At 33.6% G+C, this 64,542-nt stretch overlaps 5 protein-coding genes, 1 non-coding gene and 1 pseudogene across 7 annotated transcripts; 4 read left to right on the forward strand and 3 right to left on the reverse strand.

Moving 5' to 3' along the window:
- Positions 1-857: 857 nt before the first annotated feature.
- LOC120157622 (RING-H2 finger protein ATL11-like) lies at positions 858-1,877 on the reverse strand. Its single transcript, XM_039168705.1, has one exon. It carries the CDS (start codon positions 1,875-1,877, stop codon positions 858-860), a length of 1,020 nt encoding a protein of 339 aa, XP_039024636.1.
- Positions 1,878-6,333: 4,456 nt separating this feature from the next.
- LOC120157535 (blue copper protein-like) lies at positions 6,334-7,029 on the forward strand. Its single transcript, XM_039168640.1, has 2 exons — positions 6,334-6,508; positions 6,665-7,029. The coding sequence occupies exons 1-2, from the start codon at positions 6,343-6,345 to the stop codon at positions 7,012-7,014; spliced, it is 516 nt and encodes a 171-aa protein (XP_039024571.1). The 5' UTR covers positions 6,334-6,342; the 3' UTR covers positions 7,015-7,029.
- Positions 7,030-8,728: 1,699 nt separating this feature from the next.
- Positions 8,729-30,926, forward strand: LOC120157526 (O-fucosyltransferase 7-like). The gene is made up of 10 exons (XM_039168630.1): positions 8,729-9,322; positions 9,837-9,936; positions 10,025-10,092; positions 10,439-10,527; positions 10,650-10,830; positions 10,923-11,051; positions 11,132-11,265; positions 29,821-30,005; positions 30,115-30,175; positions 30,500-30,926. The coding sequence occupies exons 1-9, from the start codon at positions 9,242-9,244 to the stop codon at positions 30,159-30,161; spliced, it is 1,014 nt and encodes a 337-aa protein (XP_039024561.1). The 5' UTR covers positions 8,729-9,241; the 3' UTR covers positions 30,162-30,175; positions 30,500-30,926.
- Positions 30,927-32,309: 1,383 nt separating this feature from the next.
- LOC120157623 lies at positions 32,310-33,217 on the reverse strand (annotated as a pseudogene).
- Positions 33,218-34,573: 1,356 nt separating this feature from the next.
- On the forward strand, positions 34,574-34,659 carry TRNAM-CAU. The gene is given in 2 exon segments: positions 34,574-34,611; positions 34,624-34,659. It is a non-coding gene; the product is annotated as a tRNA-Met (tRNA).
- Positions 34,660-38,333: 3,674 nt separating this feature from the next.
- Positions 38,334-42,822, forward strand: LOC120157515 (probable pectin methyltransferase QUA2). Its single transcript, XM_039168613.1, has 8 exons — positions 38,334-39,025; positions 39,111-39,253; positions 40,633-40,863; positions 41,184-41,409; positions 41,488-41,663; positions 41,787-42,090; positions 42,197-42,335; positions 42,501-42,822. The coding sequence occupies exons 1-8, from the start codon at positions 38,334-38,336 to the stop codon at positions 42,657-42,659; spliced, it is 2,070 nt and encodes a 689-aa protein (XP_039024544.1). The 3' UTR covers positions 42,660-42,822.
- Positions 42,823-47,409: 4,587 nt separating this feature from the next.
- Positions 47,410-50,724, reverse strand: LOC120157682 (cryptochrome-1-like). 2 transcript variants are annotated; one of them, XM_039168746.1, is made up of 5 exons: positions 50,122-50,724; positions 49,571-49,789; positions 48,727-49,433; positions 47,836-48,635; positions 47,410-47,741 (listed from the first exon to the last, which is right to left on the reverse strand). In XM_039168746.1, exons 1-5 carry the CDS (start codon positions 50,420-50,422, stop codon positions 47,738-47,740), a joined length of 2,031 nt encoding a protein of 676 aa, XP_039024677.1. In that variant the 5' UTR covers positions 50,423-50,724; the 3' UTR covers positions 47,410-47,737. The 2 variants fall into 2 exon arrangements, with proteins under 2 accessions (XP_039024677.1, XP_039024676.1); XM_039168745.1 differs by having other exon boundaries at positions 47,410-47,734; positions 47,832-48,635; positions 50,122-50,723.
- Positions 50,725-64,542: the final 13,818 nt, after the last annotated feature.

The following is a 64,542-nucleotide window of genomic DNA, read 5'->3' on the forward strand; positions in this document are numbered from 1 at the left end:
AAAAAGAACGTGCACTCTCTTTTTTTGCACCGACTTTTTTTCATTTTTTTTTCGCAAGCAGATTAAAATTAAAAACTAATATATTAAATCATTATTTTCAGTTAACATTTTATTTTCTATACATTAATTTTTTATAAAATAAATAAAATTATTGACTGAATTAATACTGAATCAATTTACCCGTGAAAGTTAACAGTATATTATATTCACTGAAATAAAATTGAATAATAACCGAATAGTTTTAAATTTGAATGGAATAGAGATATATGCAGTTAAAGACTATACAGGAAATAAACGAAAATATTAATTATGTAATTGAACTATAAAATAATATTTAAATTTAATAAAAGATTGATTATAAAATATTAAACAGACTATTTAATTATTCTAAAATAATATTTTTTAAAATAGTATAGTATAATATATTTAACAAAAATATATAATATTATAAATTTAATAGAATATTCAAATATATTTAAATTAACTTTCAACGAGTGTTGACACAAGTGATTGAGATTTAAGAATTTGAGTTTAGATGACCAAATTCAAATCTTACTACCGTTATTCTTGATGGACAACATATAAATTCTTATATAAATCTCAATTGAATCTTTAAATATATCCTAATCCTGGACGGAGAGAATTACTCATGACCTAAATTTTTATGATATATATATATATATATAAATTATCTATTATAAATTAAAAATATTAGTATTGTTTAATAATAGCTATAATTATTTAAATATAATACAAATATTTATATAATATAAAATTCAACTCGACAATGGGTGTAAGGTATAAACCCATTTCTCCTTTTAGTTTTTGTTTGTTTCATGTTCCTCTGTAACTCTATTCTATACCCATTGATGGGAACTTTCGTAGTTAAAGTAATTCCTCCCTAAACTCCTACTTCTGTATCCCCTTCTTGAACTTCTCTCCTCGGCGAACACCACGCAGCTTGAGTTATTCATAAATTGATTTTGTGCGTCTTCCGGTAACCGAAGCGTAAACCGCTCATGGTTTTCAGTGAGTTGAACCGGTGAGTGACCTGTCGAGTGAGATCGGTGGAACAGCCAGGGCAACTTCCATGGCTTGTTTTGAGTCATTGTCGAGTTTGGATTTATCAAACTCTCTTCCTGTGATTCTATGTCTGTTTCTTGATTGATAATCTCAATGACGCTGGTTTCGTCACCGATATTATTGTCGTTAGATCGGTTTTCAGGATTCGATATCGGATCGTTTACTTGAACCGCGACGGGGTTAATGGTCTCGCCGGGCTTCACCGCCAAATTGGCACGGCAAACGGGACACGTGAAATGAGAAGAAAGCCAAGCGTCGATGCAATCGGGATGGAACACGTGGCTACATTTAGGGATCAAACGCAGCGTTTCGTCGTCTTCGAACTCGTTCAAGCAAATAGCGCACTCGAGGGCGGCCTTTCCGATCACGAGTCCTTTAACCGTCGAGTAAAGAAACGTCGGGAAAGATTTAATTACTGACGAATCTACTCCATGTGTCAACCTCCTAGACTGGGTCCTCAAATTCGTATAGGAATCCAAGTTTCGGCGTCGAATTCTCCTTTCCGCCCACTCCCTTAAGTCAACGCTATAATATCCCATGAAGAAACACGCAATCCATAAAACCAACATTAACATCGCCAATTTTGAATTGAATCTTGATGCAACAGGACCGTTAAGATTGGACTGCGCCGGAGGCGGCAGAACTGGGATCGTTTGGGTTTGCGCGGTTGACAACGGGAGCACGAAATAGAGAAACAAAAGGAGTGAAGTCGCCTTTCCCGTGCATCGCCATTGGAGTCCATAGTTCTGCCTCAAAACTCGAAGAAATTGATGGCTCCGATCTGTTTTATTCATCAGACGACGAATCAAATGAGAGTACAACAGTTGGAACGTCGATTTTGCTGATCAATGCTCATATATTATCTTGTGGTTCAAAAGCAAACCAAAGCATAAAAAATAATAAATTTATTTTATACGCGCGGCAGAGTGAGCGTGTGGCTTTTTGTTGTTCCAGTTTTGGCTTCAAAGTAAAAAAGTTGGAACGGGATTGTCTCAGGAAAGGCGGGTTAATATACGGTTAATATACGGTAGTACCGGATATATTAAAATGTATTTAATAAATTCGGTTTAGCGGTACCTATTATGTTGACAACTAATAATGTTTTAGGTAGAAAATATGAAAAACTATTAAAAAATTTGGTAACCGGTAAACTTTGGTTATCGGTAAGTATCTATCCTTTTTATAAAAGTGTCCATACTTTTAACATATCAAGTAAATTTTACCGGTTTTATCATAATGAATCTGGTTTTGTCATATTTTTACTTGTTATATTGTAAAGTATCTATCCTTTTTATAAAAGTGTCCATACTTATTTCACTGTGAAAATATATTTATTATTATCTTTGGTTAATATTGTTAAATTTAAATTCTAAATAATATTTTATAAAATATCAAAACAATCAAATAATTTTGTGTGTAAATGAAATTATTAAATTAATATTGTAGGTGGAAAACATGAAACACTATTAAAAAAAATTGAAACATAAATTACATAACTTTAAAAAAAGTATATATCATTTTTATAAAAGTGTTTATACTTATTTCACTGTGGAAAACATATTTATTATTATCTTTGGTTAATATTGTTAAATTTAAATTCTAAATAATATTTTATAAAATATCAAATAATCAAATAATTTTTTGTGTAAATGAAATTATTAAATTAATATTGTAGGTGGAAAACATCAAACACTATTAAAAAATTTGAAACATAAATTACATAACTTTAAAAAAAGTATATATCATTTTTATAAAAGTGTCCATACTTATTTCACTGTGGAAAACATATTTATTATTATCTTTGGTTAATATTGTTAAATTTAAATTCTAAATATTATTTTATAAAATATCAAAACAATCAAATAATTTTTTGTGTAAATGAAATTATTAAATTAATATTGTAGGTGGAAAACATAAAACACTATTAAAAAAAATTGAAACATAAATTACATAACTTTAAAAAAAAGTGTCGATCCTTTTTATAAAAAGTATGGACACTTTCAATATAATAGGTAAAAATATGATGTAATAGGTAGCGCTTATATAATGTAATAGGTATCGTTTATATAATGTAATAGGCAGTTGTAAAGTATCTATCCTTTTTATAAAAGTGTCCATACTTTTTTCACTGTGGAAAACATTAATTTAATGTTATCTTTTGAGTGAGTTTTAAGATATTAATTTAGTAATTATAGGCGTCTAATGATTTATTTTTTACATTACGATATATATTATTATTAAATTAAAAACAATAAACATATATATTACATATTTATTATTATCTTTGGTTAATATTGTTAAATTTAAATTCTAAATATTATTTTATAAAATATCAAAACAATCAAATAAATTTTTGTGTAAATGAAATTATTAAATTAATATTGTAGGTGGAAAACATGAAACACTATTAAAAAAATTGAAACATAAATTACATAACTTTAAAAAAAGTATCGATCCTTTTTATAAAAAGTATGGACACTTTCAATATAATAGGTAAAAATATGATGTAATAGGTAGCGCTTATATAATGTAATAGGTATCGTTTATATAATGTAATAGGTAGTTGTAAAGTATATATCATTTTTATAAAAGTGTCCATACTTTTTTCATTGTGGAAAACATTAATTTAAGGTTATCTTTTGAGTGAGTTTTAAGATATTAATTTAGTAATTATAGGCGTCTAATGATTTATTTTTTACGTTAGGATATATATTATTATTAAATTAAAAATAATAAAAATATATATTACATATTTATTATTATCTTTGGTTAATATTGCTAAATTTAAATTCTAAATATTATTTTATAAAATATCAAAACAATCAAATAATTTTTTGTGCAAATGAAATTATTAAATTAATATTGTAGGTGAAAAACATGAAACACTATTAAAAAAATTGAAACATAAATTACATAACTTTAAAAAAATTATCGATCCTTTTTATAAAAAGTATGGACACTTTCAACATATTATAATGTAATAGGTAAATTTGCAATGCTATCAGTATAAATATACCTGTTTACTTATAAAATAGGTAAATATAAGCCTACCTATTACATTATATAAGCGCTACCTAGTATGTTATTGTACTTTATAATATTTTCGGTTAAATAATATAACATAACCGGTCTAAATTTTAACCGGTCACTTGTTTTACCGGTCACGCCGTATATTAGCCGTTTTTTAGGCGCCGCACCGCAGAACTACCCAGTTGGAACCGGCTAAGGAACAAACCTTTTTCTGCGGAGTGCTGGTACTAGTGTAAGCAAATAAAGAACTGACACGTAAGCAACCAAGAAGGAATGATGCAAATTGATTGATTGGTATTTGGTTAGGATTTTCTTCTTCTTTGGATAATCATTTAGATTTATCGAATGAGGAAATGTGCTTATGGTTTTATTCGTATTTTAACAGATAAATCGTTATACTTTATGTTTTATTTACGTAAATTAGGCTTGTTTAATTTTAAAAAGTTTGTTTTAAAAAAACTGTGATAGATGTTCAAGCTAATTTGTAAAGTTATGTCATCACTCTTATTTTTGATTGGTTTACACTTAGTTTAGCATTCTGTTTCTCTCACTCTTTATTTTACTAAAGTATCATGTTCAACACATATCTAGTTATGTATCAGAGATACACCAATGCTGAAAACATGTTCGCAATCGATACTCACATCGGATTCTGAGAAGACGTAATGAACCCATTCTTCTTTATTGCTGATAGAGAGAGTTGAAATAAATTGAACACAATGAACCTGCTTTAAAGGAGATTAATTTCAGTTTTTGATTTGATTAGAAAACCTCTCAGCATATATTGCTCTGTCTACTACTATGGTATCGATTTCGTTGAAGAAAACCGAGTACTGGATGAGAAGAACAAAAGATGGTTTTGGAATATGGCCCTCCAAATACATGGAAGAACTTAAAAGAAACTAAACATACCCGTAACACTCTGGCTCGACCAACATAGACGTACTCTGCAATTGAGTGTTTGTTTTCTGATGTTAAAACTACTGCATTTAGCTGTTGAAATAGAGTTTGGGTCGGGTTGGATTGAGTTTTTTAGATTATGATATCAAATTGAATCGAGTTCGCATTTATGGTGAAAATTTCCCAACTCGAAAAAAATAATGTAATTATACGTTATATATTTAAAGATAATTGTAGTAATATCACTATCTATATTTTTTTTTTCAATTACATCCCTATTTCATCACATAAAATTAAAAATCATATATATTTGTATTGGATAGGATGAGGTTGGGTGAGTTTTATCTCAAAAGACAGGTTGGGTTTTGGGTCAGATGAAGTCATCCTAAACTTGAATCAATCAAGATCTCAGGTGGAGGGTGTATTTTTATCGGTCGGGTTGAGTTGGCCAAAAATCGACTCATGCCTATCTCAAGTCCAACCCTATTGACTGGACTAACTAGCATAGGATCCATGGGCTAAACCATATTTACCCTATTTGCTCAATTCTACCACCCATCTCCTAAGCATTGCCAAATTTATTTGCTTTCTAGATTGCCTCTTTACTTTGGGTAAATAGTAGAATGACCGTATTGTGTTGGAGTTAAAATCATCCGCATGAAGACATTGTCTAAGGTTAGGTGGAAAGTCGAGATTTAAAGATTAAGAGAAGCTAAATATGTGTGTGTGTTTATTCCACGTCAAAAGATGGACAAAACTAAGAGCAACATAGTTTAAGGTGCAAGATATCATACCTTTCTTCCATCTAGTCTAAAATGCAAGATTTATGTGTTTTCAAAAGAGGGGGTTCGTCTCTTTAATATCGATACATTTTGGTTTGAGTAAATTTCAAGCATATTATGTTCCAACATCTATTGAATTATCACGTCTCTTTCAATTTTTTTCTCATTAATGGTGTTTGAAACTTTCTTCATCTACCTCTCACAAAACACCAATGGTTGCCAACACCCACATGATCACAACAACTTATCTGTTCACAAAGAATCTGAAGAAAAATGTGGGGGTTTTCTTTCTTTCACAATCCATCTTTTCAAATTGGTCAATAGATGGCTTCAATTACACAGCATATTTATGTTATTGGAGAGTCCCTTTATGTTGAATTAATAATTGATTACTTTTGGACTAGCTTTGTTGTATACCTGTTCATGATCATTTCATGGCATTATATAAGGGACTCCATTCCAGAAAATTATTATCACAAAAAGCTTCTTCTTTATTTCTCTGCTTTTATGGTCTTATTCTGTCTATTTTCTCAAGTAAAAGAAGAAAATGGCAAGCTCGAGTGTGGAAGTGGAATGTGTTTTGGTAGTTGTGGGCATGGTTGTGCCAAGCTTGGCCACAGTTCACACTGTGGGTGACACCTCTGGGTGGACAACTGGTGTTGACTATAGCACATGGACTAAAGGCAAGACCTTCAAAGTTGGTGATACCCTTGGTGAGTTCTTAAATCCAAATCTTTTAACTGAAACCTTCATTTCGTCCAATTCTTTCATATTTTGAACTTTTCAATGATTGGATAAATTTAATTGAATTAATTTCGAATTTTTCATGTTCCATAATGAACTAACGATTGGGACTTTTGGTTGCCTAGCCTTCAATTACCCAACCATGCATACAGTGGATGAAGTAAGTTCAAGTGATTATAGTACATGCACTGTGGGTAATGCAATAAGATCAGATAAGAGTGGAGCCACCACTGTCACTTTCAAGACTGCCGGAACTATTTACTTCATTTGTGGTGTTCCCGGCCATTGCACCGATGGCATGAAGCTCGCCATCAAAGTTGAGTCCGGCAGCGCAACAATGACGACGACAACAACAACAAACTCGGATTCATCGTCTTCTTCACCCAACCGTTCGCCATTTGCGGCTTTCTTCTCAACTTGGGTTGCGTCATTGGTTATCTTGATCATAAGTATAAGCTCTCGGCAAGAATTTTAGTCTTTGTTCCGGATAGAGGCAGTGCTGGTTTTCTATTCCCCCGGGCCCCACCACACCCCCACTTTTTTTTATTTTATTTTATTATCATTGTAATTTTCTTTATCATGAACTTGAACTAAAGCCTCATTCAGGGTTTTATATATATTACAATAGCAAGCGTATCAAATAAATTAAATCCAACCCAATTTTATTTCAATATTTTTGTGTATCTTCTTCTTTCTCTTTGATCATTGTTTAATCAACGATATTATAAATTTTATTGTTGGTTACTGACTATCGGGAATATTATTTCTCTTGTTTTTTTTAGTATTTTTAATTTTGTATAAAAATATTTATCCTTGTGATATAATATTTCTTTGCTCTTGTAGTTCGCATTTCCTCTGTTCTTGTGGTACGATACTCATGATTTTCAGTACTTTTTTGCATACCTTTGAAGTCGTTTTGGTTATCGTACAAAATCTATCACGACATTTATTTTATAATTAGTTAGTTGATAGTTACGTATAATCAAATCCTCTCTTTTGATAAAATGTTATTTGTTAATATAATCAGAATTATGTAGCGAAACAGCTTGCCAAATTTTTTGATTCGCTCTCCACTCCTTTATTACTTTATCAAGAGTCTCATTCGACAGAGACAAAGAGTTTGTATGAAGGTTATTGGGTTTTGATATTGGTTATCTTTCTCAATGGAAGATTTTAATTTTTTCGTATTTTTAGGTATGAGTATTTTAGTGACTACTTTCTCCAAATTTATCTTTTTTTTTGATGGGTTATAATTTTAATTTATTCTATTATTAATAAAATTCAGTTACCATCGTTAAAAAAAATAAATTAAACTCAATTTTAAATTACCGGATTATTTTTTTCATAATTTTTTGTTAGGGCGATGGTTAATGCCAAATTATTTTCAATTATTTAGGTGGAGACTTAATACATTAAGTGTAGCTATTTGTCCAAGGAGTGGCTGAACTCAAGGTTCGACATAGATATTTGATAAAAACCTTTTTCAAATTTAGGTGAATCTAAATAAAGTATATTTTATTTAAATGTATTATATGTCAATATAAAAAATGGTTGAGGTTTTCTTGTTAGTATTTCAGGGATAAAAATTTAAATTATTTTTTATTTACATTTAAAGTTGAGTTTCATACTAATCAAATTGAATCAAATGAAAAATTATATTAATAACATTGATTAATTTTATTTTACTATTTAATTCAATTTTTTTAATTGAACGTGTAAAATTAAACTTTATTGAAGTTAAGTTAACATTTAAATTTTATTAATAATATGATAAAATGTTAGGTTAGAACAAATACTGTATAGACTTTATATATTGAGAAGTTTTTCAAACCAAACCAAACCAAACCAAATAAATTAAAATAATTTATATGTTTTTATAAGAGAAACTTGATTGCATGATTTATTTATTTAAAATTTTGAAATTGTTATTTTTTAAAAATATTTTTTTATAATTTAACCTTTTTTAGAAGATCTTATATTACTTCTAGAATTTGTATAGTATTTTTTTTTCTTTGGATTTTTAAGGTTTCTTTTTGTATTTTTTTTTGGTCGAAAAAGACTAATTTGCACATTTTTTTAATTGACAAAAATTGAGGGGAAAAAACTGATGCGGTGATGCCTTACGCTGTATCCTTCTCTCGCTATCAGAGAAAATAAAAACAGAGCCAATAGGAGGAAGAAGAAGAAAATAGAGGTTTTGATTCATTTCTATTGCTTTGTCTTACAAAGGCGGTGCATCGCTCTGCGGTTCCGTTTTATAAAAAAGGAGAAGGCCGTTTCTTGTTTTGTTTGTTCCATTAGGAGGGAAAGGAAATGATGCAGCGACGGAGGCGGAGGGCGGCGGCGGTTGTACTACCACAGAAAATATTAATGTGTGCCACATGCACCATATCATTTGTCGGACTGCTTTCTGGATACGTACATATGTTCCCTTCTTCCCGTGTTTCTGATTTATCTGATACTTATAAGCTCCCTACCATCACTTAAGTCTCCTCTCTCTCCCCCTCTCCCTCCCCCCCTAAATATCGTGTTCTTCAATTGCCTGCTTGATTTGTTTACCTCTTTTCCATTTTTGGAAATGTGACATTATTTGTTTTCAGTTAAGGTATAAAATGTAGAATTTGATTTTCGTTTCTCTGTTTTTTGAGTTTTTGTAGCAACGTGAATTTAAGTACCAGAAGTTAAGCGAAGAGAAAAGGTGGATGAAGGAGGAGGCTCCGCCTCATTTATCGAAACTGCAATCTCCGCCGCATCTTTCCAATACTCCTATGTCATTTCACAAGGTTTTTGTGTTTATTTTAATTGTTTCAATAATCTGTTTGGTTGCTGAGAAAATGGAAAATTAAGAAAACCCTCCCGAAAAAAGAATGAAAAGAAATTCTAGTTATTCCTGGATTATATTCCTTCGCATTGTACCCTGCTGCTTGTTTTCTATAAGCCACTTTATTAGAACTTGATTAGGTATTGAAAAATTCCTTTTGGGAGGATGTCTAATTTGTTTGCTATCTAACTTGCTTGCTAGCTTGTCGTTGGTTTAAGTCTAGTATATACCTCTATCTATGTTACTCGAACTCGGATGTGAGTGTCGAAACAAGTATGTTTTCAACAAAGGTATGGTCGGATTTTTTTTCTAATTTTTCCATGTATTTGGAGACTCTTGAAGGTCATATCTGTATATGTGTTGGACACGAGTGTATGGTTACTTCAACAAAAATGAAGAGTCGGAGCAACATAGACTTTTATTGATGCGAGGTAGTCATGTGACTTTCATGTTTTTCACTCTTTTAGATTTAACAGTTTGATGGTGCCAGTGGAAATCTGAATTTTGAGAAGTTGTGGAAGCCGCCTGAAGATCGTGATTTTGTGCCCTGCATACAGCCCAGTCCCAACCATACAGGTAAAGAAGTTAAACTTTGAAAATTTTCTTTCAAGGTATCAACATTATACTTGTAAATTGAATCTTCAGTTTGTTATTTTTTGTTTAGCTCCTAATCAGTCAAGAGGTTATCTTCTAGTTCGTACAAATGGCGGGCTCAACCAAATGTGGACTGGGGTATATATCTTCTATCTCTTTTCAAGGTTGATTACTAGTTTGATGAAATTCATTCATTCTGGATATATGATGTATCTGCTAACGTGACGTATTCCTTCATCGTTGATGTTCCCGGATAGAGATGCAGACATCAAGATATCCATTCTCAACAGATGAACAAAGTATCATCCGCACACTACTCTTACATCTCCTGTAGCTATAGGGACACACTAAAGATCAAAATATTACATATGTTCAAGTTTAATGACTGAAATATTGGCAATCTATCCATTTTATTATGTACTTAAATAGGGATATCAGTTCTTCTTGATCATTTAGCTGACTGAGTTTCATTCTTGAGTTGCAGATATGTGACATGGTAGCTATAGCCCGTATAATAAATGGCACACTTGTAGTTTCAGAACTTGATAAAGGATCATTTTGGCAAGATACTAGGTAGCCTCTCCTTTTTAATTCATCTCCTTGGCGAAAAGTAGTACAACTTTACTACTTTCTATCTCTGGCCGAGTTTCCTACTGACTAATATTATTATTTTTTGCTTCCTTGTTGACTTGCAGCAATTTCTCTGATGTTTTTGACGAGGACCATTTCATTAATGCTTTGGCAAATGATGTTAAATTCGTAAAGAAACTTCGCAAGGAATTGTCTTCTGCTACCAAAGTTGTTAAGCATTTTAAAAGTGGGTCTGCCTTATCGTACTACCGGAATATGATAGGCAGCCTGTGGAAAGAATATCAGGTTTGTTTGTTGACATCTTTATCATGATTGATTGGTTATGCAACTTTTCTGATGTAAGTACTCTTCCATTTTTATTTCCCATTTTCTACTAGGCTATTCGAGCTGCTAAGTCTGATTCTCGCCTAGCAAATAACAATCTGCCTCCAGATATACAAAAGCTCCGTTGTCGGGCTTGCTATGAAGCACTTCATTTTGCACCCAAAATTGAAGCAATGATAAAAGTAATCAGTTTGACTTTAATCATTTCTTAAGAGTCTTCAGTATGTTTTTCTCTATTCATCGTAAGTTGCTGACATTGCAGTTGCTGGTGGACCGAATGAGGTCTTATGGTCATTTAATCGCATTGCATTTACGATATGAGAATGACATGCTTGCCTTTAGTGGATGCAGACATGGTTTATCTAATGCTGAAGCTAAAGAGCTGAAGACAATCAGGTATACCAGTTACCTAGCTCTTGGATTCCCATCGAAAACCCCTATATACATTGCTGCAGGAGATATTGAAGATACTAATTTTTTTTTATCCATATTATTATTATTATTATTATTATTATTAGTATTATTATTATTATTATTATTATTATTATTATCATTATTATTATTATTAAATATATATTAAATAAATAATAAATTACAGACCAATTACAACTGGACCGGCCCAGTTACAAACCAACCAGAACCGGTCCAAATCCAACCAGAAACCCTAAATACTTGGGTTTCCAGTTAGGGTTTCCTAACCCTAATTTACCCAGCCGCCTCAGCTCACAGCCGTTGGATCTGGCAAGATCCAACGGTCCAGATGGTGCCAGAGAGAAACCCTAGGGTTTGATACCCTAGGGCCACGCGGCGCCGCCCCAGCTTCTACGCGGCTGCCGACAGTTTTCTCGCCGCCTCCGCCGCTGCCACGTCCAGAAGGAAGACTCCAGAAGATCAACGCCAGCCGTCCATGCAAGGCTACGGGGTGAGTCACCACTGGTAGTCCGGTGACTCACCGAGGCCCCCTCTTCGGACCGGTCCGACAGCTACAACCGTGGTGGCTATAAAAGCCACCACCCGAACCTGAAAAAAAAAAGCAGAGACAAAAACTAGAGACAGAGACAGAAAAAAAAACAGAGAAAGAAAAAAAAAAACAAACTATACCAACGATCTCAGTCAGCATCAACACAGCAAGGAAAAAAGAGAGAAGAGAGGCAAAAGCTTACCCTGTCATCGGAGAGCCCCAACCGTCACCGGATCTCACCAAAACTTCGAAAAGCCGAAGGTATTATTGTAGATTTGCTCCGATTGGGAGCCGTTTAACGGAAAAAAAACATCGGAACCGTCATTAGGACGGTCCGATCTACATTTAGGATAAAAAATATTTTTTCCGGCCACCGGCGGCGGTGGCCGGCGGCGGTGGTTGACGGCGGATGAACGCCGGCTAACGGCTGCCGGCCGGCTGAGCCTCTCTCAGTTTAGAGAGAAGACAGAGAATTCTTCTCTCTGTTCGAGAGAAAGAAAAAAAAAGAAAGAAGAAATGAAATGGCTGGCCCTTCGGGCCAGCCGATTTGGACTCTTATAGTCCTTCCCGAACGACGTCGTTTCGGGAAGGACTATGCGCGTAATTATGAAATAATTAAACCCCGTCCGCAATCCTTCGTATTTGTAAATTTTACATTTTAGTCACTAAATTGAATTTATAATATTTTTAATTTAGTCTTCGAATTTTAATTTTATTTATTTTAGTCCTTCATATTAAAATAATATATTTAGGATAAATTACAGATTTAATCCATTAATTTTAATAAATAATATTTTAATCCTTAGTTTATATTTTTAATTTATTTGATTCTAATATCCAAATTTTAGATAATTTTATTTTAGTCACCAAATAAAGAAATAACATATTTAATCCCTGTAATTTAGATTAATTATGAATTAGATTTTTAATTTTATTTTTTCGTTTATTTTATATGTTTTCATTTATTTTATTGTTTTTAAATATATTGTTTTAGTAGTATTTGTATTTTTTATATTATTAAATATTTTATTAAATATTTTTATAAATATATAATAAATAGTATTTTTTTAAATATTTATTTTTAATATTGAAGAAAAAGGACAGTCTTAATACAACTGGATGTCCTATTCTGATATTTTAAAATTAAAAAGTAAACCATATTATTTAAATTAATATTTATCAATATCAAAGAAAAGAGCTGTCTTAAGGCACCTAGAAGTTCTTTTCGGATATTTTTAAATAAATAAATATTTTTTATATAATTTTGAAATAATAGGATTATAAATTAAATATATTTTTGAATTTTTAAATTTTAATAATAGAGACAATTTATAATTAAAAAGTACCAATTTTGGGCGTTGTAGGGGTGCTAATCCTTCCCTAAACGTAACCGACCACGAATCCCTTTTTATTATTAAAAAGAACGAATTTTTGGTTATAAAACGCAGATCAGTTCATCTTTTAAATATGGTTTTCTTAAAAACTCTTTTAAAAGATAATTTTTAGGTATTCGACCTACCTGATCCAAAAGGCCGATGGCGACTCACAAATTATTTTCAAAATTATTCATTCACATCAATTTCCCCGCCAAATATAATATTTCGTGCCCGGACGAAAACCGGTTACGACAGCTTGGCGACTCTGCTGGGGAATGGTCAAACTTTTAAAAAATCAATTATAAATTGTCTCTATTAGTTAAAAATTAAAAATTTATATATTTAATTTTTAATTCTTTTTTTCAAACTTTTTATTTATTTATTATTTTTATAATATTTATATGTTTTATTTTCTTTGCAAGTATTTCATTTCATTATTTATTTTTCTAAAGTTTGAACATTTCTCCTCACACACAACACTTGCATTGCATAACATAAAGCTCTATAATTGAGTTGTCCCTTTTAAGTGAGAGTGAAAGCAACGTCTTCGTGAGAATTTATTCTCCGTGTCAGACCTAGCAAGTAACTTTCGGGGTTCATATGCTCTGTCTTCGTGAGAATTTATTCTCCGTGTCAGGCATAGAGAAATGTATCCCCTCGAATTGAACTCGATTCACTTTAGTCTGTAATGGACTAGGATTGAGGGTTAGCAACCCAAGGGGGCACTAACAAGGACAATTCGGGTACCTTTACTCCTAGATCTGAAACCCTGCATATAAAAAAACCTTAGAAACTCTTCCAATCCAAAGTCATGACAAAATTTTGTCCAAAATAGGTGTACACACAGGAGAAATGAATTCTGTCTTTTCTGTTAATTTATTTATTATTTAAATTACATGTTTATTTAAATTATTTAAATTCAGAAAAGCATGTTTAAATAAAGAATATTTATGTAAATATTATTATTAAATTTCTTTATTATGTAAACTAATTTATTTTCTTTTTGTGTGTTCTTTATTTTTCTGTTTGCATTGCATCATACAGGATAAAAGACATTGATCCTTGTGTTAATTGTCTCATTGGAAAGCCTTCATCTATGGATAAAAAGTGTTCAAGTCAAATAATTCTAAACTCGGAAGTAAGACAGTGGGCTGAGGATTTACAAAGACAAGCAGGAGACAGTCTGCAGGATGATTATGTATCTGACTTGGCCAGTTATGCTTCAGTTTCACTAAAAAGAAATGATATGCAAGATTTGCGAAGCATTTGGGAAAGTTGGGATTCAAACAAAAAATTGCAGTTTTATCAGACTTACGGAGACATCCCATATTTGCTCTATGTAGAAGTTGATGATGAATTACTCCGAGCCCTAATTCAATTCTGGAATCCAGGGTACAATTGCTTCACTCTCAATAAGGAAGACTTGGTCCCTACTATTGAAGAATATACAACTTTGCTACATATCGAAGGGGCTTTGGATAATCGAATATATTCAAAGTCAATTAAAACTCAGCCCTTTCGAGTTAAATTAGCAAAGATTGCTGGGGTACGAGAAGAATGGGTAGCATCCCGTACCAAACAAAAAGGCGAAAGCGAAGGCATTGCTTGGACCAACATCAGAGAGCTTATTCAGAGTCATCCAGACGCTAAAGTACGATTCGATCTATTTGCTCTGGGTATATATGGTATGGTCATCTTCCCAAAAGTATTGGAATATGTTGAAGCTGCAGTGGTAGACTTGTTTGAACAGCTACCGAAGAAGATTAATCCTGTTTCTGCCATCCTAGCAGAGACCTTCAGATCGTTAAATGCTTGCAGAAGGCTAGGAGGTGGACGATTCTCAGGGTGTACCCAGTTGTTATATGTTTGGATCCGTAGTCATTTCTGGAGAACAGAAAAGGTTTCATACCGACGCTTTAATACGGATTATTCACCATTAAAAGAATTTCTAGAGCAGGAATGGCCGAAAGAAATTAAGAAAGATATGTGGATTAATGCCTTTCGAAATCTGCAAAGCAATGACGTTGTTTGGCGCGCCCCGTGGCAAATCCAAAGGGAATTCTTTTACAGGTGTGGTGATTACAACTGGATAATGCTGCTCGGATTATGGGGAGGAATTGGATATGCACCACTGCTGGTTATAAGACAGTATGAAGGTCGTCAATTTGTACCTGTCACTGCTGGACTACAGTCATCTGAGTTCGCATTCCACAGCAAAAATTATAAAAGAAATATCATGGAAGCCGTTACAGCTTGGAAAACAATTTTTTGCATCCGAGCTAAAGCAGCAAAAGAAATGTTAACTCCTGATTATGAAGAATGGAGATCTATCAGGAAAAACGAAAATATTCCTCTACCAGATCAAAATGAGGATATTTCTATGGAAGATCGCATTAAGGTGGTTCCATCAGAGATTGAAATCTTGAGAGCTGAGTTTGAAGCAGAAAGAGATGGCTGGTCGAAAGAGTTAGAGCAAATGAGACAAGATAAAGCTATGTTGGGGGTTGACATTGACTCTCATTCATCACAATGTGCAATGTTGAGAAAAGATAAAGAAAAAGGTGAGGATGAGTACAGAGCCTTACAGAAAAATTACCAGGAGTTATATAAATCCCGAAAAGCATCAGGACCCAGCCAATCGACGGTACAGATGACCAGAGAATTGAACATTGAGAAAAGACGAGTTGAAGATCTGAAAGGAAAGAATAGCCGTCTACTCAAAAGCTTGGAAAAAGGAAAGAAAAAAATGGAAGATTTCGAGGTCGACAGAAGAGAGCGAATTATAAAACACAAGGCTGAACACCGTGAGATCATGAATGAAATGCAAAGAGAAAGAGATCGAGCCAAAGATTTAGAAGAGATGAAGAATGACATCTTTGTTAAATTTGAAGGCGAGAAAAATATCATGTTCAAGGGATTTGAATCTGAAATGAACCAGTTGATTGCTGAGCTTGAAATCAGAGACCAAAAGATGGAAGAATCCAATGTTGAAAAAGGAAAATGGGAGCTAGAAAGAAAAAATTTCAACACCAGACTTGAGGTAGAACAAGAAGTGGCTAGCAATTGGATGCAAAGATGCAGAAACAAAGATGTTCAAATCCAGAAGCTTAATCAAAGAACACAAGAAGCACGAACAAAACTGGAAGAGGATCTGGATCAGTCTAGAAACAAAAACTCAGAGTTTAATGCTTACATTTTGCAACTGGAAGAATCATTGTTTCAAGAAAAGGTTCGTCTAGGACCTAATGATCTCAAAGAAAGTAATGAGGAAAATGCTTCACTGCGAAGACGCATTAGAGATCTTGAAAAAATTCTGCACAATTGTCAAGTCAGAATCACTGAGTTAGAGCAAACTCTTGAAGGAACAAATGAACAATGGCAAAAGTCAACTGAGTTTTATGTCGAAAGAAGTGAAGAAAGAAGCAATATGGTGTTCGAGGCCATGGTACAAATGAGCGAAGTTGCTAGATATGTTGGGGAACTAGCTGTTGAAGCCAAAATAATTGAACATCATGTTGATCCAGTTTCTAAGTGCGGAAAGAGGGTGTCATGGTTAATGAAAGAAATTATAGAGCTTAATAGGAAAGCTACGCCTTATCTGTAGTTATGAACTATTATAAAGAAACTTTTGTATACCGATGAAAGTTGTTCTATGACAGTTAACTTTTTGGGATCAATGTTTTTACATACATGCATTTTGCATACATTCATCATTCATTTCATAATTTTCGCTATGAATTATTTTATTTATTAAGTTAAAATTCATTAATTAAAATTTGAAATAATATTAAAAGATTTTTCAATCGCAGTTACTCTGGCCAAAAGAGAAATACTACATCACTACAGTACTAGACAAGCTACTAAGAGAATTATGGAGGATAAAATACAGCGTATTGAGGAACAGCATCATAAAGAACAAGAAGAAATGAGAATGAAGTTGGAAAAAATTGAAGCCAATATTGCAAATTCACAAGACAGTATGATGAAGAAGATAGAGGACATGTTTAAAAGGCAGGCTATCAGTGGAAAAATGCATGAAAATCCTGTATCTTTCGACCAAGAACCCATATATCCTCTAGGTTTTTCACCAGAACCAATTTATCACTCTGGTACTACCCCTATACAAATCAATGCTCGTACATCTGCATTACAAGAAGCTAAACCACATGAAGATCAACAAGTGGATCCCGCATCTTCAAGCAAAAATCCGCTTATATCAGATGTGAAAGTAGGGGATCTTAATACTGATCAGTTGATCCCAGATTTGAATGAGCTAAATGAGAAACAAAAAGTAAATGAAGAACTGACCAGACAGATCAAGAGCTTAGAAGAACGAATGAAATCCGTGGAAATAACTGAATCATTCTATGGATTTGATGCTAGTGAGTTGAGTTTGGTTCCAGACCTAATCCTCCCTATCAAATTCAAAGCTCCCGAATTTGATAAATATAACGGTACTACATGCCCTTCATCCCACATTACTATGTTTTGTCGAAGAATGGCAGGATATGTGAAGGACGAAAAATTGTTAATTCACTGCTTCCAGGATAGTTTGACAGGACCGGCTTTAAAATGGTATACTCAATTGACCAAAGCCAACATTAGATCTTGGAAAGATTTGGCTAAAGCATTTTTAGAGCAGTACCGCCATGTGACAGACATGGTCCCTAACAGATGGACTCTCCAAAACTTGGAGAAAAAGAATAATGAAACATTCAGACAGTATGCCCAGAGATGGCGTGACACTGCGGCCCAAGTTCAACCACCTTTGTCAGAAAAAGAGGCCACAGTGATGTTTGTCCATACATTGAAGGCTCCTTATTTAAACCATCTAATGGGGAATGCAATCAGAAATTTTGCAGATTTGGTCATTTCTGGAGAATTAATTGAAAATGTCTTGAAAAGTGGCAAGATTGAATCAAATGATGGGTCTAGTTCCAAAAGACCTACGTACCGGAAAAAGGAGAATGAAGTCAACAATACAAATTCTTACAGCAAGGATTCATCGAAAAGTGTTACAATAACCCAGCCAAGGGTTAAGAAAGAGGAAACAAACACTAATCGAGCAGATTCCAGAGGATCTCGAAAGGAAAATGAAAGGTTATCTTTTACACCTTTACCAGTACCATATGCAGAGATCTATGATTCGCTGTTAAAAGAAGATGTTATAAGGCCCTATCCTTTGGTTCCCATGCAACCACCATTCCCTCCTTGGTATGATACAAAGGCACACTGTGTTTACCATGAAGGAATTACAGGACATTCTATTGAAAACTGTCTAGCATTCAAAAGGGTGGTTCAAAATTTGATCAACACTGGGAAGTTGGAATTCAATACACCATCCGCATCAAGTCATCCATTGCCAAATCATGGAGATAAAAACGTGAATGCAATTCAGGAAGAGAACAGAAAGAAAGCAAAGACTGACATTTCTGAAATTAAATCTCCATTTGTTTGGATATTCCAACAGCTTTCTTTAGCCGGTATAATTCCACAACAATTCAGGCCAAAGCAGAATGAAGGCAAGAATTATTGTGAATATCATCAGGAGAAAAGGCATGAAATTCAACTATGTCCTGAGTTTAGAAACTTGGTGCAAAAATTGATGAACAACAGAGAAATAGAATTCTTTGAAGAAGAACCCGGGAAAAAAGAAGATGATGTTTGCTCATCAGAGGATTCTAAACCAAATCAAAGAATAAATGATCCTGTGATCATTAATGTGAAATCATCCACGGTGATTCCGGCACCAATAAGGCCAAAAGTAGTTATTACCACTCCTCTACCATTTCCATACAAAGATACCCGCAGGGTACCTTGGAATTATACTACCAATGTTTCAATGGTAGGAGGATCTGTTTCTCTAGATAAAACAGAAGAGAAAATACAAAGTCTGAGTACAACATCAACGTCTGAAGCAGTGAGCGAAGTCGGTTTCTTTACGAGAAGTGGGAGATGTTACTCTCCCGAAACATCCAATGCTTCAGAACAAGTGAAAGCAAAAGGAAAAGCCATGGCAATACCTCAGAAGGTATTTGAGGATGAATCCCTTCCAGCATTCAATGAACCTGTGACAGAAAAGCAAGCTCAAGAATTTTTGAAATTCTTGAAACATAGTGAGTATAGTGTGGTTGAACAACTACACAAACAACAAGCGAGAATTTCTATTCTTGATCTCTTGATGAATTCAGAAGCGCATAGGAATGCTTTGATGAAAATTCTCAATCAGACATTTATCCTCGAAGATATATCCCTCAATAAACTTGACAGAATTGTGGGACATATAGCCGCTGACAATTACATAACGTTCACAGATGATGAAATACCAGAAGGCGGAATGGGGTCAGTAAAAGCTTTGAACATCACGACACATTGTCATGGTCATGTGTTGCCAGGAGTATTGATTGACAATGGATCCGCTCTCAACTTGATGCCCCTAGTTACACTTGAAAGAATGCCTCTGGATCAATCACACATGAAGATTTATCAGAATGTGGTACGAGCATTTGATGGTACTCAAAAAGAAGTGCTTGGGAAAATGGAAATACCGTTGTTAATTGGCCCAGTCGTGTACAATATTGACTTTGTGGTTATGGACATCCACCCCACATATAATTGTCTATTAGGGAGGCCATGGATTCATTCAGCAGGAGCTGTTCCTTCTTCATTACATCAGAAATTGAAATTTGTTGTTGATGGACAACTAATATGCGTCAGTGCTGAAGAAGAAATCATTGCGTCTATAACAAGCGATGTTCCATATATCGACACCAATGATGAGGCTCTTGAATGCTCTTTTCGAGCTCTTGAATTTGTAAATGCAACCTTTATTGCGGAAGGAAGCAAAATTCCATATCCCAAATTGTCTGATTGCACCAAGATGACGGTACAATAAACTTTAGGCATCGGAGCTAAAGTTGGGAGAGGTCTAGGAAAGAATCTTCAAGGGATTTCAGTTCCTATCAGTATAAAGATGAAAAAAGACCGTTTTGGGCTAGGGTTTAAACCCAATCTTCAACAAAAGAACAGAGAAATGAAAAGAAGATGTGAAGACAGAAAGGCAAAATTGAAAGGAGGAGAAATCCTTTGGAAACACATGTCTTTCCCACAGTTGAAGACCACATTCAGATCAGGGGGAACAATTAATGTGGAACAGCAGCTTGTTGAAGCCTTTAAAGAAGAAAAGTTGACGAAAGATCAAGACATAGTTAAAGAAGCTATGAATGGATTATTTATCAACATGATCACGAATGACAACAAAACTGGCAAATACTTGGATAGGATTCGACCATGTCTTCCTGGAGAAACACTCACCAATTGGACCACTGAAGATCTTCCTATAGTTTTTAATATTAATGCAGAGTAATATTCAGAACTAATCTTTATGTTTAGCTCAAAAATATGAAAACTTTTTGTTATCTTGTAAAATAAATTATGTTAAATATAAGAAATTTTCTTTAAAATTTTCAGATGGCAATCATTCTTTACATTTTCTTACATTTTTACATTTATTTATTTTCATAAATTTACTATATTCTTTCGGAAATGTTCCGACTTAAATTTGCAGGTGTCACCGTGTTAATAGCATGTTTATTCCTAGATTTAATCCAGTGATAAATTTAGAGCAGCCTATATGTCTGGAAGAAATCAATGGTTGTGAAGATGAACTGGAATGTGATGTTCCTACTGAACTATTAAGATTGGTAGAAAAAGAGGACAAACAAATTCTACCACACAAGGAAGAGGTTGAGACTGTGAATTTGGGAACAGATGAAAAAATAAAAGAGGTGAAAATTGGTACCACTCTGACAGTCCAGATAAAACAAGAATTGATAAATCTCCTTCAAGAGTTCAAAGATATCTTTGCATGGTCTTATCAAGATATGCCTGGTTTGAGCACAGATATAGTGATACACAAGCTTCCAATCAATCCAGAATATAAACCAATCCAACAAAAGCTCAGAAGAATGAGGCCAGAAATGTTGTTGCAAATCAAAGAAGAAGTGATGAAGCAAATCAATGCAGGTTTCCTACAGGCATCTAAATACCCAGAATGGGTAGCCAACATTGTTCCCGTACCAAAGAAAAATGGGAAAGTTCGAATGTGTGTGGATTACAGAGATCTCAACAAAGCTAGTCCGAAAGATAGCTTTCCCTTACCCCACATAGACACATTGGTGGACAATACTGCAGGGCATGCATGGTTTTCATTTATGGATGGCTTTTCAGGATATAATCAGATAAAAATGAATCCTGAAGACATGGAGAAAACAACATTTATAACCATGTGGGGCACATTCTGTTATAAAGTGATGCCATTTGGATTGAAAAATGCAGGGGCAACATATCAAAGAGCCATGGTAACTTTGTTTCATGACATGATGCACAAAGAGATTGAAGTATATGTAGATGACATGATTGCCAAGTCCCGAACTGAAGAAGAACATATTCAAAATTTGAGGAAACTTTTCCAGAGATTGAGGAAGTATCAATTAAAGCTTAACCCCGCTAAATGCACTTTTGGGGTAACTTCTGGAAAACTTTTGGGATTTGTGGTCAGCAAAAAAGGAATCGAGATTGATCCAGATAAAGTAAAAGCAATTCAAGATCTTCCACCACCCAACACAAAAAAAGAAGTTCGAGGCTTTTTGGGGAGATTAAATTATATATCTCGGTTCATTTCTCAATTGACTGACAAATGTGATCCAGTGTTTAAATTACTTCGAAAGAACAATCCTGAAGTCTGGAATGAAGAATGTCAAGAAACTTTGGATATTATTAAGAAATATTTATCCAATGCCCCCATTTTAGTATCACCAATGCCTGATAGACCATTAATTCTCTACTTAACGGTCTTCGAAAATTCGATGGGATGTGTACTAGGACAGCATGATAAATCTGGAAGAAAAGAAAAAGCTATTTATTATCTGAGCAAGAAATTTACTGATTGTGAAGTTCGATATCCACCAATACAAAAATTATGTTGTGCATTGGTGTGGGCTACTCGAAGACTCAGACAATATATGTTATACCATACTACTTGGTTGATATCAAAACTTGACCCTTTAAAGTTCTTAATGGAATCACCAGCTTTGACAGGCAGAATGGCTAGATGGCAGATGTTATTATCTGAGTTTGATATTGTATATGTCAACCAAAAAACGATAAAAGGAAGTGTCATAGCTGATTTTTTGGCCAGTCGTGTATCAAATGATTATCAGCCATTGAACTTCAATTTTCCTGATGAAGATTTGTTATGCATATCCATGAATGAAGAAGTCAAAACAAATGATGAATTTGCAACTTGGAAGCTTTACTTTGATGGAGCATCTAATGCTTTGGGACGAGGAATTGGGGCAGTGTTAATTTCTCCAGAAAATATTTATTATCCCTTTACAAGCAGACTAGAGTTCTTTTGCACCAATAACATGGCAGAATATGAAGCTTGTGTCATGGGGTTGAAAGCAGCTATAGAAAGAAAAATCAAATTTCTCAAGATATATGGAGATTCATCGTTAGTGGTGTATCAATTGCGAGGAGAATGGGAAACAAAAGACCCCAAATTGTTGGAATACCGAAATTTTATACTCGAATTAGTGAAAGAATTTGAGAAAGTTACCTTCAATTATCTCCCTCGAGAAGAAAATCAAATGGCAGATGCTTTGGCTACATTAGCTGCTATGTTTCAGGCAACTAAGAAAGTTGATATGATGCCAATCAAAATGCAAGTGTATGAAATTCCTGCACATTGTTATAGTGTGGAAGAAGAGGTAGATGGTAAACCGTGGTATCATGATATCCTGCAATATATCAAAAATCAAAGTTATCCACCAAATGCATCAGAAATTGATAAAAGAACCTTGAGAAGAATGGCTGTTGGATATTTTCTTGATGGAGAGATTATGTATAGAAGAAGCAGTGATCAAATGCTATTGAGATGTTTAAATACCAGTGAAGCTCGAAACATCATTGAAGAAGTACACAGTGGAATATGTGGAACACATGCAAATGGTCTTTCCATGGCCAGAAAAATAATGAGATATGGATACTATTGGGCTACCATGTACACAGATTGCATTGATTATGCAAGGAAATGTCATAAATGCCAGATATGTGCAGACAAGATTCATGTACCCCCATCTCCTTTACATGTAATGACAACACCCTGGCCATTTTCTATGTGGGGAATAGATGTCATTGGAGCAATCACACCAAAGGCATCGAATGGACATTGTTTCATCCTTGTGGCAATTGATTATTTTACCAAATGGGTTGAAGCTGCTTCATACACTAATATTAAGAGGTCCACAGTCTGCAAATTCATAAAGAAAGAGATAGTTTGTCGGTATGGCCTACCAGAAAGGATCATTACAGATAATGCTCTGAACCTGAACAACAAAATGATGACCGAACTTTGTGCACAATTTAAGATCAAACATGCAAATTCAGTGGCATATCGTCCAAAGATGAATGGGGCAGTTGAAGCAGCAAATAAGAACATCAAGAGAATCATTACAAAGACTACTGAAACTTACAAAGATTGGCACGAGAAGTTACCTTTTGCTCTATATGCATACCGAACTACTGTTCGAACATCTACTGGGGCAACGCCTTTTTCTTTAGTCTACGGGATGGAAGCAGTCTTACCAATTGAAGTTGAGATTCCATCGCTCCGAATATTGAGAGAAATAAAATTGGATGAATCTGAATGGATCCAAGCTAGATTTGATCAATTGAACCTTATTGAAGAGAAAAGATTGAAAGCTATTTGCCATGGACAAATGTATCAAAAACGGATGATGAAGTCTCATGATAAGAAAGTACATCCAAGAGAATTCCAAGAGGGTGATCTAGTACTAAAAAAGATCTTGCCTATACATAAAGATTTCCGTGGGAAATGGATGCCTAATTGGGAAGGGTCATACGTTGTGAAAAAGGCCTTTTCCGGAGGAGCGTTGATCTTGGCAGAAATGGATGGAAAAATTCTGAAAAATCCAATAAACTCGGATTCTGTCAAGAAATATTATGCTTGAAGAGAATTTTTTTTAAAAAAAAAAAGAAAAAAAAAGAAAATAAAAAAGAAAATAAAAAAAAGAGAAGAAAAAGAAAGGGGGTCAAGGTGAAAACCCGCAAAGGGCATCTTGTAACCAAATGAAGGATTTGAGTTGAAAACCTGAAAAGGCGGCTCAAATGCAGGTTGATATTAGGCATCTGGCAATTGAACCCTCTTAAGATTTTGACAGTTTGGAAGAAACTTCACATCCACAAGCATTTTGACAACGTTTGAGATCTTCCAGACAAAAGCTTCCATCATTACTCTAAATTGTGTCAACTTGATTAATTTAGAAATACTTATGCTTATAATTTGTTGAGACATTTGAATTTTTATTCTTATGCTTGCCATAACTTTGAATACAATTATATCTATTTCAAGTTCAATTTATTTGAGATTCAATTTATTTTTGGAAATTCAATTTATTTTTTTTCTATTGAATTAACATAATTTTGAAATAATTTAAAGATTTCTGAATATCACTTTATGTTAATACATGGAATACAAAGTAGGCAAATCATCACTAGCTTAAAGCCATGAACATCAAGATTGTTACAAGTGGTGCTACCGACAACAAGGTCGAATCCGCCAAATCTACTCATCAATTGCTCCAACCGATCACCATTCAGTTCTTGCACATCTGTTTTCAAAGATATACTAAAACAGTAGAAGATGGTCTTTGCAGCACTGATTCCAGCAAAAAGAAACAAGTCATTGATACCACTGGGAAACATATCTTTATACAGATCCTTGTGTATGGTTTTTAGAGAAACCTAAAAGCATTTCTACTTCATCAGGTTCAAGTAAAGCAACTTTATTCCTTCCAACCCATACTAGATTCCATTTTCAGCACTCATCAAGAACATACTTCTGGACAATCGAAGATGGCTCATTGTCATACCTTCAAGAACCTTACAAGATCCTTTCTGTCAATTTGGCACTTCATGTACATGTTTATAAACAGTTCAACTTTGTTCTTGGATCCCATGAAAGCCATCATTTCTTTGTCAATGGAAAAGCATCAACACATGGAGGAAGCAGAATAAGAGAAAATCTATTCTTAATTGGCAGAATTATGAATATAGCCCTTTTCAGTGTAGTAGCATGGAAATACTTCGAATCTACAAATTCTGGCTCTACATCAAATAAGTGTTGTGATATCTCAGAACCAATCATTGAATTTGGAAGATGAATTTGCTCAATAGCATCTTCTGGAAGTGTTCTTTGAGTTATCTGATCTGATTTGGCAGAACCAATCATTGAATTTGGAAGATGAATTTGCTCAATAGCATCTTCTGGAAGTGTTCTTTGAGTTATCTGATCTGGTTAGACAGAACAATCATTGAGTTTAGAAGATGAATTTGCTCAATAGCATCTTCTGGAAGTGTTCTTTGAGTTATCTGATCTGATTAGACAGAACAATCATTGAGTTTATAAGATGAATTTGCTCAATAGCATCTTCTGGAAGTGTTCTTTGAGTTATCTGATCTGATTTGGCAGAACCAATCATTGAATTTGGAAGATGAATTTGCTCAATAGCATCTTCTGGAAGTGTTCTTTGAGTTATCTGATCTGATTTGGCAGAACCAATCATTGAATTTGGAAGATGAATTTGTCAATAGCATCTTCTGGAAGTGTTCTTTGAGTTATCTGATTTGATTCAGTAGGAACCTCAGAACCGATCGTTGGAATTGAAAGATGAACTGCATGATCATCTTCATTAAGAAGCTTATTTTCAAGTTTCTTCTGCTTCTTCCTTTTCAAAAATCATAGCCCAAGTTTTGCCTTTGCTTATAATTGGGATCATTATATAATGACTTCCTATCTTTTACTAGAAGAAATACATCAGCAGCCTTAGTCATACTATTGAGTTTATTCTCCTCATCAGAATCAGAATTCAAGATTTCTCGGTATTAAAAGAACTATCGATATCTGTGAAATCATCTTGAAAGGTCACTTCATAATCAGATGAGTTGTTATCAGAATCAACATGTTGCCTGAATGCAAGCTTTTCAAGAGTTTATACTATTGAGTTTTATTCTCAAGAGGTTCTGTGACATTATATCTACATCTACATTTGTCAAAGATGATAGATTCTTTGATTCGAAGAAGACAGATATATTGGGTTTTTTACAATTGAAGAAATACTCAATTCACCAGTCTGAAATCAAACAACTTAATATTCATGCATCATATTTAGGCATTTGCAAAAATAGATGCATTTTCATTCATTTTTATTCTTGTTGAATTGTTAACAGAAATTTCAAAGATTTTAGCAAAGATTTCAAATCCACTTGATGGATCATTCATTGCCAGATAAGTTCATAATGAGAAGAACTCATCTGAAGAAGGAAGAAGAAGTTCATAATGAGAAGAACTTGTTCAACTTTTTGTTTAAATTCATCATTTGATGGATCAACATTGCCAGAGAAGGTTCATAATGAGAAGAACTCATCTGAAGAAGGAAGAAGAAGTTCATAATGAGAAGAACTTGTTCAACTTTTTGTTTAAATTCATCATTTGATGGATCAACATTGCCAGAGAAGGTTCATAATGAGAAGAACTCATCTGAAGAAGGAAGAAGAAGTTCATAATGAGAAGAACTTGTTCAACTTTTTGTTTAAATTCATCATTTGATGGATCAACATTGCCAGAGAAGGTTCATAATGAGAAGAACTCATCTGAAGAAGGAAGAAGAAGTTCATAATGAGAAGAACTTGTTCAACTTTTTGTTTAAATTCATCATTTGATGGATCAACATTGCCAGAGAAAGTTCATGAATGAGAAGAACTCATCTGAAGAAGGAAGAAGAAGTTCATAATGAGAAGAATTTGTTCAACCTTTTGTTTGAATTCATCACTTGATTATTTTGCCAGAGAAGGTTCATAATGAGAAGAACTCATCTGAAGAAGGAAGAAGAAGTTCATAATGAGAAGAGCTTGTTCAACCTTTGTTTGATACTATCACAGAAGGAGATAGATTAGCATTAGCCTTTCTAGAGAAAGTTCATAATGGGAAGAACTCATCAAGAGCTTATTCAACCTTTTGAATGACTCTATCATAGAAAGGAGGTCATCATCATCCCCAGCAGAAAGTTCATAATAAGAAGAACTCATCTAGAGAAAGAGAATAATTTATTCAATATATCCATTATGATCAAAGTAAAGCCAAATGGATAAAAAAAATTTATTATCTTTTCATCTTTGCTCTATTCTTGTTAACACAAGAATGAGCAAAGAGGGCAGCTGAAGATACTAATTTTTTTATCCATATTATTATTATTATTATTATTATTAGTATTATTAGTATTATTATTATTATCATTATTATTATTATTAAATATATTAAATAAATAATAAATTACAGACCAATTACAACTGGACCGGCCCAGTTACAAACCAACCAGAACCGATCCAAATCCAACCAGAAACCCTAAATACTTGGGTTTCCAGTTAGGGTTTCCTAACCCTAATTTACCCAGCCGCCTCAGCTCACAGCCGTTGGATCTGGCAAGATCCAACGGTCCAGATGGTGCCAGAGAGAAACCCTAGGGTTTGATACCCTAGGGCCACGCGGCGCCGCCCCAGCTTCTACGCGGCTGCCGATAGTTTTCTCGCCGCCTCCGCCGCTGCCACGTCCAGAAGGAAGACTCCAGAAGATCAACGCCAGCCGTCCATGCAAGGCTACGGGGTGAGTCACCACTGGTAGTCCGGTGACTCACCGAGGCCCCCTCTTCGGACCGGTCCGACAGCTACAACGGTGGTGGCTATAAAAGCCACCACCCGAACCTGAAAAAAAAAAGCAGAGACAAAAACTAGAGACAGAGACAGAAAAAAAAACAGAGAAAGAAAAAAAAAACAAACTATACCAACGATCTCAGTCAGCATCAACACAGCAAGGAAAAAAGAGAGAAGAGAGGCAAAAGCTTACCCTGTCATCGGAGAGCCCCAACCGTCACCGGATCTCACCAAAACTTCGAAAAGCCGAAGGTATTATTGTAGATTTGCTCCGATTGGGAGCCGTTTAACGGAAAAAAACATCGGAACCGTCATTAGGACGGTCCGATCTACATTTAAGATAAAAAATATTTTTTCCGGCCACCGGCGGCGGTGGCCGGCGGCGGTGGTTGACGGCGGATGAACGCCGGCTAACGGCTGCCGGCCGGCTGAGCCTCTCTCAGTTTAGAGAGAAGACAGAGAATTCTTCTCTCTGTTCGAGAGAAAGAAAAAAAAAGAAAGAAGAAATGAAATGGCTGGCCCTTCGGGCCAGCCGATTTGGACTCTTATAGTCCTTCCCGAACGACGTCGTTTCGGGAAGGACTATGCGCGTAATTATGAAATAATTAAACCCCGTCCGCAATCCTTCGTATTTGTAAATTTTACATTTTAGTCAGTAAATTGAATTTATAATATTTTTAATTTAGTCTTCGAATTTTAATTTTATTTATTTTAGTCCTTCATATTAAAATAATATATTTAGGATAAATTACAGATTTAATCCATTAATTTTAATAAATAATATTTTAATCCTTAGTTTATATTTTTAATTTATTTGATTCTAATATCCAAATTTTAGATAATTTTATTTTAGTCACCAAATAAAGAAATAACATATTTAATCCCTGTAATTTAGATTAATTATGAATTAGATTTTTAATTTTATTTTTTCGTTTATTTTATATGTTTTCATTTATTTTATTGTTTTTAAATATATTGTTTTAGTAGTATTTGTATTTTTATTATATTATTAAATATTTTATTAAATATTTTTATAAATATATAATAAATAGTATTTTTTTAAATATTTATTTTTAATATTGAAGAAAAAGGACAGTCTTAATACAACTGGATGTCCTATTCTGATATTTTAAAATTAAAAAGTAAACCATATTATTTAAATTAATATTTATCAATATCAAAGAAAAGAGCTGTCTTAAGGCACCTAGAAGTTCTTTTCGGATATTTTTAAATAAATAAATATTTTTTATATAATTTTGAAATAATAGGATTATAAATTAAATATATTTTTGAATTTTTAAATTTTAATAATAGAGACAATTTATAATTAAAAAGTACCAATTTTGGGCGTTGTAGGGGTGCTAATCCTTCCCTAAACGTAACCGACCACGAATCCCTTTTTATTATTAAAAAGAACGAATTTTTGGTTATAAAACGCAGATTAGTTCATCTTTTAAATATGGTTTTCTTAAAAACTCTTTTAAAAGATAATTTTTAGGTATTCGACCTACCTGATCCAAAAGGCCGATGGCGACTCACAAATTATTTTCAAAATTATTCATTCACATCAATTTCCCCGCCAAATATAATATTTCGTGCCCGGACGAAAACCGGTTACGACAGATATATATGGGGGTGATACTCATATGACTGATCTACGATCTCGCTATCCCATGTTATTGAGTAAGGTAGAATATGATACTCATATCTAGGAAACATTTAAACATTTGGAACTTAATATAAAACTCGGTGAAAAGGTTATATTAATGTTCAATGATACGGAATAAGGACGAAATTGAGTTAGATTGTGTGATGTTTTTGAAGGAAAAACTGGCTTCTGTTGAGGAGCTTGAACCATTCACCAACCATTCATCTCAAATGGAGGCTCTTGATTACATTGTATCTGTTGAAAGTGACGTCTTCATTCCATCATACTCCGGGAACATGGCGAAAGCAGTTGAAGGGCATCGTCGTTTTCTGGGACTTAGGAAAACTGTTTCTCCCGACAGGTGACTTGATTTATTTTCTTGAACTCCCACTGGTTTTTAGTTGCTTATCTTTATTCGTATTCAAATCTTTTTTATTATCCTGAAGTTGTTTCCAAATTCTCTCCTTTAGGAAAGGGCTTGTTCGTACACTCGAAAAATTTGGGAGAGGTGTATTGAAGGAAGGCACAAAGGTTTCAGATCGGATCATTGCAATCCACAAAAAATTATATGTTGTTCTTGTTTTAGTTAATTATATGCTGAAGATCATGGCTTGTGGAAGCAGAGGAGTAGGTTATCATAGTATAAACGTATGTAATATTCAAGCTCTAGATTATCATGACGATATTCCAAAACAAGGGTATGGGATATTCATATGACCTTCCAAATATATGAAAAAACTTTAACATGAAAATCGAATACTCATCAAATACATGACTAATTGACACTAATACCAAAGTCCGAATACTATAGTTCAAACTCAACTTAATTTGTGTCTTCTTTTATGGATTTTACAGGCAAGGATCACCTCGGAGGAGAAAAGGCCCTGTCCCAGGAACGAAGGGCATGGATAGGTTTCATTCCGAAGAATCATTTTACGGGAATCCATTACCGGAATGTTTGTGCCAGAAGGTATCACAGAATGTAAATACATCAGAATCAGATAGATGGATGCAAATAGCACGATTGCTTTCATTGAAGGTCCCCTAAATTGTTTAATGGCACCATATTGCCACTGCAAAAAAGGCAGAGTTTGTATATCTTGATCACCAAGAAATTTGCTCCGTTTCAATGGATAAGATGGCGGAGGACAATCGACAACGGGGCTGTTCCGAGACGAGATGTAGGCTTGTTCACAGGCTGGGACATACCGGACAAGTAAAGCATAGAAACCAAAGTCGGGAAATTCATATGCTCTTGGTAAGTTGCCTTAGGTTATATGATTTGTACGTGCATTTTTATCTATTGATTTTTCATTTGGCAATTGGATAGTGAAATCTTATTGATTTTATTCTTTTTAACTCATATTTCGCAATTGCAAAAATTTATATAAAATGATAATGGAATAGAATACGAGAATGATTTTGAGATCTAAATCGTTCAATTCTTTTATCAGTTGAAGGAATTCAATTCCCACCTTATGTTCACTGTTCATACAACCACGTAAAAGGATGTTAAACTCTTAATAAATGAATGAAAACTTGTGGGAAAAAATATAAGAATTAATGGCCTTTTTCTTTTCTTGGGCAAGTAAATAAGAAAAGACAGAAATCTGCCTAGGGTGGTTGATTAGTCCTCCTTTTCCCTGCAATGGGGGGGGTGTGTGTGTGGAGGGACATTGCAGTGTCCACCAATGGCTAAAAATTGTCGAGAATGTAAGAGTGAAGTAAGGTGGACAATGAAGAACATTAATAAACTCATCAAGATTTTACAGTTTTGAACGTTTCTTTTGGCAGGGATGAGTGTTTTCCCCTTTTAAATTTTCGGACTTTCAGGTGTCATGGCACCACATTCTGTTTCTGTGGTGGTATGCTGTTGAGTCTGTGATTCTGCGACCAAAATCAGTAATGAACGTAAGCATGATTTTATGTTAGGGGTGAAAATAGATTATCAAAAGGAAATAGAAAGAAAAAAATCTAAATCAATTGAGAGCTTGAAATTTTCAGAGGACGGCTCCAACCCACTCGATCCATCCCTGTGAATGAGTAGAACAATTTAAAGCTATGGTGTTATGGTTCTTTATTAATGTTGAAGTATGTGTCCTGAAAGTGGTTTTTCACTGAGAAAGAGGGCCCTGGACCCATCTGCCAGCCTATCCTCCATGTTAAGTCCTTATGCATCACATACAAATGGATTAAATCAATTGATTCATTCAGTTACTTTCGAGAACTGATATGATATAGGTATAGATGGTTATTGTTTTTTACTTAAACGCCAAAACAGCTAGCAAAGACCATTGCATATAAGACGATGATAATTTGGGACTCTCCATATAAAGCAATTGCAGTGCATAACATGGTTAGTGGGGCTTCCATTAGTCCATGAATCAACCATCATCCATATATATACTGAAACCACGTGCTCATTCACATGGTCGATCAAAGTTTATTCGTATTTACGTTACTCAGACTCTGATGTGAATGTAGGATATGAATATGTATCCTACGTTGATATTTTGCATTTCGGTATCCATATGTCGAACATTTATAGTTCTAAAAAGAAGAATCCGGACAACATAGACACTGATCATAGATGCATTTTAAGTTTTATTGTGTTTATTGTGATTGCAGATGTAAACCAAAACTGAAAAATAATATTAAAAGAGATTTACCTGAGGGAAAGGGTTGAGGAGGAGGAGGCCTCCATTGGAGTAGGGTAGTAAAGATAGGAAGGTCCTTGAGGCCGTGGTGCAGGAAATGTTCCCCTTGGAGCTTGCAAAGAATAGCCATAGTAATATGGGGGGGCCATTGATGATGATGATGGTTCATACAGTTGATGATAGTATCGTGCCTGATGAATTTGTGGATTATACACACCCTGCAATGCCACAGCATTCAATAACATTGTTGAGCCGATGAGCCACAATGGCTTAACATTGAATAGAGTCTTCAACTTTTTTCCTTGAGAAAATTGGTGGAGAAGGAGGTTCAAACACTTGGTGATACACATATTCAGAACTGTAAGTTGGGTAGCCGTATGGCGGATAAAAGACGGTAGGCGGTGGTGGCGGCACCGGTGCTGCAACTCCACTATAAGGCGGTGAGGGTCTAGGCCTTCCAAGTGAAGCAATGTTACAATTTGCTCTTCTTCCATCAATTACAGGGTTCGGATCAACGCATGCCTGCCTTGCTGATTCAGGATCACGAAAAGTGACCTACACCACCACCATTAATCTTATTCATATAAATACATCTATACGTATATAAGAGGAATTAACAAAAAAAGAACGAAACTTACAAAGCCATATCATTTAGATTTGCCAGTGTTTTTATCAGTGATGATCACAGCTTCGAGAATCTCTCCAAACTGTTGAAAATAGCTGAGCAGTTCCTGTGTCGGCGTCTCCCAAGCCAATTCCCCAACGAACACTTTCGTCAACGTCGTGTCCCCGAAAAGTAATCGATAAAATGGATGAGCCATTGCCCTCTAAAACAAAAAAAAACAACGACGTGTAACTTCCCTTTTTGCTGGGTTATATTTACGGTTGACGAGATCCAAGTAAGTTGAATCTTGTGGAATTCCAGTCCATGATCTTCTTCTTCATCCCCTTTGCCTCTTGGGCGAATTTCCCAAAAAATCATCCTATCCATCTTTATTTCCCACCCATGCAATTTTATTTTCCAATTTAACATGCCGCGCCTTTTTGTCACGTGACGCCGCGATAAAAAATTAGTGTTAATTTTGTAAATATTTTTAAAATAGTATCTAATATGTAATTAATTTTTGTTAGGATGATTTTTGTATAAAAACATCAATTTTATTTATTTATTATTTGTGTGAGAATTTTTTTTCTACATTAAAATCTTTAAATATTCTTTTGTAAATTATTTTATAAATCAACATTTTTTTTATTTTTGCATGAAATTACACAATACATATAATCTAGCATAGAAAAACTTTGAGGGTAAGTAATTTAAAACATGAATAATTTTATAAAAGTTTTATAACTAGTATTTCTTTTACAAAATGACGATGATAGGAAATTATAAATTTCATATATTTTAAAAAATTTATTCTTTTAAAATTAATTGTTAAAAAATATAAAAAATAATTACATATGTGGCACCATTTTAAAAATATTTAAAAACTTAACACTCGATTTTTTACACGTTTAACAAATCGCGGTGCATGAGCCGCGACTTTCAACACGTGATACTACATCAGCATAAGATGTGGTGTATGAGCCGTGCCTTCTTACAAAGATTGTTAGATCAAGAAATAAAGATGAAAGAGTGTCTGATAGAGAAATAAAATAGGAAAAGTTGATTTTTTTGAAAAATCGGCTACTTTTGCCGCACAAGTATTGAGTGTAAGACAATCATTTTAATTTTAAAAATATTTTAAAATAAATTATTTTTTCTTTTATATATAATTATTTTAACGAATATTATAATTTATAAGATAAAATTTTCAGATATGATGCGTACGATAAATTCTGATTTTATACAATCATTTTAACGACATGATGCCAGCTACAAATGTAATGGCATAAAATAATTTTTTTCCAGCTATGATGAGTACGATATATATATAATTTTTAAATTATATTAGAGAAGTCCTTAACCTACTATTCATATTTAAATATATAATTGTTCTTTGTTTTATTTTTAAATAAATATATAACCTACATTGGTGATTAAAGAATTATTATTGTCTCTCGTGGTCTCGAGTTTAATCATCACATATATAAAAATATATAAAAATTTATTATCAAACGATTGAGAATCTTTAAATATATATTATCTATATTCAACCCAAATTAATAAAAAAACATAACTTAGATATACAAAGAGGAAGGGCTATAAAAAATTATTAAATTCAGGGATTTTTTATTATTATAATTAAATACAGAATCAACTTTCCTCTATGAAGGGGTGGTGGCGCAGTTGGCTAGCGCGTAGGTCTCATAGCAATCAGAGTTATCCTGAGGTCGAGAGTTCGAGCCTCTCTCACCCCAACAGTTTTGTTATTACTGCCATCATCAATCTTCGTTGCGGTTGACAATAACCAAAAGATTGTGGCCTGAGGTTTGAATGCGATACATGAATTGATCTCCAAAATTTATTATCAATCTAAATATCAGAAATAGAAAATCCAATTAATTTCACTTTCTACCCATTTATTTTATGTTTGTCTGTCTAAGGTGTCAGATCAACGAGTACGAAGTACAAAAGATTGGCTAAGGAAGGACTGCTTTGAATCATATGGTTCCCCATGCATGTACAATAATTCATGCATCCCCTGCATTTCAAGGTTATCCGTATGGGTAGGGCTGTAAATAAGAGAAGACAGATCGCGAGTTACTCGAGATTGATTCGGTCAAGACTCGATAAATACTCAGATCGAATGGACTCGAGTCGAGCTCGTGCTCGACTCGAATTCTTAACGAGCCAAAACAAACTACTTGATACTCGACTCGAAAAGCTAATGAGCAACTCAAAAATATAATATATTAAGATTTTATTTTAAAAAAAAATAAATTATTAATAATATTAACATTTATGTGTTGCTTTTTTTTAAATACAGTAAGATTTTTATGTATTTAAGGTTTGAGTTTGAGGCTTCAATTTAGTTAAGTTTAAGAATTTTTTTTTCATTTCGAGCCTTTTCGAGCTGATCACGAGCTTCAATTCAGGATTTTGAGTTCGAGTCGAGCTTAAAAATTTTAAGCTCGCGAGTTTTCGAATCGAGTCGAACTGCATTTCAGAGTTTTCGAGTCGAGTCGAGCTCAGCGATACTCGAGCTCGATTCGGCTCGTTTACACCTCTCAATTCCATGTTTACAGTCAATATATATTTTGTAATGATAATTAATCAATAAAAATTGTAATCAATCTCACACCTAGCCAAAACAAACTACTTGATACTCGACTCGAAAAGCTAGTGAGCAACTCAAAAATATAATATATTAAGATTTTATTTTAAAAAAAAATAAATTATTAATAATATTAACATTTATGTGTTGATTTTTTTTAAATACAGTAAGATTTTTATGTATTTAAGGTTTGAGTTTGAGGCTTCAATTTAGTTAAGTTTAAGAATTTTTTTTTTTCATTTCGAGCCTTTTCGAGCTGCTCATGAGCTTCAATTCAGGATTTTGAGTTCGAGTCGAGCTTAAAAATTTTAAGCTCGCGAGTTTTCGAATCGAGTCGAACTGCATTTCAGAGTTTTCGAGTCGAGTCGAGCTCAGCGATACTCGAGCTCGATTCGGCTCGTTTACACCTCTCAATTCCATGTTTACAGTCAATATATATTTTGTAATGGTAATTAATCAATAAAAATTGTAATCAATCTCACACCTAGCCTAAATGGTTGGGCGTTCTTCCTCCCTTCTGCATTACCCAGGTTCGATTTCTGGTAATCTCAATGATTAGGTGTTTTCTTATTCCTTTTCTATTGCTAATCTCATTAATTAGGTGTTTGCTTTATTCTGGTGGTCACGTCTTATTAGTTGAATAAAATTAATTAAATCATAATAATTTAAAAATATTATGTATAATTTTATAAAAAATAAAAGTTTAAGTATTAAAACGTATCAAAAGTGAAACTTAAGATATTAAATGTGTAATTTACCCTAAAATTATTAAAAAAAATACAGTGATAAACATATAAATAGTTGAAAGATTTATGTTATTTATAAATTAATGTTAATTTCCTTTTATAATGTTATTATCTAATGACAGCATATAGAAAGATTGAAAGATGCATGGCTCCGCCCATGATTATACAGTACAAGCACATGTAAAAATAATTTATGACATTTCCCCCCTAAGCACCCAAAGATTTAATAAGATGGTCCCCCCACATTTTTTGAACACGTCACGTGCAATGGGGGGAATTGTTGAGGGGCTTAAAATAAGTAATAAATGTGAATGTGATCTTAAGCATTTTACATATTGATTTTCAATTCCCGCAATTACTATTGTCATTTCATTGGGCATTTTCACACGCATGATTTAATTTTGGGGTAAGTTTGAATTTATATAATTTTAAAGACGAATTTAAACTTATAAAATTTTAGAAAAAAATAAAATTTCAACAGAAAATACATAAATAAAATCTAAAACATATGATAATTTTAAATTTTTAGAGACGATCTTTCCCGCATTGGTACATACCTCTTTTCATATATGTATTGCGGGCTTTAAATACACCATCCGCCTAATATAAATGGCCACTTCTCCACTAGGATTTGTGGACTCTCTAATTTCATCGACTTTGTGCAGGTTGGTGCTTCATTCTAGCAAGATCAACACGAAATTATGGGACTTTAGGCTACTAGCTAGGGATGACATTGAATGTTACAATTTGGAAAAATTTAGAAGTAGGGCTGAAATGGAAATATGAAATCAGTGCTTGAATATTGTTTGATAAAATGCCGTGCAGAAGATGGAAAGTTTGGATCATGCGGTGTGATTGTTGGACAACAAATAAAACAGCGGACCCATCTGGAAATATGCATAATATATGAAATCCAGATCTACTTAGATGTCAAACTCCAGTTTTACAATAAACAAAACTGAAGTTTTCGTCTTCTTCTACTTAGATGTACATGCAGATACGACAAAACCATGAATTCGAGTTTGCATTGTTTTGAGTTCGCTTTAAGATCCGTTTATTTTGAACTTCGTTATCTCGAAATTTGTATATTTTGAAAATAAGAACTCAAAACTTGTTCGATTACATTGTATTTTTCACATCATTCTTCCTCACCAATTATGGCAGTGTTTTTATTTTCATCATTGAATTATTTTTTTACACTGTGAGAATAAGCTACATCTGCCGCTGTTTGATACAATAGAATCAAATAAAATATAACTCAAATTTACATTTTTTTTGCAGCTCGAGCTGTAGTGGTGACTCTTCAGAGCATATATAGCAGGCAATGCTGTCAAAAAGAAAAAAGTTCGGATGAGATAGATAATTTTCATTTTTCTAAATACCTTTGCCTGCATTTGATTCATTCTTTCTCGCCGTTTTTTACTTTGAATGATTATTACGATTGTAAAAGAGTTCAATTTTCAGCTTTTTCACGATCTCTGTCGTGATTGGATCGTTAGAAAATTCGTTTTCTTGACACTCATACATTATCAAACACAACTTGCAATCGTTTTCTGTAGTTCAAAATGCTAGGATAAAGCTGTTCTTAGATCCCCATTCGATGAATCTTCGCTGACAAGGCTTGTTTTACGTTGTCTTTCTATTTCCAGTTCTGCTCTTACAAACAAAGGTATTTCTCAATTTTGATATGACACAGATTTTTCAAATGATTGATCCGGAATGGGTTTTGATCATTTTAATCTGGGGTTTCATTGGATTTAAGAATCGGGTAACAAAGAGAGAAGCGGATTTTAATTGAAAACAAGTGATTTTGAATGGAAATGTGCTTACACTCAATGTTTCTACTTCACTTTCCTTTTTATTTACTTCGAATCTTAAAACTGAGACAAAAGATCTCATTTTAATCTTATCTTATTGAAGTGTTTATTTTCTGTACTTACTAAAATTTAACGTTTTATTGAGTGGAATAGCTTGTCTCGGAGAGGAATTTCAGAGGGATTTTACTAATTCTTGAAAGTTACACTTATTTATCTCCTTTGGCTGACTGTTGAGAATTTCAGGTTACAAAAAAATGTCAAGGCCTCTGCATCGAGGTGTATCCGCATCTCGAATCTCAGGCAGCAGCGATGATCTATTGGATTCACAAGTGAAAGACAAAACTGAAAAGGAGGAATTGGATAGAAATCATTCTTCCCTCAGATTCCCTTTTTGGCTACCCTTTACGGATAATTCTCCCTCAAAATATGCCGCCACTGACAATGGTTTTGCATCTGATCCTTTCGCTGTTGGGCCTCCGAGAAGCCGCCATAGGTTAACGATGCTATTATTGAAGTCCAGTTTAGTTATGATTGTGATTCTTGCTGTCACTGGTTCATTTTGGTGGTCACTTTCCATTTCAACATCATCTAGAGGTTATATATTTCATAGTTATAGGAGACTGCAAGAGCACCTTGTTTCAGATTTGTGGGATATAGGGGAGCTTTCTTTGGGTGCTTCAAAGATGAAAGAACTAGAATTCTGTCCTGAGGAGTTGGAGAACTATATTCCCTGTTTTAATGATTCGGAGGATCTCGATTCGGGTTTTTCTGATGGTAACGAGGATGATCAAGTATGTCGACCAGGGTCGAGGCAAAGTTGTTTAGTTCTTCCACCTTTGAACTATAAAATTCCTCTTAGGTGGCCGACTGGGAGAGATATTATTTGGGTTGCAAATGTTAAAATCACCGGTCAAGAGGTATTTTCCTCGGGCAGTTTAACAAAGAGGTGAGTGTTTCACTTGCCAATCACCTTCCACATTTAACTTCCTTCTTATAGAAGTGTTTTTTCAACTCGGTTTATTCAACTACAGGATGATGATGTTAGAGGAAGAGCAGATTTCGTTCCGTTCGGCGTCACTCGTGTTTGATGGTGTGGAAGACTATTCCCATCAGATCGCTGAGATGATTGGACTGAGAAATGAATCCAATTTCATACAAGCTGGGGTAAGCAGAAATTTCCTTCAACATACATGCTGACATTGTTTCGTTCCCTTTAGAGGTGGCAAACCGGTCATTCGGATCGGATTTGGATTGGATTGGGTACTTTTGGGTCTATATTAAATTCGGTTTAATTTTGTTCAGATTGGATTTGGTTCGGATATAGTTCGAGTGTAAGGTGAATCGGATCGGTTCGGGTCAATTTTCGGGTCGTTGATTATTGGATCAGTTATTTTCCAGTTCAGATCAATATCGGATCAGTTGATTTTTAGGTCAAATCAATATCGGGTCGGGTCAATACCGGATCAGTTGAGTTTTTGGTCGTGTTAATACAAGATCGATTAGATTTCAGGTCGGGTCAATATTGTATCGATTGATTTTCGATTTAGGTCAATATTTAGATCAGATCAATTCAGGTTAAATTGATTATGAGTCTAACCAAAATCAAGTATATATAGAATAATTAATATATACTTGTACAAATATGTCTTCTTATTTGTTAAGTTTATCATTTAGGTTTAATTTCAATTCTCAATCGTTCAATATTTTGAATTAAACCATCATTTAGAGATGATAAATCGATAATTTGATACAAATATGATCTTACAATACGTGTTAGAATTTGTTATCAAAATTTTATATTGGTTTCGTATGAAAAGTTTATAATGAGAACTATTTGATAAATAAATAATACTATAACTTTATTTCCAATTATAGATTTAATATTTTTATTAAGTTTTAAAAATAATACTATAACTTTATTTGTTAAGTTTTAGTCGTAACATAAGTAAACTTAATATTATTTTTATTATAAATATAATGTTATTTACTTTTTTAGTTGTTTTTTTATTATTTTTATTATAAATATATATTTTATAACAAGTAAGATAAGTAAATTTTATTTATTATTGTTTTCAATCTTACAATTAGATTTTTACATTTATATTCTTCTTAAACTTTCTATTATTTTATTATAAATTTAATATTTTTAATAAATTATCAATTTTATTTAAATTAATTTATTATTGAAAATAACTTTTATCAATTTCAATATGTTCGTGTTACTTTCGAGTCGGGTTAAATTTGGTTCGGGTTGCTTTCGTATCAGATTAAAATTCGATTCGGGTTACTTTCGGTTCGAGTTACTTTTGGTTTCGATTCAGGTTAATTTTGATCATGGTTGATTTCGGTTTCGCTAAATTTTGGATCTGATATGGTTCAGGTCGGGTATGGGTTGGGTATCGTATCAAATTTGATTATCATGTTTGGGTTAATATAAGATATTGGGTCGGGTAAATTGGTTTCCGTAATCGAGTTCGGGTCAAGTTTGCATGGTCTAGTTCCATTGTTCATGAGTTTTACTTCATCTAATTTATTATAGTAATGTTATTATATCTTTGGATATAGGATGTGGTTATGGCAGCTTTGGAGCACATCTCTTTTCCGAAGAGATCTTAACCATGTGCATTGCGAGCTACGAGTCCTCCGGCAGTCAAGTTCAACTCACTCTCGAAAGGGGCCTTCCTGCAATGATTGGTTCTTTCAGTTCAAAACAGTTACCATATCCATCTCTTTCTTTTGTTTTGCTGCATTGTGCACGCTGCGGTATTGACTGGGATAAAAAAGGTATAACAGCTTCCAACTTGGCTTATTTAACGTGTTAAATGTTCTGTATATGATAAGTTCCTAAAAAAAGGGGTCCATTTTGACTGCTATTCAATGCATTTGTAGACAGTTCAGACCTACCAACCAATACATAATTCAAAACAATACATTAAAACCATGGTCAACTTCACTCTTTCCATTGCAAGTTCTGAAAATTTCCCAGACTTGTACCAACTATTATAGTATTTACTAATTATAACATATACAACTTTTTCAACAATTTTTCGTTTTTGTGTTTGAACTAGTGTATATTAAACTTTTACGTTTCACATGCGCTGCAGACGGTATTTTCTTGATTGAAGTTGATAGAGTTCTAAAACCTGGTGGATACTTTGTGTGGACTTCACCTCTTACCAATGGTCACAGTTCTCTTCGTGATAAAGAGAAACAGAAAAGATGGAACTTTGTTCGTGATTTTGCGGAAAGTCTCTGCTGGGAATTGATGTCTCAACAAGATGAAACTGTTGTGTGGAAAAAGACTAGTAAAAAAAGTTGTTACAACTCCCGGTAAGGCTGTTTTCTTGATTTATCTTCATATTCTTCAAAACTGAATTCATTTTGAATATGTGAATCATTTGTGTCCAGGAAGCCTGGTTCAGGCCCTTCTATCTGTAGCAAAGGACAATATCTTGAATCTCCGTATTATCGACCCCTTCAGAACTGCATAGGTGGTATGCATAGCCACCGATGGGTTCCTATCGAGGAGAGGGCAACCTGGCCTTCTAGGTCTAACTTAAACCCGACTGAACTAGCTCTGTATGGTAATTCGATATTCGCTGCATGCTTATGTTACAAGTAATTATTCCATCATGACAAGCAATGATTAAAGAAAATTCTGATTGCAGCTGATATTCTATTTGCAAATCTTATTGATATCTTGCCAGGTCTTCACTCTGAAGAACTAAATGAGGATACTGCTAATTATAAGATGACTATTAATAATTATTGGTCTCTTCTGTCGCCACTAATATTCTCCGACCATCCGAAGAGACCTGGTGACGAAGATCCTTCTCCACCTAATAACATGCTCAGGAATGTGTTAGACGTGAACGCTCGCTATGGTGGCTTAAATGCTGCATTACTGGAAGCCGGGAAGTCTGTCTGGGTGATGAATGTAGTCCCGACAACCGGACCTAACTATCTTCCCCTGATTCTTGACCGTGGCTATTTCGGTGTATTACATGATTGGTGATTCTCCTTTTGTTGACTTCCCCTGGTTGAAATAAGGCAACGATAGACTTCCCTTTTTGTTTGAAGCTTTGTTTGTTTTATGATCTATTTGGATTACTTTCAGGTGTGAAGCATTTCCAACATATCCCAGAACTTACGATATGGTACATGTAGAAGGACTTCTATCTCTCGAGTCTAGTCAACGTTGGAGATGCAGCATGCTTCATATACTCACCGAGATAGACCTGTTGCTTCGTCCCGAGGTACTAAAACCAGGCTATCAATTATCAAATCAGATTGTACCAATGGCTGTAGATTAAAGGAACATCAGTCGTATACACTGATGGCATGCAAACACCTTTACAATTGTTACACTTCCAATGGAATTGTTTTGTTTTAATAAGTGATTCAATCGATGATTCATGCAGGGTTGGATAATTATCCACGACACAGCTCCGTTTATCGAATCGCCTAGGTCTCTAACAAGGCAGTTGAAGTGGGAGGCCCGAGTCATAGAAATCGAAAGTAACAGTAACGAGAGACTCCTTATCTGTCAGAAACCGTTCTTCAAAAGACAAGCAAGCTAAGAACCATTTCTCGGGAGAAACCTGAAGTTCTAGTCACTGTACTCAAATTCATTTTGTGCATGTTTAAGCAATCATCATAAAAGCTCCACCATGACTGAGGGATACCATATATTTAGATCGGAAATGAGAAAACTGAAAGATAACAGAGGAAGACAAGAACAAAACTCGATGACTCCTATGGATCCGCAAGGCATACATAGGACCTTGTAAGTACTCAAATCTGAGAAACCCTTGCAAGTTAGAAACTATATCAGTAGATTTAAATTTTCATGGTATGTCTCATTTATAACTATACCACCACATGATTAAGATTGTGAAGATCTAAAGAGTTAATTCAATGACGTAAGGTGAGAATTATAGGGAAAGAGTAAAATAGAATTCCTTGGCAGCGTCATTTATGATAAATGTTTTTTTTTCTCCTCCTTATCATTCATATTCAATGGGAGAAAACCCTTCTTTGATAGTGTTGTTGATCGATGGAATGCAATGTAGATGTACTTCATTTTGGTAGGCTGTTGATGCAATAAAATCACAAAGATCTTTACATTCAATGGCCCGCCGCTATTAATAACAAAGACGTAAACATAATGCATTCATCTTTGACCCATTCCGATTTTACCCTCAAATGGGCAAACAAGGTTAGAGAATCAAATCAATATGCGATTATAGGACCGACCTATCAGTAGCTTCAATTCAAAAGTCGATGGTCTATTCACATTTTGTACATCTTTAAAAAGAATCTCTACAAATTTGTATAAAATTGATTCAATCGGTAAAAAGGAAAACTCGCAAAAGATTGAATTTTTAATTAGAATTATTTTTTTAATGATAAAATTATGATATATAATTAATTATATATTATTATTTGATATGCATATTATGTAAAAACCAAAATAGAGTGACAACAAAAGGTTTGAATAAATTAACGAAGACTTTAAAGCTAGCAATCGCTGTAGATTTACCAAACATGTTTACTCCATTTTTCACACGCAATCCTTTGATCAGAAAACTCTAGATTTATAGTATTGATAATTTTATTAAGAAACGTCAACATGAACAGGCCAACCTTAAATGATCACGTGCGGTAATTTTAATATACGGTTAAAAATAGTATTATCGATTTTATTATTATTTAAATAATAAATCCGGTAAAAATTTATCGAAAATATTATTATTTCTACCAGTTTTATTATTGTTGGGCACTTTACCAGAAATGTTAAAAAAATTGATGTTTTAGGTATAAATAATAATGTTTTAGGTAGTTTTTTATCAATTTCGTTATTTAAATAATAACAAAACTAATAGCGTCTTTTTTTAACTGTATATTAAAGGTGACGCCCTGTAGAACTTTCTCCTTCAAACGATACAATCAGACTTTGAAAAGTAATTTTAGAGTGGATTTTCAATTTTTCAATATCTTTTATTTTTATATTTTAATTATACTTTAATAAATATATCTTTCAAAAAATAGATGGTAATTATCTTAACACTTGGTATAATATTACATTATTATATCGTTAAAAGTCAATATTATTAAAAAGTACATAATGGTTATATTTGTAACGTTGTATAATATTATGTTCGAATTTTAATTTAAATTCTTTTAATACTACTGAACTTGAGAAACCCATGTATAAATATATATTTAAATGTTGTGTGAATTATATTTTTATTAAGGCAAATACCTTTAATTATTAGTTTTATCCGTTTTAGTATCTAAACTTTTAATTTTTTTCAAAATCATGTTTAACGTTTAATTTTTGTTTCATTTTAGTACATCGCCGTTAAAAACTTAACGTCACTGCACCTTTTTATGGGTAAATTATCTTCTCACTCTTATTTTGATACTAAAGTTTAAATATTTTCAATTTAACTACTAAAATTTTAAATTGCACCTATTTTAATTACTCTAATTTATTTTATTAATATTTTTGTGACATGACATTTTTATTATTATTTTAATAATATATAATTAAAAATAAAAAAAAATAAATTAAAAAGTTAGAGTGATTAAATTAGGAATAATTTGAAAGTTAAGTAATTAAATTAAAAAAATTTAAACTTTAGTGACCAAAATAGGAGTGAGAAGATAGTTGAGTGATGAATGATGTAATTTAAACTTTAGTCACTTTCAAATCTCCCGTTAAGTTCTTTAAAACAAAATAAAAACAAAATGTTAGGTATGATTTTGAAAAAAATTAAAAGTTCAGATATTAAAACAGACTAAAACTAATAATTTAGGCATTAAATGTATATTTACCCTTTTATTAATTAATTATTACATTTCATATTTGAAAATTTTGATGAATTTAATTCCTTTATTATATTTTTATTTTCACATTTAATAGATATTTTAAATGGATTCATTTAATTTATTTCTTCTTACACAGAGAGCACTCCAGTAATATAAGGGTGTATTCAATTTAGTTCGATTTTCATCAAAATATGAATTGTACTGTATTTTATGGTTTTTCAAAAATTGAAACTGAATGGTATAAAAACTATAGTTTTTGGTTTGGTTTTACGATTTTTGACTATTCACTATTTTTCATACTCAATCTCTAAAAAAAGAAAGTTTAAATTTTAAATCAAGTGCAACTATATAAATTTAAATTTATAAAAAATTATTAATTTTAATATTTGATTTATTTAAATTTATTTTGTAATAAATTCAAAATGAATTTGTTATTTTTTAAATCGAACCGAACCTAACCTAACCGAATTGTCCAAGTCTAGTTTTTGGGTCTCCTACCCGTGAAAGAATATATGTATTAATTTAATATTGTTAGAATTGTTTTAACACCCGACCTTAGCTTTATATTAGAAATCAAAATTATTACCATCAAAAGTACAAATAAAAAAATGTAGCAATTCTGTTGTCATGTTTTGTCATGATTTTAACGTGTACCAGCGAAATAATATACAAGGGTTGTCTCCAAAAAGACAGATTAATATATAGTTAAAAAAAGGTGTAATTGAAAATTTAATAAGATAATTAATAAATTCAGTAAAATGATACTTATTATGTTGCCAGACTCATAATGTTGTAAGTAGAAAATATGAAAAATTATTTTTAAATTTGATAATCGGTAAATTTTGATTATCGGTAGGTATCGATACATATATATAAGTGTTTATACTTACTTCAATGTGAAAAATATTAATTTAGGGTTATCTTTTGAGTGAATTTTAAGATATTAATTTAGTAATTATATGCGTTTAATGATTTATTTTTATGTTACAATATATATTATTATTAAATTAAAAAAAATAAACATAGATATTACATATTTATTATTATCTTTGATTAAAATTGTTAAATTTAAATTCTAAATAATATTTTATAAAATATCTAAACAATCAAATGATTTTTGTGTAAATGAAATTATTAAATTAATGTTGTAAGTGGAAAACATGGAGAACTATTAAAATTTTTTGAAACATAAATTGTTTTTCTTTTAAATTCCAAAAGTATCTATACTTATTTGAATGAAATCGATACTTTTAACATATCTGGTAGCGTTTTAACAGTTTTTTATAATGAAACCGATTTTGTCATATTTTTACATGTTATATTGTTATGTATCGATATATTTTTATAAAATATTAATACTTTATAGGCGCTAATACTGCTTTTCTTTTAAATTCCAAAAGTGTCGATACTTATTTAAATGGAATCGATACTTTCAACATATATGATAGCGCTTTACCGGATTTGTCATAATGAAATCAGTTTTGTCATATTTTTACCTGTTATATTGTTATGTATCGATACATTTTTATAAAGTATAGATATTTTATAGGCGCTATTACTACTTTCTTTTAAATTCCAAAAGTGTTTATACTTATTTAAATAGAATCGATACTTTCAACATATCCGGTAGCGCTTTATCGGTTTTGTAATTAATAAACCGAGTTTATCATATTTTTACCTGTTATATTAACAACTTTCAAAAAAATTGGTAGGTAGTTTAATGTAAAAGGTAGCGTCTATTTTTTTTACCGTTTAAATTATTAGCAACCTTCAAAAAAACCGGTAGGTATTTTAATGTAATAGGTAGCGACTATTTTTTTTTACCGTTTACATTATTAGCAACCTTAAAAAAAACCGGTAGATATTTTAATGTAATAGATAACACCTATTTTTTTTACCGTTTACATTATTAGCAACCTTCAAAAAAACCGGTAGATAGTTTAATGTAATAGGTAGCGCCTATTTCTTTAACGTTTACATTATTAGCAACCTTCAAAAAAACCGGTAGGTATTGTAATGTAATAGGTAACGCCTATTTTTTATATTGTTTACATTATTAGCAACTTTTAAAAAAACCGATAGGTATTTTAATGTATTAGGTAACGTCTATTTTTTTTACCGTTTATATTATTACCAACCTTCAAAAAAACCGGTAGGTACTTTAATGTAATAAGTAGCGCCTATTTTTTTACAGTTTACATTATTATCAACCTTAAAAAAAACGATATTTTTTTAATTAACCACTTGTTTAATTAATCACACCGTTTTTTAACCGTCTCACCGCAAAACTTCATAATATACAAGGCTACTGATAGAAAGGAAGCAATTGACACTTATTTTGAGAGTTTCAATGGCCAACATGTCTTCAAATACCTAAATTTGAGTGAGTATTGAATATAAATATGTATTTTACTCGTTTGATTTTCTAATATTTTGTTTAAAAAATTATGGATACAAATATAAGAAAGTCGAGAAAAATAAAGAGTAGAAGCAACATTGGAAGGGATTATACATTACAATACAATAACATTCTAATTAGTTAAATGGTTTTATTACAGGATTACCACATTTCTACCATCAATCTCTTCTTCCCTCCTTGATAGAGAAGAAAAATACTATACAGCAGAGCTATGCATACGGTAGAATATCGACAGAGAAAAAAAGGATAGCAGACGAGTCATGGAAGTCCAGAGACAACTACAAATGGTGTTAGACTGGTGGGCAATAGACGGGTCGATAACACACCATGTTGTGGTCCGATCCGGCCACTAGACCAAGTATTCCGCAAGTACTAGGCCACAGCCTTGAGTGTGTATTTGTTCTATTACCTGCGAATCATATTGTGGAAGTAGTCATGGTTACACTGGCATTAGAGTCATTATTGATCAGTTGGACATGGAACAACGATTCAGATGTACTTACCCAGTTTGGGATAATCGCCACCTCCAATTAACGATTTGGTGGGACTGTGGATGCCTCTGTAGATAAGAGGAGCTCACGCTGCTACCGTTTTCATCACCAACGAATTGCTCCGGATAACTTGAAGATGGCGGGGACCAAACCGGAACAATTACTCCATCCCTTTCTCTCCTACTACTGCTAGATGATTCTGCTGTGGAATCCTCGGCATTTCTCAACCCCATTGGGAAGTTCAACATGTTTTCGTTCTGTGCTGTTTCTGGGATCCCTTGGTTTAATGCGTCTTCTCTTTGCGGTTCTCGATTTATATTTATAGTTCGTGGAACTTCAGCTCTGCTTTCTTCTGCAGAAGTTCGAAGGGAGGAAGAAGGCTCTTCCTGTTCACCTCTTAAGTACGAATAAGTCAAGCTAGGAACCATCTGATCCTGGTATCTCCGAGTTGTAGCTGGAGCATTGCTCCTTGCTGGTTCAAGGTTTTCCTCCATTTGTATGTCCTGTGGAAACGCAAACGACGCTGACTCGGTCGAGTCTCCGAGGCCTTCCTCAGTTCCATTCTCAATTGCAGCTCTTGAAGCTGCTTCTAGTTGCCACATCTCTGAAAGTGCTTCTTCCAACCTAGATTTTGCAGCATCTATTCCTACAATAGGCAGAGGGTAATTGGACCCCAGCTCGATTCCAGCAGCCTGGAGTACAGATTCAGGAGCATTCCACGGATGGTGAATCCAATCAGTTGGAAGTCTTGCAAGTTCAGGAAGCCAACGTCGGACATATTCTCCATTCGGATCGAATTTGTAACCTTCAAACTGTAAAGAAAAAACTTTTAACTAGATGAGAATGCATACACTAGATTTCAAATACTTCATGAAAGAGAGCTAAAAAATATTACAACCAAACCTGTGGATTATCGATACGGTCGAACTCGCGACCATCTGGAAGAGTACCGGATATATACTGCCAACCAAGCGCATCGCTTTCTAAATCTGCATCCAAAAGGGTATCCCAAAAATACTTCATACCCCATCTCCATGGAAGCTGTAAAACTTTGACAAAGAAACTCGAAACAACAACTCGAATTCGATCATGTAGCCAACCAGTAGCCCATAACTCTCTCATGCCGGCATCCACTAATGGATAACCAGTTCTACCTTGCCTCCATGCCTTAAAATAACCTTCATTGACAACCCAAGGGAAGAACTTAAGATGCCCAAGAAGAGGTCTTTTATGGCTGTAAGGATGATTAAAACTCAAGTATCTCGAGTACTCTCTCAAACCAATTGATTTGAGAAATAAGTTTACACTCTCTTCACCAGCTTTGTTCCCTTCGTTAGCCCATAAAACCTGCTTCATTCGGACGAGATGAAAAACTTTCCGGACGCTAACCTCCCCAAAATGCAAATGGGGGGAAAGAAATGAGGTTGTTGCACTATCAACTTTTCTTCTGTTCTTTGAGTACTCAAGTAAAGGTCCATTAATGAACGTGGCCAAGGCCTTGTCAGCACTGCTCCATCCCGGTGACCATGCTCGAGCTAAAAGCGCATTGCTTCCCTTCTCCGATTCATCTTCGAACACCAATGGATCCATGGTGCAAGTTGACACGTCACCTGAAAACAAAGAATGGGCAATAAACTTGTATAGTTTCAACAAGGATATGACATTGTAGGATCTTTGGGATATCATATTTCGATACGCATATATGCATCCGACACAGAAAAGGAAAGGGTATTCAATGGAGAATAACCTGAAACTATTCTTTTAGGTGGAAGAAGTGGAGCTTCAGGGTCAAAAGGCATGCTGAGGCATTTTTCCCAGAAAGTAGAAAAAGTAGTGAAAGGGCAGCCATTATCATCGGTAACATCCCAAGGTTCATAAAGTAAATCTGCATTGAAAGATCTCACTGTTATACCATGGGCTGTCAATACTTCCTTTGCTCGATGATCTCTAACCAGAGACATGGGATCTGCAAACAAGCAAAAGAACAGTAAATTTCCTCTTAAAAAATGTAAGAACCTATCTCTCCACTGATGCAAGCCTAGTGAAGACTCAAATTATATATATATATATCTTTTTGTATAGAAAACGGTAAATAAAGAAACTATAATGGAACTACTGGCAAGCTTGTTAATGGAGATTTCAGATTTACTCAAAAGCTTGATGCTGAATTTGAGCATGCTGAGAACCCAAAATTAGTGAACAATCCTTCAATCAATCAAAACTATAAGAATTCATCTCTCAATTATTATGTATAATTTTCCAAGAAAAAAAGCTCAGGGAAAAGAAATGGAAACTAACCATACAAGTGATTGAAGAAGAGGTGAGTAGCACCAGTGGTTTTAACAACCTCGAGAAGAGATGAAACACTATCAGATGATCTCTTAGTGATGAGACAAGTCCCAAGGCTCCTCAAAGAAGAATCCAGATGAGCCAAACTGTTTTTATGCCACCATCGTGAAACCCTTCCAGGTTGATAATGCCCTTCTTCTTCAGGTGCCCATATAAAAACTGCTAAAACAGGGCCTGCTCTAACACCAGCTAAAAGTGCTGGGTTATCTTCAACTCTAAGATCCCTTCTAAACCAAACTATGCTACACATATCTCCCAAAAACAAAAACCCAGATTTTATCTTCTCTGTGTACTATAGGGCTCGGAATTCTTGGTTTCTGGGTAAAAAACTGATATTTCTTTGCTTTTTGTCAACAAAAAGCAGTTTTAAGCATTATTAATGGAGGATAACAGTAAAAATGAGTATTTGTTCTATGATTATTCTCTCCATTCTTTTGATTGAATATCTTGTATTTATGAAACCTGAGTCAAGAGGATTGGTTAATGGAAGTGGGGGATACACAACAAAAATCATGGGCAATTTACAGCCACAACTTTTTTTCTTCTAGATTTTCAATTTCCTGTTTATCCTTCGCGAGAAAAAATAGAAAATCCACCAACCACCACCACCACTCTAAATCCCCTCGCCTTTATTTGTGTATCATATGCTTTTATGTAATTTCAAGATATTGAGAAGCCATTCTTGTATAATATAAAATATTAAAGTAATATGCAAAATTAATTCATTTTTATTAGTTTAGTTGGATGAATATAAAAGAATATATGTTTGAAATATTCAACCATTTAAAAATGAATCACGCAATTATATTATTAATTTATAACAATAATTTAATTCTAAATTTTATTTATTAATTCTGCGAATTATTAAGTGAATAATATTATTAGGGATTTATTAGTTGATTTCTATGATTAAAAGAGTGTTATTCTCTTTAAATGATTTACGTTTAAGTGGTATATATGGATATATATGCGTTATCAACAATTAATTTTTTAAATAAATATTATCTTATAATCATTTTAATTTATTTAAAAATAAATTAGATAATATTATTTAATTTAAATTAAAGGGTAAAGTATATAAATAGTCTCTGAACTTTAAGGGTGTGTATATTTTGGTCACATAATTTTTAAAACTTGCAATATAGTCATCAAACTTTTAGTTCGTTTTCATTCAGGCCTCTGTCGTTACTGTAACACCTTAAACCTGATTGGGCTTAAAGTGTCACATTGGGCTGCTAAGGCAAACCCTGATCCCTAAAACTATTCATTTTCTTTTCAAATGTATTGAATGGTATCATAATAAAACATAAACAACTGCTATAAAAACATTTTTACAAAACCAGAGCTCCGTGAAACATGATTTAAGTCAAAATAATACATCTTGAAGTTTACAACTCAAATACATAAGTAAGGTTCTATGAATACACATGCCTGCTAAAGCTAAAGCTACAGTACAATACTCTATCGGAGATGCTGGAAGTCCTATGACGACGATGCTCCACGAATTGCTCAAGCTACAAACCTAGCAACGGAAAACATCCGAAGGCTAAGCTTACAAAGTCCAACAATATAATCGCTAATCTAGAGCATCATATGAATTTCATAAACACAAGCATGCTGAAGATTTAATACTAAGCAATAGGTATAAACATGATTCCAATCGGTGCTACCTATGTAAGGTCCTCCAGTTCTATCTCTCGAATCTACATCTCATATTCCCTTAGTCTTCGCTAAGGGCCTCGCCATGAGTATACAAGTACTAAGTCTCTAACTTCATTATCATCCTATAATGCATCACTATGCCAAGCATAATGACGGTACCCAGTATCGCAGAAACGACAGTACTATTACTCAACAATAAGTAAGCATCGTGGTGTAGCTCGAGGTCAGATAGCATCACGGAACTCGCACATATGTTTGCTTAATAGAGGTACCTTGGGTAGACCTGGGTCACACAACATCAACATCTCCCAAGTATCTCAGGCGAGGTTCGGGTCACATAGCATCGACACCTCCCAAGTATCTCAGGCGAGGTCTGGGTCACATAGCATTGACACCTCCAAATACTTTAGGCTAGGTCCGGGTCACACATCATCGATACCTTGCCTGGCTAGTCTACTCCTCTTGAGTACTCGAAACGTTTATGGGTCACATAGCATCAGTCATACGTTCAATAGCAACTAAAGTGCATCTTGCACTGACTTGGATATATGTAATACCCCAAACATCGGGTCAATGACTAAAGTGTAAGGATTGAAAACTTAGTGTTTTAATTTTGATAAATTAAAAAGTTCAAGGATTGATTTGGAAAATGTTGTCTAGGACTTGTTATCAAAGATTAAAGAATGGAAGGGCATTATGGTATTTTAGCAGGAAATGAATTTAAAATTCATTTTAAAAGATATTAAAGCATGTGGGGAATAGAGAAAGAATGAAGTCTGGAAACTTGGGTTATTTTCTCTTCTTCACTTCTCCTACCGTAAACCTCCATTGTTAAGGTATGTTACTTTCAAGTTAGTTATTTCTTTAATTTTTGGGTTGGTTTTAAAGCCTTGAGTGGTATAGAAGCTTAAGGAAAGCTTTAAGGTGAATAAAAACTAAGAGTTGGTGAATTAAGGATGAATAAGTAAAATGGGTTTTTAAGTGAATGTATGAAATTTGGTTAGTAATTGAATTCTAAAAGAATATTTGACTTGTCAAAGGTGTAAAATAAGGAAATTGAAGTCTTAGAAATGATTGAGAACACGTTTGAAAAATTGATATGATTTTTAGTCTCTAGAGTTATATGGAGAAATTTGGATGTTAAAAGGAGATTATTGGATATAAGTTAGTTGGGGTAAATGATAAGGAGTTTAAAGGCATACATAGAGTTAATGGTAAGAGATTTGAGTGAATTTTTAGGGATAGTTCGAATTAAAATAGATGAAGTCTAGGCAAGAGTATCGGTACTGGAAGAACAATACCGATACTATAAGGTTAAATTGCAAGAAATAGTATGAATCAGATTAACAGCATCAATACTGATTGAAGTAGTATCGATACTGATGTGGAGGTATTAATACCATGAGTAAGGTATCGATACTGTAATTGAAAAGGAATTCCAGAATGCAAGAAGGGTATTGATACTAAAGTGGGTATCGATACCATAGAAGAGAAGTATAAGTACTGGGTGTAGAGTACCAATATTGTTCAGCTTGAAATTGAGAACTAGGTGTTTCCTTTAGTATATGAAAATGCTGATTTGGTAATAACTATGTGAGATCCGGTGTTCATTTTGGTTATGTTCATATGTAGATTCCGATCAAGTGTAAGTATAAGACGGCTTGATGTAGTAAGAGATTTAGCGAAAGTGAAAAGAAACTTTGATTAAGGACTTAAGTGAGACAAAGGTGAGTGCATTTTATTTATGCTTTCAAAGTATAAAATGAGGAAGACTTGCGATGAGCCAACCTCGGCTGATTCGGAAAGAAATTGTTTTACTATATATATTTTTATCATGTTTTGTTAAATGATTTTTTGAATGATTTTGGGTATGAATTACCCAAACTATTTTATATGCTAAGTTCTTTTTATCGTATGTGAAATATTTTAATTATATTGATTATGTGAATGATTTCTATGGAGAACAATAAATGATTTCAAATTAAGCCAATGTAAGATTATATGATATATGCGAATATGTGTTAAGTGAATGTGTGCTATGTGAAATGAAATATTATGAGAAAAAGTTCTATGTGAATGAATGATAAACTTGGATAATACTACATGAAAATGTTTATATGAATATATGACCGTAGACTATGTGAATAAAAGATACTTGAATAATAAATGTGAAATAATTATATGGAATAAGCCCAAGGTATATTTTATGAGAATTAAGGGTATAGTTGGCATGCCAAGAGTCGATGATTCTACGCGGTCCTTCGGGACAAATTCTACGTGGTACTTTAGGATAAATTCTACGTGGTCCTTTAGGATAAATTCTACGTGATCCTTCGAGACAAATCTATGTGGTACTTCAGTGCATATTCTACGTGGCACTTCGGTGCAAATTATATGAGAAATGGTGACTGCAATTATAGTGCACAACCTCAATGTACTCACATACCTTGAGTTCTCAGTGATATACGTTGGGCTAATAAAACAAATTAATATAATTTAAACAATGAATAACAATATAAAATGTTCATGAAATGTCTATTGGTTTCTATATGAAATGTTTTCAAGGAAATGTATAATCAAGTGTCAAATAGATATAAATTAATCAATGTTTAATAATATATGTTATAAGTTATGAAGGGTATGTTGTTTTTGTACTTAATGTTTCTTTTGAAAAATTTACATAAATGTTTTATTGCTTTATTATGCTCATTATGCCTCACTAAGTCAAAGACTTAGCGTCTGATTGTTTTCACACGTAGGTTCAGAGACATCAGCATAGTAAACAAGGGTAGGACAACATATCTCTGAAGGATATCAGATCCGAGTGAATTAAATAGTATGTGATTTGATTGTTTGCAAATTGTTGGCATGTACTAAAAATGTGTAAATCATAGATGCTCTGATATGTATTTTAATTATGTGATATTAAGTTTTCATTTTCTTCTGTGTCAAATAAAAGTAAAAAAGTCAAATTTTAGTCAGTTTTTCAAAGTTTTCAATTGTTAAAAAGTCAATGTGACACATCAGATTCGTATCCGGGTCAAGTACGGGTCAGGGTGTTACAATAATATATTCAAATATTTTATGCACTTAAAACAATCGTTCTATTGCTAAAGTTACTCGGGTGTCGTCATCCTTTCACGAGCGACACACAAGAGCATAAATCTTATGGAATCTTACCTCATAAGATTTTTATGGTTATCACACAATTAATGCTATTATCTTATTATTATTATTATTATTATTATTATTATTATTATTATTATTATTATAAGGCTCTCATCTAGAGCTACGCCCTAACACACGTCAACTGATGCCACACTGCTATTGAACTTATAGAAGTCAGGTGAGGTCAAATCCTCTTCATCGAGACTATCCCGCTCGTCCTCTCACCTAAGACGTTATGTGAGGGGTATTATTACTTATAGGGTATTTTGCTCATTTCTACCTCCGGAGAGGTCTCTAAGCATTTTAGAATTTCCCAGTGATTATGGTGTCTATAGTACATTGAATGATCCACTGGTTAGCCCGATACCTGACTCGGGCTCGTTATTGGGTAACAACATTCTTAACGCTCTTATCGTACTTCTCTCAATATGTTGAACTATGTTTTGATATAACAATTTAAGGCAAAATGTTTTTGGACTTGAATTAAATTTATTCAAATTTTTCAAAAGGTTTCAAAAATAATTCAAAGTCCATTAAATTCATATTTGAGCAAAAATATTAAGAGGTATGATACCCCTATGAATGCGTATCAATACCCCTATGAATGGGTACCGATACCCCTATCAATACCTCTTATGAACGGGTACCTATACCCCTATGAATGGGTATCAATACCCCATGAAGGCTCAAATTACAAAATACAAAATGGGTACTGATACCCCTTTAGAGGTACTGATACCCCAAGGCTCCAACGGCTAGTAAACAACTAGTTGATCTGAATTTAATGAAGGGGTACCGATACCCCTATCAATACCCCCTATTATGGACAACTTTGTTTTGTAGACAAATAATCCCCAAATGGCTCTAAAATATCTCCAACGGCTATATACGACTTCAAACTCATTTCAATCTATAAATACAAGCTGATGACACTTGAAAAAGCAGAGAACAACTATTCAAGCATTCAAACACAAGAGAAGAAGTTTTTCATTCTTATTTTCATTCTCTCTTGTAAATATTATTCTAGCACCTACCTTAGAAAGGTTTTCTTATTTACATTTTTTTCATTGTAAAGGGGTTTTGGTTCTAGCTGATCCCGTGAAAAGCTAGGGAAAGGTTCTAGTTTAGCCCATGAAAAACTAGGGAGTTCGTAAAGGTTATCTCTTTGTCCTTGAAAAAAAAAGAACAAATTAGTGAATTTGTTGGAAAATGCTTGGTGAGGAGCTGATGTAGTGGATGTAGATTTGCTTGAGAAGTCGAACCACTATAAATCGCTTTGTAATTTTCTATCTTTCAATCTTCTTACTCCCTAAACACAAAAAATGTTTCGACCCCTCTTTGCAAACCGTTTTGGTTGTCAATTCGAGCTTCCATAAAACCCAACACAATACCCTTGAAGTAGTGAAATGACTTGTCCATTTTCAGTTCACTGACGTTCTCGAAGCACTATGCTCTTCGTCAATACTGAATCTATCGTTCTGTTCATCGGGTATCTCATGTACTGATTCTCAATCCCAACTATCTGTATACGTCATCAATTAAATATATGCTAGTGTATTACGCTTAATATGGTTACACCCGGTGTAACCTACTTTTACAAGTGTTTTTAGGTATGTTGGGTCATTTATGTCCCTCACGGGCTAAGTCTTACTATTACGTAGGGTTGAGCAACGAAACCGAGAAAAATCGAAATAAACCGAGTAAAACGGTTCGATTCGGTTCGGGTTTACCTTTTACGATTATGTTTCAGGTTGATTTAAACACTCAATTATCTTAATTCGGTTCGGTTCGTATTTTCCATATAGAACCCATTTGTTCTATATTGAACCGAATAAACAAATTCAAAGTTCAAACTAATGTCTAGTCGGTTCAACCTAATATTTAGCCCAATTAAAGTAAATACAAAAATAAAACACTAAATCTAAATTAAATATTTTCTTCCTTTAGTTTTAGATTACAATTCATGCTTCAGTCGTTCTCCAGTCTCCACTATTTTCATTTGTGCCTTTCTTCGACAGAGCTTCAAGCCTTCAAGTTCAAGCTTTTAACACTCAGCCAACTTTAAGACATCAATTGATTGCTCTCTCGTCCTCACTTTCCTTTCATTGGTATCTTGATCGTGATTTCATACGGTAAATAGTATTAAAAATATTTTGGTGTGTGAATTTAGGGGTGTGAATTTAGGGGGGTTTGTTGTAGGTTTCATTGTTGATTGTTCTTACTCTTTTAACTTTTCGTTCTTAATGCTGCTTTGGTATTATCAACACTGCTTATATACTAAGGAATTCATGCATCACTATGGTCTCTATAGAAATTTAGACAGCTAGTGGATAAATGAACGTATTTGGGAGTTTCTTCAGCTTTAATTTCAATAAAAAATAGTCGTGACTTGTTATTTGTTCCGTTAAGCTCATTTAAGATACTACATAGCTGACATGTCATTGTATAAGAGTGGTAAGGTGTGTTGCTAGTTATATTTGTAAGATAGATATTTTAAGAAATTTGTCTATTTCATGATAGTTATTTCGTACTCGTTATGGATACAAATTCATGTCTAATGCTTTGAGACTTTTACATACTAATTTGAACCAATCTGAAAAAAATGAGAGCACGAAATTTTCTTTGGTCTGGTCTAGCTCTAAATTTATTGTAATAGTGTCAAGAGCAACCTTATGTTGAAAATGAAAATGGAGATCCATAATTATCTATTTTTCCATCTCTTTATTCTTTATTTCAATCATACAAGCATTCATATTATCCTCTTTAGATTGATTTTTCTATGAGGAATTAATTATAATTCAAGTTATATTTCAATTTTAAGCCTATTCCTTTTTGATGTTGTAGATTGGTTTGAGGTGACGAACAAAGAAGGAAGTTATATCTGGTAAAGGTAAATAGATATTTTTCCATTGTTGATTGCTTTGATTAATATCGATTGGTATGATAAATAGATTTCATTTTGGTTGACACTTGACAATAATTTATAACTAGTTTTTGTTTTGGAATCTTGTCTTTTGCATTTTTCCTGAATTACATTCATGTTCCAGTCTGCCTTGTGCATATGAGAAAGCTATGCAATGCCATTTTATCATTTATTTGAAAAAAATATGAGTATATATGGCTAGAACGTAAAGTGATATGCCTTTCTTTATATCTTTTATGGCATAAGTTAATATTCTTCTGTTGATTGATAGTTGTACATCGTATGGGCTTATTCTCCAGTTAAATTGTATAAACAGATTGACAGTTGTAACTAGATACGTGCTACTGTGTGAATTTTAGGTTCTTATTTTTTTGTTTATATTGACACTTTGAATCTTAGTTCTGCCATGGCTCTCCGAGTTTGTAAACTATTTTTTTTCCTTCAGAAAATGAAATCTTCATCATTTAGTGTTACTCCTATGTTCCGTGCTGATGCTGAGACTCCTGGTGATCCTCCAAATAATTCAAATGATGTTGTCAAAATTGATTTATTAGCTGCAACTTCTTCAAGCATCCCTTCGAATCTTTAGCAGCCTTTAAAAAAACATGAGGCAGGTTAGGTACCACAAGTTCTATAGTTTGAGAACATTTTACAAAATTACCTTGTGTAGTTGGAGATATTCCACAATATAGCTGTAATTATTGTGGTAAACCCCTTAAATGTCCAACTAAAAGTAGAACTAGTGTCTTGCATAATCATATGAAATGTTGTCCTAAGTACCCATTTAACAAGGTAGATGAAAAACAACATAATTTGTGTTTTAAATCAGAGGATGATGGGCAGAAAAGTTCAGGTTCAGTTATTTGGAAATTTGGCCAAACATTATGTAGAAAATATAGTGCTAGGGTGATTATCATGGATGATTTGCCTTTTAGAGTTGTTGAGCATGAGGGATTTCGTGATTTTTGCAATATGATGCAACCTAGATTCCAAGTTCCCTCTAGGCTCACTATAACAAAGGATTGCATGGAAATTTACTTGGAAGAAAAAGATAAACTTATTAAGTATTTTAAGAGTTTCAATCAAAGGGTTTCTCTCACTACTGATATATGAACTTTTAGGCAAAACCTTAGTTACTTGTGTCTTATTGTTCATTTTGTTGATGATGAATGGAAATTACATAAATGAATCTTAAATTTTACACCCATTCCTAATCATTCGGGTGATGTGATAGGGAAATGTATTGAAAAACACTTGCTTGAGTGAGAAATAGATAAGGTGCTCACAATCACAGTATATAATGCTAGCTCCAATGATGTTGCGATCAAGTATATAAAAAAAGCTAAACAATTGGAAATAAAGCATTTTAGGGAGTGATTACCTTCACATGAGGTGTTGTGCACACATATTAAATCTAATTGATAGAGAATGTTTGAAATATTTGAATGACCCAATTTTTAGAATTCGTTCGGCTGTTATATATGTTAGGTCATCACCAGCTAGGATACAAAGGTTTAAGTTGTATGTTGAGCAAGAAAAAATTGAGAGCAAGGGTTTAGTTTGCTTGGATGTTGAAACTAGATAGAACTCAACATATTTAATGCTAGATACTATCTTGAAATTTGAAACAACTTTTGATAGGTTGGGAGAGCAGGATTTTAAGTATAGAGATGAGCTTTCAAGTTCAAAAATGAAGGGTATACCTATTAACTTAGATTGAGAGCATGCTCGTGCTTTATTGCCATTTTTAAGAGCCTTTTATGATGCTACATTGAAGTTGTCTGGTTCTTCATATGTTATTAACAATTATTATTTTCATGTTGTGTTTGGCATTGGAATGAGAATTAATGATAAGCTAAATGATCCAAACTCAAGCATAAAACTTATGGTTGCAAATATGAGGGAAAAATATCACAAGTATTGGGAGAATGTGAAAAATCTTAATCCGCTCTTATTCATTTCTATGATTTTAGATCCTAGACATAAGATGAATTATGTAATCTTTGTGATTGAAGAAGTTTACCATGTTAAGAAAGCTGGGCAGTTGAGTGAAATTGTAAAACAAACTTTAAATGAGTTGTTTGATCATTATAGTTTGTTAAGTGGTATATCCCAAGAGGAACCAAGTTTTTCTTCTCAATATAATGTCTCTAGGGTTGAGAATGATGAGCTGCTTGATTTGTTTGCTTATTCCAAGACCAAGTACAAAAGGAAGAGGGTTGAAAGTGTGTTTAGTGAAGGAAAATCTGAACTTGAAAAGTATTTGGAGGACAAAGTAGAACCTGATGTTAACAAATTTCTTTAATGACTCGAGATATTTTGTCAATTCCTATATCTACAGTGGCTTCAGAATTTGTTTTCAGCACTAGAGGTCGTGTTCTTGACTCATTTCGGAGTTCTTTAACTCCAAAAATTGTTGAGTGTCTCATTTGTGCACAAAACTGGCTGAGAGCATCACCTGTAGCAATCCAAAAAGATGAACAAATTGAAGAACTTGAGAACATTGAGAGTGGTAAGTAATAATTATATAAACACTTGTAAATATATTTTCTTACCCATTTCTGTAAATATTCTTACTTCTAAATATTTTTTGACTTTTAATAGATTTCGAAGATTTAAGGCTAAATGAAATAATGATGACCATTGATGATTGATCGAAGATGGAACACTTACAAGGTAATTAAGAAATGCATGATTTTTTGTTTATAAAATGCAACAACCTGACTATAGACTGTTTTTAAGGATTATAATTAAATGTGTGTTACTGTTTAATAGGTTTTAATTTAGATAAAATAACCTCAGTGACCGAAAATTCCTTATAATATACGATTTTGACCAACCTTTTTTCGATTTTCCAAAATGACCAACAAAATCGCAATGCGATCTCTAAATCGCAACGCGATCTCCAGTATCGCAAATCAGTTTCCAGATTCGCAACGCGATTTTGACTATCGCAATGCGAATATGTAAATCGCAACACGATTCTGACTATCGCAACGCGATAATACAAAATCGCAATGCGATTTTCAAAGCGTCATTAGTATCGCAACACATATTTTATTTTCAAATTCCAAACACGAATATTAATACATCCCGTAATCGCAACTCTTAACCTAAAACCCTAAATCACAACTCAGTCTCATCTTCATTCTCACTCTCTACGGCGACATCCGTCCCCATCTCCGACGAAATCCGTCCCCATCTCCGGCGAAATCCGTTTATCTCCATCTCTCAGAGCCACCCTCACAATCATTCACGATCAGAAATGGAAAATCAACCAAATCAACACCGAGGGTTAGTTTTTTTAATTATTTTTATTTTGAAATTTTTACATTATTATTAGGTTTTTCATATTGAAATTGATGATAAGTTTACTGGTAATTTCAATAATAGATTAACCATTTCACTTAGATTACTTATTAAATTTATTTGATTGCTGCCAATACTGCTAAACTGTTTAGTCTTTAACCCTGTAAAGTTAGTATTTGTCTTTGTTTTGTCTTTTGGTTGAAGTAATGCAATTCATTCAAGTTTCAATTTTAGACAATGACTATTTGAAACCGAGGATCGCAACGCAAAATGAAAATCGCAACGATAGTCAAATTCGCGTTGCAATAGTCATTTTCGCGTTGCGATAGTCATTTTCATGTTGCGATAGTCATTTTCGTGTTGCGATTTTCATTTCGCGTTGCGATAGTCATTTTCGTGTTGCGATTTTAAGTTTCAGAAATTATTATTCTTCTACAAATTGAAACTTGAATGAATTGCATTACTTCAACCAAAAAACAAAGACAAATATGAAAATCACATTGTTGTAAATTTAAGTTTGAAGAATAAACTACTACTACTCTTTATGTTTATTATTGTTTTTGGTATATCTTCACAGTGTAGTTTTTAATCTAACTTGGTATATTTATTATTTTTGTAGAACTTTTTTTCCGTTCAATTGACCTTAAGGAATAAAATAAGCCTAGTCACTACAATTGCATCGAAGCTTTCACCTGTACAAAGAACATTGTTTGAGGATACTTGCTTCGGGCCATGGCTGAAAGTACAACATCCGGGTGTAGATGCTATGTTGACCCATTTGTGGCTTCAGACCATGACTAGCGATCTACCCGAGAGTATAAAATGTGGTAATGAAGAGATATGGTTTCATTTTCCACCGGCGTATACGTGTTTTGGGCGGGAGGAGTTTTGCTTAATCACTGGTCTACGCTTCGGACACGATGATGTAGGTCGATACACTAGTCATATTACCTGCCCATCATGGTTATCCCAGGTTTTTCCTGAGCTGTCAATGGAGAAGCCGAATTTACACGTCGACGACTTGACAAGATTATTGAATAAGAAAGATGGTTTTACTCGGATGGATGACATCGATGTTGTCCGAGTATGCCTTTTAGTACTTTTGCACGCCGACTTTTTAGGCAGAGAGGGCAGACAACCTATTCCTAAGGACCTAATATTATTGGTAGAGGACCTAAATGCATGGAACCTGTTTCCGTGGGATTCGTATCTATGGAAAGCTACCTGGAATAAGTTATCGTCTGCCTTTAATGACCGTAAAAGTTTGCGTGGCGATGGTTCCAAATACACTTTGTCAGGCTTTATTTGGGCCTTTAAGGTAAGAATTTCTATATAATGTTTCCAAAATTATAATTAATTATTTTAACAATTACTAATGTTTGTGTATTATATTGTTTTTGTAGATTTGGATATTTGAGGCTTTTCCCGACATACAGACATATGCATTAAAAACTTCAAATGATATTCCTAGAGCTATTTCCTGGAAGAGGAAACGACGACTGTTGATTTGGGAAGAGTTACTATGGTATACGACAATAAATGATGTAAGTTAACACAAATACTACCATATATATAAACAAGTTATTACTAGTACACGTTTAACTTTGTTTGAGCTTTTATATTGTTAGAAGGCCAACACTCCATTACAGAGGCTGACACCCACGGAGGCTGAGCTTGCCACTGATTGGTGGCAAGCTAGTAATCATTTTTTATGGCACAGATGATGAGCAGCCTCCACTTCGAGAGCCATCACCTCACCCAGAGCCATCACCTGATCGACCACACTATATACCTCTACAACGAGAGCCATCACCTATTCCGTCACATCATCGAGCCACTTCTCCACCATCACCTCATGATAAGCGACCGACAAAGATGCCACGACATTTATCTCTCTGTTCTCTACATCCACCTCCATGGGATGAGTTAGGGGAGTTACGTGATGAGGTCAATGCCTTACGTGAGGAGGTCGGTACTTTACGCGATGATAATGGTGCATGGCATGACGAGGTATCTACTTTACGTGGTAAGGTAGCGGCTCTACGTGAGATGGTAGTATCGTTGTAGAATGAGGTTCATACTCTACGCAACGAGGTAAGTTTAAGATTTTTCATATTTAACTTGATTTACTCATAATTTCACTTAGATTAACCATTTCACTTAGATTGCTTAGTAAATTCATTCGGTTGCTACCAATACTGCTAAACAGTTCTAAAATAACCCTGTGAAGTTAGTATTTGTCTTTGTTTTGTCTTTTGGTTGAAGTAATGCAATCCATTCAAGTTTCAATTTGTAGAAGAAGAATAATCGCAACACGAAACTTAAATCGCAACGCGAAAATGACTATCGCAACGCGAATTTGACTATCGCAACGGGATAATCGCAATGTGAAATAAAAATCGCAACGTGAAAATCGCAATGCGAAAATGACTATCACAACGTGAATTTAGTTTCGCGTTACGATTTTCTCATTGCGATTTTTATTTCGCATTGCAATTATCCTGTTGCGATAGTCAAATTCGCGTTGCGATAGTCATTTCCGCGTTGCGATAGTCATTTTCGCGTTGCGATTTAAATTTCGTGTTGCGATTTTAAGTTTCAGAAACTATTCTTCTTCTGCAAATTGAAACTTGAATGGATTGGATTACTTCAACCAAAATACAAAGACAAATACTAACTTCATAGTGTTGCAAATTTAAGTTTCAAGAATAAACTACTACTCTTTATGTTGTCCTTGAACATGCACTAAACCTATATGATGTCCTTTTAAATGTTTATAAGTGCTTACTTTCGGAATGTTATCTGATGCATTTTGTGAACTATGATAGAATATTGACTTGGGTGAATACCGTGCAAGTTTGAAACATATTTGTCTTTGTTTTCACTATTTAATATCATGTTTGTTTATTTACTGATTTATGTATTAATAATTATTTTTAGCGGCCCGATAAGGTGGATGCTTTATGTCGGGTTTTTCTTGCACGATGGGGTTCACGCATCAGACGACGTGCACGTGCCATTACGTCTCCGTTCACCCCAATAGTGCAAAGACTCCGTAAAAAGAAGCCCGACTCACCTGTCATCGTTCAAGAGGCCTCTCCTATCGTTCAAGAGGCCCCTATCATCCCTCAAGAGTCCCCTCCCACCGTTCAAGAGGCCCCTGTCATCGTTGAAGAGGTCCCTCCCACCATTCAAGAGCTCGATTCATACGGCGTAATATGTCGAATTATTGAGAAACCCCCTCACGTGCCGGACATGATGGATGATTGTTGGCTTTCGTATGAGTTATCGGCCAGTACCATTCCGGC

This window comes from Hibiscus syriacus, unplaced genomic scaffold (genome assembly GCF_006381635.1).
Source record: "Hibiscus syriacus cultivar Baekdansim isolate YM2019G1 unplaced genomic scaffold, ASM638163v2 tig00111273_pilon, whole genome shotgun sequence".
Classification (NCBI taxonomy): Eukaryota; Viridiplantae; Streptophyta; class Magnoliopsida; order Malvales; family Malvaceae; genus Hibiscus; species Hibiscus syriacus.

Bases quoted from the DNA above. Each gene is read 5' to 3' on its own strand.
- LOC120157622 (XM_039168705.1), bottom strand. From the start codon at position 1,877: ATGAATAAAACAGATCGGAGCCATCAATTTCTTCGAGTTTTGAGGCAG.
- LOC120157535 (XM_039168640.1), top strand. From the start codon at position 6,343: ATGGCAAGCTCGAGTGTGGAAGTGGAATGTGTTTTGGTAGTTGTGGGC. The intron at 6,509-6,664 runs GTGAGTTCTTAA...TTGGTTGCCTAG, and splicing joins CAAAGTTGGTGATACCCTTG to CCTTCAATTACCCAACCATG.
- LOC120157526 (XM_039168630.1), top strand. From the start codon at position 9,242: ATGAAGGAGGAGGCTCCGCCTCATTTATCGAAACTGCAATCTCCGCCG. The intron at 10,831-10,922 runs GTTTGTTTGTTG...ATTTTCTACTAG, and splicing joins GCCTGTGGAAAGAATATCAG to GCTATTCGAGCTGCTAAGTC. The intron at 11,052-11,131 runs GTAATCAGTTTG...CTGACATTGCAG, and splicing joins AAATTGAAGCAATGATAAAA to TTGCTGGTGGACCGAATGAG.
- LOC120157515 (XM_039168613.1), top strand. From the start codon at position 38,334: ATGTCAAGGCCTCTGCATCGAGGTGTATCCGCATCTCGAATCTCAGGC. The intron at 40,864-41,183 runs GTATAACAGCTT...CATGCGCTGCAG, and splicing joins TATTGACTGGGATAAAAAAG to ACGGTATTTTCTTGATTGAA. The intron at 41,410-41,487 runs GTAAGGCTGTTT...ATTTGTGTCCAG, and splicing joins AAAAGTTGTTACAACTCCCG to GAAGCCTGGTTCAGGCCCTT.
- LOC120157682 (XM_039168746.1), bottom strand. From the start codon at position 50,422: ATGTGTAGCATAGTTTGGTTTAGAAGGGATCTTAGAGTTGAAGATAAC. The intron at 49,790-50,121 runs GTTAGTTTCCAT...GCTTGTTTGCAG, and splicing joins CTTCTTCAATCACTTGTATG to ATCCCATGTCTCTGGTTAGA. The intron at 48,636-48,726 runs GTTTGGTTGTAA...TTTTCTTTACAG, and splicing joins ACCGTATCGATAATCCACAG to TTTGAAGGTTACAAATTCGA.